Raw genomic sequence first — 72,089 nt, forward strand, 5'->3', positions numbered from 1 at the left:
AACGTAATACGTTATAACGTTATACCATATAACGTAATACGTTATAACGTTATACCATATAACGTAATACGTTATAACGTTGTACCATATAACGTATTACGTTATAACGTTATACCATATAACGTAATACGTTATAACGATATACCATATAACGTTATACTATATAACGTATTACGTTATAACTTTATACCATATAACGTTATACCATATAACGTTATACCATATAACGTTATACCATATAACGTATTACGTTCTAACGTTATACCATATAACGTAATACGTTATAACGTTATACCATATAACGTTATACTATATAACGTATTACGTTATAACGTTATACCATATAACGTTGTACTACATAACGTAATACGTTATAACGTTATACCATATAACGTAATACGTTATAACGTTATACCATATAACGTAATATGTTATAACGTTATACCATATAACGTAATACGTTATAACGTTGTACCATATAACGTAATACGTTTTAACGTTATACCATATAACGTAATACGTTATAACGATATACCATATAACGTTATACTATATAACGTATTACGTTATAACGTTATACCATATAACGTTATACCATATAACGTTATACCATATAACGTTGTACCATATAACGTATTACGTTCTAACGTTATACCATATAACGTAATACGTTATAACGTTATACCATATAACGTTAGACTATATAACGTATTACGTTATAACGTTATACCATATAACGTAATACGTTATAACGTTGTACCATATAACGTAATACGTTATAACGTTATACTATATAACGTTATACTATATAACGTATTACGTTATAACCCTATACCATATAACGTTATACCATATAACGTAATACGTTATAACGTTGTACCCTATAACGTATTACGTTATACCTTATAACGTTGTACTACATAACGTAATACGTTATAACGTTATACCATATAACGTAATACGTTATAACGTTATACCATATAACGTATTACGTTATAACGTTATACCATATAACGTAATACGTTATAACGTTATACCATATAACGTTATACTATATAACGTATTACGTTATAACGTTATACCATATAACGTTGTACTACATAACGTAATACGTTATAACGTTATACCATATAACGTAATACGTTATAACGTTATACCATATAACGTAATATGTTATAACGTTATACCATATAACGTAATACGTTATAACGTTGTACCATATAACGTAATACGTTATAACGTTATACCATATAATGTTATACTATATAACGTATTACGTTATAACGTTATACCATATAACGTAATACGTTATAACGTTATACCATATAACGTTATACCATATAACGTAATACGTTATAACGTTGTACCATATAACGTATTACGTTATAACGTTATACCATATAACGTAATACGTTATAACGTTATACATTATAACCTTGTTCTACATAACGTAATACCTTATAACGTTATACCATATAACGTAATACTATATAACGTATTACGTTATAACGTTATACCATATAACGTTGTACTACATAACGTTATACATTATAACCTTGTACTACATAACGTAATACCTTATAACGTTATACCATATAACGTAATACGTTATAACGTTATACCATATAACGTAATATGTTATAACGTTATACCATATAACGTAATACGTTATAACGTTATACCATATAACGTATTACGTTATAACGTTATACCATATAACGTATTACGTTATAACGTTATACCATATAACGTAATACTTTATAACGTTATACCATATAACGTAATACGTTATAACGTTATACCATATAACGTTATACCATATAACGTTATACCATATAACGTTATACCATATAACGTAATACGTTATAACGTTATACATTATAACCGTGTACTACATAACGTAATACCTTATAACGTTATACCATATAACGTTATACTATATAACGTATTACGTTATAACGTTATACCATATAACGTAATACGTTCTAACGTTGTACCATATAACGTAATACGTTATAACGTTATACCATATAACGTAATACGTTATAACGTTATACCATATAACGTAATACGTTATAACGATATACCATATAACGTTATACTATATAACGTATTACGTTATAACTTTATACCATATAACGTTATACCATATAACGTTATACCATATAACGTTATACCATATAACGTATTACGTTCTAACGTTATACCATATAACGTAATACGTTATAACGTTATACCATATAACGTTAGACTATATAACGTATTACGTTATAACGTTATACCATATAACGTAATACGTTATAACGTTGTACCATATAACGTAATACGTTATAACGTTATACTATATAACGTTATACTATATAACGTATTACGTTATAACCCAATACCATATAACGTTATACCATATAACGTAATACGTTATAACGTTGTACCCTATAACGTATTACGTTATACCTTATAACGTTGTACTACATAACGTAATACGTTATAACGTTATACCATATAACGTAATACGTTATAACGTTATACCATATAACGTATTACGTTATAACGTTATACCATATAACGTAATACGTTATAACGTTATACCATATAACGTTATACTATATAACGTATTACGTTATAACGTTATACCATATAACGTTGTACTACATAACGTAATACGTTATAACGTTATACCATATAACGTAATACTCTATAACGTTATACCATATAACGTAATATGTTATAACGTTATACCATATAACGTAATACGTTATAACGTTATACCATATAACGTAATACGTTATAACGTTATACATTATAACCTTGTACTACATAACGTAATATCTTATAACGTTGTACCATATAACGTAATACGTTATAACGTTATACCATATAACGTAATATGTTATAACGTTATACCATATAACGTAATACGTTATAACGTTATACCATATAACGTATTACGTTATAACGTTATACCATATAACGTATTACGTTATAACGTTATACCATATAACGTAATACTTTATAACGTTATACCATATAACGTAATACGTTATAACGTTATACCATATAACGTAATACGTTATAACGTTATACCATATAACGTTATACTATATAACGTATTACGTTATAACGTTATACCATATAACGTTGTACTACATAACGTAATACGTTATAACGTTATACCATATAACGTAATACGTTATAACGTTATACCATATAACGTAATACGTTCTAAAGTTGTACCATATAACGTAATACGTTATAACGTTATACCATATAACGTATTACGTTTTAACGTTATACCATATAACATAATACTTTATAACGTTATACCATATAACGTTATACTATATAACGTATTACGTTATAACGTTATACCATATAACGTAATACGTTATAACGTTATACATTATAACCGTGTACTACATAACGTAATACCTTATAACGTTATACCATATAACGTAATACGTTATAACGTTATACCATATAACGTTGTACTACATAACGTAATACGTTATAACCTTATACCATATAACGTAATACGTTATAACGTTATACCATATAACGTTATACCATATAACGTAATACGTTATAGCGTTGTACCATATAACGTAATGCGTTATAACGTTATACCATATAAAGTAATACGTTATAACGTTATACCATATAACGTTATACTATATAACGTATTACGTTATAACGTTTTACCATATAACGTAATACGTTCTAACGTTATACCATATAACGTAATACGTTATAACGTTATACCATATAACGTAATACGTTATAACGTTATACCTTATAACGTTGTACTACATAACGTAATACGTTATAACGTTATACCATATAACGTAATACGTTATAACGTTATACCATATAACGTTATACTATATAACGTATTACGTTATAACGTTATACCATATAACGTAATACGTTATAACGTTGTACTATATAACGTATTACGTTATACCTTATAACGTTGTACTACATAACGTAATACGTTATAACGTTATACCATATAACGTTATACTATATAACGTATTACGTTATAACGTTATACCATATAACGTAATACGTTATAACGTTATACATTATAACCGTGTACTACATAACGTAATACCTTATAACGTTATACCATATAACGTAATACGTTATAACGTTATACCATATAACGTTGTACTACATAACGTAATACGTTATAACCTTATACCATATAACGTAATACGTTATAACGTTATACCATATAACGTTATACCATATAACGTAATACGTTATAGCGTTGTACCATATAACGTAATGCGTTATAACGTTATACCATATAAAGTAATACGTTATAACGTTATACCATATAACGTTATACTATATAACGTATTACGTTATAACGTTTTACCATATAACGTAATACGTTCTAACGTTATACCATATAACGTAATACGTTATAACGTTATACCATATAACGTAATACGTTATAACGTTATACCTTATAACGTTGTACTACATAACGTAATACGTTATAACGTTATACCATATAACGTAATACGTTATAACATTATACCATATAACGTTATACTATATAACGTATTACGTTATAACGTTATACCATATAACGTAATACGTTATAACGTTGTACTATATAACGTATTACGTTATACCTTATAACGTTGTACTACATAACGTAATACGTTATAACGTTATACCATATAACGTTATACTATATAACGTATTACGTTATTATATTATGGTAATACGTTATAACGTTATACCATATAACGTAATACGTTATAACGTTATACCATATAACGTAATACGTTATAACGATATACCTTATAACGTTGTACTATATAACGTATTACGTTATAACGTTATACCATATAACGTTATACCATATAACGTATTACGTTATAACGATATACCATATAACGTAATACGTTATAACGTTATACCATATAACGTATTACGTTATAACGTTATACCATATAACGTAATACGTTATAACGTTATACCATATAACGTAATACGTTATAACGATATACCTTATAACGTTGTACTACATAACGTAATACGTTATAACGTTATACCATATAACGTAATACGTTATAACGTTATACCATATAACGTTATACTATATAACGTATTACGTTATAACGTTATACCATATAACGTAATACGTTATAACGTTGTACTATATAACGTATTACGTTATACCTTATAACGTTGTACTACATAACGTAATACGTTATAACGTTATACCATATAACGTTATACTATATAACGTATTACGTTATAACGTTATACCATATAACGTAATACGTTATAACGGTGTATAATATAACGTAATACGTTATAACGTTATACTATATAACGTAATACGTTATAACGTTATACCATATAACGTAATACGTTATAACGTTATACCATATAACGTAATACGTTATAACGTTATACCATATAACGTTATACTATATAACGTATTACGTTATAACGTTATACCATATAACGTAATACGTTATAACGTTGTACCATATAACGTAGTACGTTATAACGTTATACCATATAACGTATTACGTTATAACGTTATACCATATAACGTAATACTTTATAACGTTATACCATATAACGTAATACGTTATAACGTTATACCATATAACGTAACACGTTATAACGTTATACCATATAACGTTATACCATATAACGTTATACCATATAACGTAATACGTTATAACGTTATACATTATAACCGTGTACTACATAACGTAATACCTTATAACGTTATACCATATAACGTTATACTATATAACGTATTACGTTATATCGTTATACCATATAACGTAATACGTTCTAACGTTGTACCATATAACGTAATACGTTATAACATTATACCATATAACGTTATACTATATAACGTATTACGTTATAACGTTATACCATATAACGTTATGCTATATAACGTAATACGTTATTACGTTATACGTTATAACGTTGTACCATATAACGTAATACGTTATAACCTTGTACCATATAACGTAATACGTTATAACGTTATACCATATAACGTTATAACGTAATACGTTATAACGTTATACCATATAACGTTATACTATATAACGTATTACGTTATAACGTTATACCATATAACGTAATACGTTATAACGTTATACCATATAACGATATACCATATAACGTAATACGTTATAACGTTGTACCATATAACGTATTACGTTATAACGTTATACCATATAACGTAATACGTTATAACGTTATACCATATAACGTTATACCATATAACGTAATTCGTTATAACGTTATACCCTATATCGTTATACCATATAACGTTATACCATATAACGTAATACGTTATAACGTTATACATTATAACCTTGTTCTACATAACGTAATACCTTATAACGTAATACCATATAACGTAATACGTTATAACGTTATACATTATAACCTTGTACTACATAACGTAATACCTTATAACGTTATACCATATAACGTAATACGTTATAACGTTATACCATATAACGTAATATGTTATAACGTTATACCATATAACGTAATACGTTATAACGTTATACCATATAACGTATTACGTTATAACGTTATACCATATAACGTATTACGTTATAACGTTATACCATATAACGTAATACTTTATAACGTTATACCATATAACGTAATACGTTATAACGTTATACCATATAACGTTATACCATATAACGTTATACCATATAACGTAATACGTTGTAACGTTATACATTATAACCGTGTACTACATAACGTAATACCTTATAACGGTATACCATATAACGTTATACTATATAACGTATTACGTTATAACGTTATACCATATAACGTAATACGTTCTAACGTTGTACCATATAACGTAATACGTTATAACGTTATACCATATAACGTAATACGTTATAACGTTATACCATATAACGTAATACGTTATAACGATATACCATATAACGTTATACTATATAACGTATTACGTTATAACGTTATACCATATAACGTTATACCATATAACGTTATACCATATAACGTTGTACCATATAACGTATTACGTTCTAACGTTATACCATATAACGTAATACGTTATAACGTTATACCATATAACGTTAGACTATATAACGTATTACGTTATAACGTTATACCATATAACGTAATACGTTATAACGTTGTACCATATAACGTAATACGTTATAACGTTATACTATATAACGTTATACTATATAACGTATTACGTTATAACCCTATACCATATAACGTTATACCATATAACGTAATACGTTATAACGTTGTACCCTATAACGTATTAAGTTATACCTTATAACGTTGTACTACATAACGTAATACGTTATAACGTTATACCATATAACGTAATACGTTATAACGTTATACCATATAACGTATTACGTTATAACGTTATACCATATAACGTAATACGTTATAACGTTATACCATATAACGTTATACTATATAACGTATTACGTTATAACGTTGTACCATATAACGTTGTACTACATAACGTAATACGTTATAACGTTATACCATATAACGTAATACGTTATAACGTTATACCATATAACGTAATATGTTATAACGTTATACCATATAACGTAATACGTTATAACGTTGTACCATATAACGTAATACGTTATAACGTTATACCATATAATGTTATACTATATAACGTATTACGTTATAACGTTATACCATATAACGTAATACGTTATAACGTTATACCATATAACGTTATACCATATAACGTAATACGTTATAACGTTGTACCATATAACGTATTACGTTATAACGTTATACCATATAACGTAATACGTTATAACGTTATACCATATAACGTTATACCATATAACGTAATACGTTATAACGTTATACCCTATGTCGTTATACCATATAACGTTATACCATATAACGTAATACGATATAACGTTATACATTATAACCTTGTTCTACATAACGTAATACCTTATAACGTTATACCATATAACGTAATACGTTATAACGTTATACATTATAACCTTGTACTACATAACGTAATACCTTATAACGTTATACCATATAACGTAATACGTTATAACGTTATACCATATAAGGTAATATGTTATAACGTTATACCATATAACGTAATACGTTATAACGTTATACCATATAACGTATTACGTTATAACGTTATACCATATAACGTAATACGTTATAACGTTATACCATATAACGTAACACGTTATAACGTTATACCATATAACGTATTACGTTATAACGTTATACCATATAACGTTATACTATATAACGTATTACGTTATAACGTTATACCATATAACGTAATACGTTATAACGTTATACCATATAACGTAACACGTTATAACGTTATACCATATAACGTATTACGTTATAACGTTATACCATATAACGTTATACTATATAACGTATTACGTTATAACGTTATACATTATAACCTTGTTCTACATAACGTAATACCTTATAACGTTATACCATATAACGTAATACGTTATAACGTTATACATTATAACCTTGTACTACATAACGTAATACCTTATAACGTTATACCATATAACGTAATACGTTATAACGTTATACCATATAAGGTAATATGTTATAACGTTATACCATATAACGTAATACGTTATAACGTTATACCATATAACGTATTACGTTATAACGTTATACCATATAACGTAATACGTTATAACGTTATACCATATAACGTAACACGTTATAACGTTATACCATATAACGTATTACGTTATAACGTTATACCATATAACGTTATACTATATAACGTATTACGTTATAACGCTATACCATATAACGTATTACGTTATAACGTTATAGAATATAACGTAATACTTTATAACGTTATACCATATAACGTAATACGTTATAACGTTATACCATATAACGTTATACCATATAACGTTATACCATATAACGTAATACGTTATAACGTTATACATTATAACCGTGTACTACATAACGTAATACCTTATAACGTTATACCATATAACGTTATACTATATAACGTATTACGTTATAACGTTATACCATATAACGTAATACGTTATAACGTTATACCATATAACGTAACACGTTATAACGTTATACCATATAACGTATTACGTTATAACGTTATACCATATAACGTTATACTATATAACGTATTACGTTATAACGTTATACCATATAACGTAATACGTTATAACGTTGTACCATATAACGTAATACGTTATAACGTTATACTATATAACGTTATACTATATAACGTATTACGTTATAACCCTATACCATATAACGTTATACCATATAACGTAATACGTTATAACGTTATACATTATAACCGTGTACTACATAACGTAATACATTATAACGTTATACCATATAACGTTATACTATATAACGTATTACGTTATAACGTTATACCATATAACGTAATACGTTATAACGTTGTACCATATAACGTAATACGTTATAACGTTATACTATATAACGTTATACTATATAACGTATTACGTTATAACCCTATACCATATAACGTTATACCATATAACGTAATACGTTATAACGTTGTACCCTATAACGTATTACGTTATACCTTATAACGTTGTACTACATAACGTAATACGTTATAACGTTATACCATATAACGTAATACGTTATAACGTTATACCATATAACGTATTACGTTATAACGTTATACCATATAACGTAATACGTTATAACGTTATACCATATAACGTTATACTATATAACGTATTACGTTATAACGTTATACCATATAACGTTGTACTACATAACGTAATACGTTATAACGTTATACCATATAACGTAATACTCTATAACGTTATACCATATAACGTAATATGTTATAACGTTATACCATATAACGTAATACTTTATAACGTTATACCATATAACGTAATACGTTATAACGTTATACTATATAACGTTATACTATATAACGTATTACGTTATAACCCTATACCATATAACGTTATACCATATAACGTAATACGTTATAACGTTATACATTATAACCGTGTACTACATAACGTAATACATTATAACGTTATACCATATAACGTTATACTATATAACGTATTACGTTATAACGTTATACCATATAACGTAATACGTTATAACGTTGTACCATATAACGTAATACGTTATAACGTTATACTATATAACGTTATACTATATAACGTATTACGTTATAACCCTATACCATATAACGTTATACTATATAACGTATTACGTTATAACGTTATACCATATAACGTAATACGTTATAACGTTATACCATATAACGATATACCATATAACGTAATACGTTATAACGTTGTACCATATAACGTATTACGTTATAACGTTATACCATATAACGTAATACGTTATAACGTTATACCATATAACGTTATACCATATAACGTAATTCGTTATAACGTTATACCCTATATCGTTATACCATATAACGTTATACCATATAACGTAATACGTTATAACGTTATACATTATAACCTTGTTCTACATAACGTAATACCTTATAACGTAATACCATATAACGTAATACGTTATAACGTTATACATTATAACCTTGTACTACATAACGTAATACCTTATAACGTTATACCATATAACGTAATACGTTATAACGTTATACCATATAACGTAATACGTTATAACGTTATACCATATAACGTAATATGTTATAACGTTATACCATATAACGTAATACGTTATAACGTTATACCATATAACGTATTACGTTATAACGTTATACCATATAACGTATTACGTTATAACGTTATACCATATAACGTAATACTTTATAACGTTATACCATATAACGTAATACGTTATAACGTTATACCATATAACGTTATACCATATAACGTTATACCATATAACGTAATACGTTGTAACGTTATACATTATAACCGTGTACTACATAACGTAATACCTTATAACGGTATACCATATAACGTTATACTATATAACGTATTACGTTATAACGTTATACCATATAACGTAATACGTTCTAACGTTGTACCATATAACGTAATACGTTATAACGTTATACCATATAACGTAATACGTTATAACGTTATACCCTATGTCGTTATACCATATAACGTTATACCATATAACGTAATACGTTATAACGTTATACATTATAACCTTGTTCTACATAACGTAATACCTTATAACGTTATACCATATAACGTAATACGTTATAACGTTATACATTATAACCTTGTACTACATAACGTAATACCTTATAACGTTATACCATATAACGTAATACGTTATAACGTTATACCATATAACGTAATATGTTATAACGTTATACCATATAACGTAATACGTTATAACGTTATACCATATAACGTATTACGTTATAACGTTATACCATATAACGTATTACGTTATAACGTTATACCATATAACGTAATACTTTATAACGTTATACCATATAACGTAATACGTTATAACGTTATACCATATAACGTTATACCATATAACGTTATACCATATAACGTAATACGTTATAACGTTATACATTATAACCGTGTACTACATAACGTAATACCTTATAACGTTATACCATATAACGTTATACTATATAACGTATTACGTTATAACGTTATACCATATAACGTTATACTATATAACGTATTACGTTATAACGTTATACCATATAACGTAATACGTTATAACGTTGTACCATATAACGTAATACGTTATAACGTTATACTATATAACGTTATACTATATAACGTATTACGTTATAACCCTATACCATATAACGTTATACCATATAACGTAATACGTTATAACGTTATACATTATAACCGTGTACTACATAACGTAATACATTATAACGTTATACCATATAACGTTATACTATATAACGTATTACGTTATAACGTTATACCATATAACGTAATACGTTATAACGTTGTACCATATAACGTAATACGTTATAACGTTATACTATATAACGTTATACTATATAACGTATTACGTTATAACCCTATACCATATAACGTTATACCATATAACGTAATACGTTATAACGTTGTACCCTATAACGTATTACGTTATACCTTATAACGTTGTACTACATAACGTAATACGTTATAACGTTATACCATATAACGTAATACGTTATAACGTTATACCATATAACGTATTACGTTATAACGTTATACCATATAACGTAATACGTTATAACGTTATACCATATAACGTTATACTACATAACGTAATACGTTATAACGTTATACCATATAACGTAATACTCTATAACGTTATACCATATAACGTAATATGTTATAACGTTATACCATATAACGTAATACTTTATAACGTTATACCATATAACGTAATACGTTATAACGTTATACTATATAACGTTATACTATATAACGTATTACGTTATAACCCTATACCATATAACGTTATACCATATAACGTAATACGTTATAACGTTATACATTATAACCGTGTACTACATAACGTAATACATTATAACGTTATACCATATAACGTTATACTATATAACGTATTACGTTATAACGTTATACCATATAACGTAATACGTTATAACGTTGTACCATATAACGTAATACGTTATAACGTTATACTATATAACGTTATACTATATAACGTATTACGTTATAACCCTATACCATATAACGTTATACTATATAACGTATTACGTTATAACGTTATACCATATAACGTAATACGTTATAACGTTATACCATATAACGATATACCATATAACGTAATACGTTATAACGTTGTACCATATAACGTATTACGTTATAACGTTATACCATATAACGTAATACGTTATAACGTTATACCATATAACGTTATACCATATAACGTAATTCGTTATAACGTTATACCCTATATCGTTATACCATATAACGTTATACCATATAACGTAATACGTTATAACGTTATACATTATAACCTTGTTCTACATAACGTAATACCTCATAACGTAATACCATATAACGTAATACGTTATAACGTTATACATTATAACCTTGTACTACATAACGTAATACCTTATAACGTTATACCATATAACGTAATACGTTATAACGTTATACCATATAACGTAATATGTTATAACGTTATACCATATAACGTAATACGTTATAACGTTATACCATATAACGTATTACGTTATAACGTTATACCATATAACGTATTACGTTATAACGTTATACCATATAACGTAATACTTTATAACGTTATACCATATAACGTAATACGTTATAACGTTATACCATATAACGTTATACCATATAACGTTATACCATATAACGTAATACGTTGTAACGTTATACATTATAACCGTGTACTACATAACGTAATACCTTATAACGGTATACCATATAACGTTATACTATATAACGTATTACGTTATAACGTTATACCATATAACGTAATACGTTCTAACGTTGTACCATATAACGTAATACGTTATAACGTTATACCATATAACGTAATACGTTATAACGTTATACCATATAACGTAATACGTTATAACGATATACCATATAACGTTATACTATATAACGTATTACGTTATAACGTTATACCATATAACGTTATACCATATAACGTTATACCATATAACGTTGTACCATATAACGTATTACGTTCTAACGTTATACCATATAACGTAATACGTTATAACGTTATACCATATAACGTTAGACTATATAACGTATTACGTTATAACGTTATACCATATAACGTAATACGTTATAACGTTGTACCATATAACGTAATACGTTATAACGTTATACTATATAACGTTGTACTACATAACGTAATACGTTATAACGTTATACCATATAACGTAATACTCTATAACGTTATACCATATAACGTAATATGTTATAACGTTATACCATATAACGTAATACGTTATAACGTTATACCATATAACGTAATACGTTATAACGTTATACATTATAACCTTGTACTACATAACGTAATATCTTATAACGTTGTACCATATAACGTAATACGTTATAACGTTATACCATATAACGTAATATGTTATAACGTTATACCATATAACGTAATACGTTATAACGTTATACCATATAACGTATTACGTTATAACGTTATACCATATAACGTATTACGTTATAACGTTATACCATATAACGTAATACTTTATAACGTTATACCATATAACGTAATACGTTATAACGTTATACCATATAACGTAATACGTTATAACGTTATACCATATAACGTTATACTATATAACGTATTACGTTATAACGTTATACCATATAACGTTGTACTACATAACGTAATACGTTATAACGTTATACCATATAACGTAATACGTTATAACGTTATACCATATAACGTAATACGTTCTAAAGTTGTACCATATAACGTAATACGTTATAACGTTATACCATATAACGTATTACGTTTTAACGTTATACCATATAACATAATACTTTATAACGTTATACCATATAACGTTATACTATATAACGTATTACGTTATAACGTTATACCATATAACGTAATACGTTATAACGTTATACATTATAACCGTGTACTACATAACGTAATACCTTATAACGTTATACCATATAACGTAATACGTTATAACGTTATACCATATAACGTTGTACTACATAACGTAATACGTTATAACCTTATACCATATAACGTAATACGTTATAACGTTATACCATATAACGTTATACCATATAACGTAATACGTTATAGCGTTGTACCATATAACGTAATGCGTTATAACGTTATACCATATAAAGTAATACGTTATAACGTTATACCATATAACGTTATACTATATAACGTATTACGTTATAACGTTTTACCATATAACGTAATACGTTCTAACGTTATACCATATAACGTAATACGTTATAACGTTATACCATATAACGTAATACGTTATAACGTTATACCTTATAACGTTGTACTACATAACGTAATACGTTATAACGTTATACCATATAACGTAATACGTTATAACGTTATACCATATAACGTTATACTATATAACGTATTACGTTATAACGTTATACCATATAACGTAATACGTTATAACGTTGTACTATATAACGTATTACGTTATACCTTATAACGTTGTACTACATAACGTAATACGTTATAACGTTATACCATATAACGTTATACTATATAACGTATTACGTTATAACGTTATACCATATAACGTAATACGTTATAACGTTATACATTATAACCGTGTACTACATAACGTAATACCTTATAACGTTATACCATATAACGTAATACGTTATAACGTTATACCATATAACGTTGTACTACATAACGTAATACGTTATAACCTTATACCATATAACGTAATACGTTATAACGTTATACCATATAACGTTATACCATATAACGTAATACGTTATAGCGTTGTACCATATAACGTAATGCGTTATAACGTTATACCATATAAAGTAATACGTTATAACGTTATACCATATAACGTTATACTATATAACGTATTACGTTATAACGTTTTACCATATAACGTAATACGTTCTAACGTTATACCATATAACGTAATACGTTATAACGTTATACCATATAACGTAATACGTTATAACGTTATACCTTATAACGTTGTACTACATAACGTAATACGTTATAACGTTATACCATATAACGTAATACGTTATAACATTATACCATATAACGTTATACTATATAACGTATTACGTTATAACGTTATACCATATAACGTAATACGTTATAACGTTGTACTATATAACGTATTACGTTATACCTTATAACGTTGTACTACATAACGTAATACGTTATAACGTTATACCATATAACGTTATACTATATAACGTATTACGTTATTATATTATGGTAATACGTTATAACGTTATACCATATAACGTAATACGTTATAACGTTATACCATATAACGTAATACGTTATAACGATATACCTTATAACGTTGTACTATATAACGTATTACGTTATAACGTTATACCATATAACGTTATACCATATAACGTATTACGTTATAACGATATACCATATAACGTAATACGTTATAACGTTATACCATATAACGTATTACGTTATAACGTTATACCATATAACGTAATACGTTATAACGTTATACCATATAACGTAATACGTTATAACGATATACCTTATAACGTTGTACTACATAACGTAATACGTTATAACGTTATACCATATAACGTAATACGTTATAACGTTATACCATATAACGTTATACTATATAACGTATTACGTTATAACGTTATACCATATAACGTAATACGTTATAACGTTGTACTATATAACGTATTACGTTATACCTTATAACGTTGTACTACATAACGTAATACGTTATAACGTTATACCATATAACGTTATACTATATAACGTATTACGTTATAACGTTATACCATATAACGTAATACGTTATAACGGTGTATAATATAACGTAATACGTTATAACGTTATACTATATAACGTAATACGTTATAACGTTATACCATATAACGTAATACGTTATAACGTTATACCATATAACGTAATACGTTATAACGTTATACCATATAACGTTATACTATATAACGTATTACGTTATAACGTTATACCATATAACGTAATACGTTATAACGTTGTACCATATAACGTAGTACGTTATAACGTTATACCATATAACGTATTACGTTATAACGTTATACCATATAACGTAATACTTTATAACGTTATACCATATAACGTAATACGTTATAACGTTATACCATATAACGTAACACGTTATAACGTTATACCATATAACGTTATACCATATAACGTTATACCATATAACGTAATACGTTATAACGTTATACATTATAACCGTGTACTACATAACGTAATACCTTATAACGTTATACCATATAACGTTATACTATATAACGTATTACGTTATATCGTTATACCATATAACGTAATACGTTCTAACGTTGTACCATATAACGTAATACGTTATAACATTATACCATATAACGTTATACTATATAACGTATTACGTTATAACGTTATACCATATAACGTTATGCTATATAACGTAATACGTTATTACGTTATACGTTATAACGTTGTACCATATAACGTAATACGTTATAACCTTGTACCATATAACGTAATACGTTATAACGTTATACCATATAACGTTATAACGTAATACGTTATAACGTTATACCATATAACGTTATACTATATAACGTATTACGTTATAACGTTATACCATATAACGTAATACGTTATAACGTTATACCATATAACGATATACCATATAACGTAATACGTTATAACGTTGTACCATATAACGTATTACGTTATAACGTTATACCATATAACGTAATACGTTATAACGTTATACCATATAACGTTATACCATATAACGTAATTCGTTATAACGTTATACCCTATATCGTTATACCATATAACGTTATACCATATAACGTAATACGTTATAACGTTATACATTATAACCTTGTTCTACATAACGTAATACCTTATAACGTAATACCATATAACGTAATACGTTATAACGTTATACATTATAACCTTGTACTACATAACGTAATACCTTATAACGTTATACCATATAACGTAATACGTTATAACGTTATACCATATAACGTAATATGTTATAACGTTATACCATATAACGTAATACGTTATAACGTTATACCATATAACGTATTACGTTATAACGTTATACCATATAACGTATTACGTTATAACGTTATACCATATAACGTAATACTTTATAACGTTATACCATATAACGTAATACGTTATAACGTTATACCATATAACGTTATACCATATAACGTTATACCATATAACGTAATACGTTGTAACGTTATACATTATAACCGTGTACTACATAACGTAATACCTTATAACGGTATACCATATAACGTTATACTATATAACGTATTACGTTATAACGTTATACCATATAACGTAATACGTTCTAACGTTGTACCATATAACGTAATACGTTATAACGTTATACCATATAACGTAATACGTTATAACGTTATACCATATAACGTAATACGTTATAACGATATACCATATAACGTTATACTATATAACGTATTACGTTATAACGTTATACCATATAACGTTATACCATATAACGTTATACCATATAACGTTGTACCATATAACGTATTACGTTCTAACGTTATACCATATAACGTAATACGTTATAACGTTATACCATATAACGTTAGACTATATAACGTATTACGTTATAACGTTATACCATATAACGTAATACGTTATAACGTTGTACCATATAACGTAATACGTTATAACGTTATACTATATAACGTTATACTATATAACGTATTACGTTATAACCCTATACCATATAACGTTATACCATATAACGTAATACGTTATAACGTTGTACCCTATAACGTATTAAGTTATACCTTATAACGTTGTACTACATAACGTAATACGTTATAACGTTATACCATATAACGTAATACGTTATAACGTTATACCATATAACGTATTACGTTATAACGTTATACCATATAACGTAATACGTTATAACGTTATACCATATAACGTTATACTATATAACGTATTACGTTATAACGTTGTACCATATAACGTTGTACTACATAACGTAATACGTTATAACGTTATACCATATAACGTAATACGTTATAACGTTATACCATATAACGTAATATGTTATAACGTTATACCATATAACGTAATACGTTATAACGTTGTACCATATAACGTAATACGTTATAACGTTATACCATATAATGTTATACTATATAACGTATTACGTTATAACGTTATACCATATAACGTAATACGTTATAACGTTATACCATATAACGTTATACCATATAACGTAATACGTTATAACGTTGTACCATATAACGTATTACGTTATAACGTTATACCATATAACGTAATACGTTATAACGTTATACCATATAACGTTATACCATATAACGTAATACGTTATAACGTTATACCCTATGTCGTTATACCATATAACGTTATACCATATAACGTAATACGATATAACGTTATACATTATAACCTTGTTCTACATAACGTAATACCTTATAACGTTATACCATATAACGTAATACGTTATAACGTTATACATTATAACCTTGTACTACATAACGTAATACCTTATAACGTTATACCATATAACGTAATACGTTATAACGTTATACCATATAAGGTAATATGTTATAACGTTATACCATATAACGTAATACGTTATAACGTTATACCATATAACGTATTACGTTATAACGTTATACCATATAACGTAATACGTTATAACGTTATACCATATAACGTAACACGTTATAACGTTATACCATATAACGTATTACGTTATAACGTTATACCATATAACGTTATACTATATAACGTATTACGTTATAACGTTATACCATATAACGTAATACGTTATAACGTTATACCATATAACGTAACACGTTATAACGTTATACCATATAACGTATTACGTTATAACGTTATACCATATAACGTTATACTATATAACGTATTACGTTATAACGTTATACATTATAACCTTGTTCTACATAACGTAATACCTTATAACGTTATACCATATAACGTAATACGTTATAACGTTATACATTATAACCTTGTACTACATAACGTAATACCTTATAACGTTATACCATATAACGTAATACGTTATAACGTTATACCATATAAGGTAATATGTTATAACGTTATACCATATAACGTAATACGTTATAACGTTATACCATATAACGTATTACGTTATAACGTTATACCATATAACGTAATACGTTATAACGTTATACCATATAACGTAACACGTTATAACGTTATACCATATAACGTATTACGTTATAACGTTATACCATATAACGTTATACTATATAACGTATTACGTTATAACGCTATACCATATAACGTATTACGTTATAACGTTATAGAATATAACGTAATACTTTATAACGTTATACCATATAACGTAATACGTTATAACGTTATACCATATAACGTTATACCATATAACGTTATACCATATAACGTAATACGTTATAACGTTATACATTATAACCGTGTACTACATAACGTAATACCTTATAACGTTATACCATATAACGTTATACTATATAACGTATTACGTTATAACGTTATACCATATAACGTAATACGTTATAACGTTATACCATATAACGTAACACGTTATAACGTTATACCATATAACGTATTACGTTATAACGTTATACCATATAACGTTATACTATATAACGTATTACGTTATAACGTTATACCATATAACGTAATACGTTATAACGTTGTACCATATAACGTAATACGTTATAACGTTATACTATATAACGTTATACTATATAACGTATTACGTTATAACCCTATACCATATAACGTTATACCATATAACGTAATACGTTATAACGTTGTACCCTATAACGTATTACGTTATACCTTATAACGTTGTACTACATAACGTAATACGTTATAACGTTATACCATATAACGTAATACGTTATAACGTTATACCATATAACGTATTACGTTATAACGTTATACCATATAACGTAATACGTTATAACGTTATACCATATAACGTTATACTATATAACGTATTACGTTATAACGTTATACCATATAACGTTGTACTACATAACGTAATACGTTATAACGTTATACCATATAACGTAATACTCTATAACGTTATACCATATAACGTAATATGTTATAACGTTATACCATATAACGTAATACTTTATAACGTTATACCATATAACGTAATACGTTATAACGTTATACTATATAACGTTATACTATATAACGTATTACGTTATAACCCTATACCATATAACGTTATACCATATAACGTAATACGTTATAACGTTATACATTATAACCGTGTACTACATAACGTAATACATTATAACGTTATACCATATAACGTTATACTATATAACGTATTACGTTATAACGTTATACCATATAACGTAATACGTTATAACGTTGTACCATATAACGTAATACGTTATAACGTTATACTATATAACGTTATACTATATAACGTATTACGTTATAACCCTATACCATATAACGTTATACTATATAACGTATTACGTTATAACGTTATACCATATAACGTAATACGTTATAACGTTATACCATATAACGATATACCATATAACGTAATACGTTATAACGTTGTACCATATAACGTATTACGTTATAACGTTATACCATATAACGTAATACGTTATAACGTTATACCATATAACGTTATACCATATAACGTAATTCGTTATAACGTTATACCCTATATCGTTATACCATATAACGTTATACCATATAACGTAATACGTTATAACGTTATACATTATAACCTTGTTCTACATAACGTAATACCTTATAACGTAATACCATATAACGTAATACGTTATAACGTTATACATTATAACCTTGTACTACATAACGTAATACCTTATAACGTTATACCATATAACGTAATACGTTATAACGTTATACCATATAACGTAATATGTTATAACGTTATACCATATAACGTAATACGTTATAACGTTATACCATATAACGTATTACGTTATAACGTTATACCATATAACGTATTACGTTATAACGTTATACCATATAACGTAATACTTTATAACGTTATACCATATAACGTAATACGTTATAACGTTATACCATATAACGTTATACCATATAACGTTATACCATATAACGTAATACGTTGTAACGTTATACATTATAACCGTGTACTACATAACGTAATACCTTATAACGGTATACCATATAACGTTATACTATATAACGTATTACGTTATAACGTTATACCATATAACGTAATACGTTCTAACGTTGTACCATATAACGTAATACGTTATAACGTTATACCATATAACGTAATACGTTATAACGTTATACCCTATGTCGTTATACCATATAACGTTATACCATATAACGTAATACGTTATAACGTTATACATTATAACCTTGTTCTACATAACGTAATACCTTATAACGTTATACCATATAACGTAATACGTTATAACGTTATACATTATAACCTTGTACTACATAACGTAATACCTTATAACGTTATACCATATAACGTAATACGTTATAACGTTATACCATATAACGTAATATGTTATAACGTTATACCATATAACGTAATACGTTATAACGTTATACCATATAACGTATTACGTTATAACGTTATACCATATAACGTATTACGTTATAACGTTATACCATATAACGTAATACTTTATAACGTTATACCATATAACGTAATACGTTATAACGTTATACCATATAACGTTATACCATATAACGTTATACCATATAACGTAATACGTTATAACGTTATACATTATAACCGTGTACTACATAACGTAATACCTTATAACGTTATACCATATAACGTTATACTATATAACGTATTACGTTATAACGTTATACCATATAACGTTATACTATATAACGTATTACGTTATAACGTTATACCATATAACGTAATACGTTATAACGTTGTACCATATAACGTAATACGTTATAACGTTATACTATATAACGTTATACTATATAACGTATTACGTTATAACCCTATACCATATAACGTTATACCATATAACGTAATACGTTATAACGTTATACATTATAACCGTGTACTACATAACGTAATACATTATAACGTTATACCATATAACGTTATACTATATAACGTATTACGTTATAACGTTATACCATATAACGTAATACGTTATAACGTTGTACCATATAACGTAATACGTTATAACGTTATACTATATAACGTTATACTATATAACGTATTACGTTATAACCCTATACCATATAACGTTATACCATATAACGTAATACGTTATAACGTTGTACCCTATAACGTATTACGTTATACCTTATAACGTTGTACTACATAACGTAATACGTTATAACGTTATACCATATAACGTAATACGTTATAACGTTATACCATATAACGTATTACGTTATAACGTTATACCATATAACGTAATACGTTATAACGTTATACCATATAACGTTATACTACATAACGTAATACGTTATAACGTTATACCATATAACGTAATACTCTATAACGTTATACCATATAACGTAATATGTTATAACGTTATACCATATAACGTAATACTTTATAACGTTATACCATATAACGTAATACGTTATAACGTTATACTATATAACGTTATACTATATAACGTATTACGTTATAACCCTATACCATATAACGTTATACCATATAACGTAATACGTTATAACGTTATACATTATAACCGTGTACTACATAACGTAATACATTATAACGTTATACCATATAACGTTATACTATATAACGTATTACGTTATAACGTTATACCATATAACGTAATACGTTATAACGTTGTACCATATAACGTAATACGTTATAACGTTATACTATATAACGTTATACTATATAACGTATTACGTTATAACCCTATACCATATAACGTTATACTATATAACGTATTACGTTATAACGTTATACCATATAACGTAATACGTTATAACGTTATACCATATAACGATATACCATATAACGTAATACGTTATAACGTTGTACCATATAACGTATTACGTTATAACGTTATACCATATAACGTAATACGTTATAACGTTATACCATATAACGTTATACCATATAACGTAATTCGTTATAACGTTATACCCTATATCGTTATACCATATAACGTTATACCATATAACGTAATACGTTATAACGTTATACATTATAACCTTGTTCTACATAACGTAATACCTCATAACGTAATACCATATAACGTAATACGTTATAACGTTATACATTATAACCTTGTACTACATAACGTAATACCTTATAACGTTATACCATATAACGTAATACGTTATAACGTTATACCATATAACGTAATATGTTATAACGTTATACCATATAACGTAATACGTTATAACGTTATACCATATAACGTATTACGTTATAACGTTATACCATATAACGTATTACGTTATAACGTTATACCATATAACGTAATACTTTATAACGTTATACCATATAACGTAATACGTTATAACGTTATACCATATAACGTTATACCATATAACGTTATACCATATAACGTAATACGTTGTAACGTTATACATTATAACCGTGTACTACATAACGTAATACCTTATAACGGTATACCATATAACGTTATACTATATAACGTATTACGTTATAACGTTATACCATATAACGTAATACGTTCTAACGTTGTACCATATAACGTAATACGTTATAACGTTATACCATATAACGTAATACGTTATAACGTTATACCATATAACGTAATACGTTATAACGATATACCATATAACGTTATACTATATAACGTATTACGTTATAACGTTATACCATATAACGTTATACCATATAACGTTATACCATATAACGTTGTACCATATAACGTATTACGTTCTAACGTTATACCATATAACGTAATACGTTATAACGTTATACCATATAACGTTAGACTATATAACGTATTACGTTATAACGTTATACCATATAACGTAATACGTTATAACGTTGTACCATATAACGTAATACGTTATAACGTTATACTATATAACGTTATACTATATAACGTATTACGTTATAACCCTATACCATATAACGTTATACCATATAACGTAATACGTTATAACGTTGTACCCTATAACGTATTAAGTTATACCTTATAACGTTGTACTACATAACGTAATACGTTATAACGTTATACCATATAACGTAATACGTTATAACGTTATACCATATAACGTATTACGTTATAACGTTATACCATATAACGTAATACGTTATAAAGTTATACCATATAACGTTATACTATATAACGTATTACGTTATAACGTTATACCATATAACGTTGTACTACATAACGTAATACGTTATAACGTTATACCATATAACGTAATACGTTATAACGTTATACCATATAACGTAATATGTTATAACGTTATACCATATAACGTAATACGTTATAACGTTGTACCATATAACGTAATACGTTATAACGTTATACCATATAATGTTATACTATATAACGTATTACGTTATAACGTTATACCATATAACGTAATACGTTATAACGTTATACCATATAACGTTATACCATATAACGTAATACGTTATAACGTTGTACCATATAACGTATTACGTTATAACGTTATACCATATAACGTAATACGTTATAACGTTATACCATATAACGTTATACCATATAACGTAATACGTTATAACGTTATACCCTATGTCGTTATACCATATAACGTTATACCATATAACGTAATACGTTATAACGTTATACATTATAACCTTGTTCTACATAACGTAATACCTTATAACGTTATACCATATAACGTAATACGTTATAACGTTATACATTATAACCTTGTACTACATAACGTAATACCTTATAACGTTATACCATATAACGTAATACGTTATAACGTTATACCATATAACGTAATATGTTATAACGTTATACCATATAACGTAATACGTTATAACGTTATACCATATAACGTATTACGTTATAACGTTATACCATATAACGTATTACGTTATAACGTTATACCATATAACGTAATACTTTATAACGTTATACCATATAACGTAATACGTTATAACGTTGTACCATATAACGTTATACCATATAACGTTATACCATATAACGTAATACGTTATAACGTTATACATTATAACCGTGTACTACATAACGTAATACCTTATAACGTTATACCATATAACGTTATACTATATAACGTATTACGTTATAACATTATACCATATAACGTAATACGTTATAACGTTATACCATATAACGTAACACGTTATAACGTTATACCATATAACGTATTACGTTATAACGTTATACCATATAACGTTATACTATATAACGTATTACGTTATAACGTTATACCATATAACGTAATACGTTATAACGTTGTACCATATAACGTAATACGTTATAACGTTATACTATATAACGTTATACTATATAACGTATTACGTTATAACCCTATACCATATAACGTTATACCATATAACGTAATACGTTATAACGTTATACATTATAACCGTGTACTACATAACGTAATACATTATAACGTTATACCATATAACGTTATACTATATAACGTATTACGTTATAACGTTATACCATATAACGTAATACGTTATAACGTTGTACCATATAACGTAATACGTTATAACGTTATACTATATAACGTTATACTATATAACGTATTACGTTATAACCCTATACCATATAACGTTATACCATATAACGTAATACGTTAAAACGTTGTACCCTATAACGTATTACGTTATACCTTATAACGTTGTACTACATAACGTAATACGTTATAACGTTATACCATATAACGTAATACGTTATAACGTTATACCATATAACGTATTACGTTATAACGTTATACCATATAACGTAATACGTTATAACGTTATACCATATAACGTTATACTATATAACGTATTACGTTATAACGTTATACCATATAACGTTGTACTACATAACGTAATACGTTATAACGTTATACCATATAACGTAATACTCTATAACGTTATACCATATAACGTAATATGTTATAACGTTATACCATATAACGTAATACGTTATAACGTTATACCATATAACGTAATACGTTATAACGTTATACATTATAACCTTGTACTACATAACGTAATACCTTATAACGTTGTACCATATAACGTAATACGTTATAACGTTATACCATATAACGTAATATGTTATAACGTTATACCATATAACGTTATACCATATAACGTTGTACCATATAACGTATTACGTTCTAACGTTATACCATATAACGTAATACGTTATAACGTTATACCATATAACGTTAGACTATATAACGTATTACGTTATAACGTTATACCATATAACGTAATACGTTATAACGTTGTACCATATAACGTAATACGTTATAACGTTATACTATATAACGTTATACTATATAACGTATTACGTTATAACCCTATACCATATAACGTTATACCATATAACGTAATACGTTATAACGTTGTACCCTATAACGTATTAAGTTATACCTTATAACGTTGTACTACATAACGTAATACGTTATAACGTTATACCATATAACGTAATACGTTATAACGTTATACCATATAACGTATTACGTTATAACGTTATACCATATAACGTAATACGTTATAACGTTATACCATATAACGTTATACTATATAACGTATTACGTTATAACGTTATACCATATAACGTTGTACTACATAACGTAATACGTTATAACGTTATACCATATAACGTAATACGTTATAACGTTATACCATATAACGTAATATGTTATAACGTTATACCATATAACGTAATACGTTATAACGTTGTACCATATAACGTAATACGTTATAACGTTATACCATATAATGTTATACTATATAACGTATTACGTTATAACGTTATACCATATAACGTAATACGTTATAACGTTATACCATATAACGTTATACCATATAACGTAATACGTTATAACGTTGTACCATATAACGTATTACGTTATAACGTTATACCATATAACGTAATACGTTATAACGTTATACCATATAACGTTATACCATATAACGTAATACGTTATAACGTTATACCCTATGTCGTTATACCATATAACGTTATACCATATAACGTAATACGTTATAACGTTATACATTATAACCCTGTTCTACATAACGTAATACCTTATAACGTTATACCATATAACGTAATACGTTATAACGTTATACATTATAACCTTGTACTACATAACGTAATACCTTATAACGTTATACCATATAACGTAATACGTTATAACGTTATACCATATAACGTAATATGTTATAACGTTATACCATATAACGTAATACGTTATAACGTTATACCATATAACGTATTACGTTATAACGTTATACCATATAACGTATTACGTTATAACGTTATACCATATAACGTAATACTTTATAACGTTATACCATATAACGTAATACGTTATAACGTTATACCATATAACGTTATACCATATAACGTTATACCATATAACGTAATACGTTATAACGTTATACATTATAACCGTGTACTACATAACGTAATACCTTATAACGTTATACCATATAACGTTATACTATATAACGTATTACGTTATAACGTTATACCATATAACGTAATACGTTATAACGTTGTACCATATAACGTAATACGTTATAACGTTATAGCATATAACGTTATACTATATAACGTATTACGTTATAACCCTATACCATATAACGTTATACCATATAACGTAATACGTTATAACGTTATACATTATAACCGTGTACTACATAACGTAATACATTATAACGTTATACCATATAACGTTATACTATATAACGTATTACGTTATAACGATATACCATATAACGTAATACGTTATAACGTTGTACCATATAACGTAATACGTTATAACGTTATACTATATAACGTTATACTATATAACGTATTACGTTATAACCCTATACCATATAACGTTATACCATATAACGTAATACGTTATAACGTTGTACCCTATAACGTATTACGTTATACCTTATAACGTTGTACTACATAACGTAATACGTTATAACGTTATACCATATAACGTAATACGTTATAACGTTATACCATATAACGTTATACTATATAACGTATTACGTTATAACGTTATACCATATAACGTTGTACTACATAACGTAATACGTTATAACGTTATACCATATAACGTAATACTCTATAACGTTATACCATATAACGTAATATGTTATAACGTTATACCATATAACGTAATACGTTATAACGTTATACCATATAACGTATTACGTTATAACGTTATACCATATAACGTATTACGTTATAACGTTATACCATATAACGTAATACTTTATAACGTTATACCATATAACGTAATACGTTATAACGTTATACCATATAACGTTATACCATATAACGTTATACCATATAACGTAATACGTTATAACGTTATACATTATAACCGTGTACTACATAACGTAATACCTTATAACGTTATACCATATAACGTTATACTATATAACGTATTACGTTATAACGTTATACCATATAACGTAATACGTTATAACGTTATACCATATAACGTAACACGTTATAACGTTATACCATATAACGTATTACGTTATAACGTTATACCATATAACGTTATACTATATAACGTATTACGTTATAACGTTATACCATATAACGTAATACGTTATAACGTTGTACCATATAACGTAATACGTTATAACGTTATACTATATAACGTTATACTATATAACGTATTACGTTATAACCCTATACCATATAACGTTATACCATATAACGTAATACGTTATAACGTTATACATTATAACCGTGTACTACATAACGTAATACATTATAACGTTATACCATATAACGTTATACTATATAACGTATTACGTTATAACGATATACCATATAACGTAATACGTTATAACGTTGTACCATATAACGTAATACGTTATAACGTTATACTATATAACGTTATACTATATAACGTATTACGTTATAACCCTATACCATATAACGTTATACCATATAACGTAATACGTTATAACGTTGTACCCTATAACGTATTACGTTATACCTTATAACGTTGTACTACATAACGTAATACGTTATAACGTTATACCATATAACGTAATACGTTATAACGTTATACCATATAACGTATTACGTTATAACGTTATACCATATAACGTAATACGTTATAACGTTATACCATATAACGTTATACTATATAACGTATTACGTTATAACGTTATACCATATAACGTTGTACTACATAACGTAATACGTTATAACGTTATACCATATAACGTAATACTCTATAACGTTATACCATATAACGTAATATGTTATAACGTTATACCATATAACGTAATACGTTATAACGTTATACCATATAACGTAATACGTTATAACGTTATACATTATAACCTTGTACTACATAACGTAATACCTTATAACGTTGTACCATATAACGTAATACGTTATAACGTTATACCATATAACGTAATATGTTATAACGTTATACCATATAACGTTATACCATATAACGTTGTACCATATAACGTATTACGTTCTAACGTTATACCATATAACGTAATACGTTATAACGTTATACCATATAACGTTAGACTATATAACGTATTACGTTATAACGTTATACCATATAACGTAATACGTTATAACGTTGTACCATATAACGTAATACGTTATAACGTTATACTATATAACGTTATACTATATAACGTATTACGTTATAACCCTATACCATATAACGTTATACCATATAACGTAATACGTTATAACGTTGTACCCTATAACGTATTAAGTTATACCTTATAACGTTGTACTACATAACGTAATACGTTATAACGTTATACCATATAACGTAATACGTTATAACGTTATACCATATAACGTATTACGTTATAACGTTATACCATATAACGTAATACGTTATAACGTTATACCATATAACGTTATACTATATAACGTATTACGTTATAACGTTATACCATATAACGTTGTACTACATAACGTAATACGTTATAACGTTATACCATATAACGTAATACGTTATAACGTTATACCATATAACGTAATATGTTATAACGTTATACCATATAACGTAATACGTTATAACGTTGTACCATATAACGTAATACGTTATAACGTTATACCATATAATGTTATACTATATAACGTATTACGTTATAACGTTATACCATATAACGTAATACGTTATAACGTTATACCATATAACGTTATACCATATAACGTAATACGTTATAACGTTGTACCATATAACGTATTACGTTATAACGTTATACCATATAACGTAATACGTTATAACGTTATACCATATAACGTTATACCATATAACGTAATACGTTATAACGTTATACCCTATGTCGTTATACCATATAACGTTATACCATATAACGTAATACGTTATAACGTTATACATTATAACCTTGTTCTACATAACGTAATACCTTATAACGTTATACCATATAACGTAATACGTTATAACGTTATACATTATAACCTTGTACTACATAACGTAATACCTTATAACGTTATACCATATAACGTAATACGTTATAACGTTATACCATATAACGTAATATGTTATAACGTTATACCATATAACGTAATACGTTATAACGTTATACCATATAACGTATTACGTTATAACGTTATACCATATAACGTATTATGTTATAACGTTATACCATATAACGTAATACTTTATAACGTTATACCATATAACGTAATACGTTATAACGTTATACCATATAACGTTATACCATATAACGTTATACCATATAACGTAATACGTTATAACGTTATACATTATAACCGTGTACTACATAACGTAATACCTTATAACGTTATACCATATAACGTTATACTATATAACGTATTACGTTATAACGTTATACCATATAACGTAATACGTTATAACGCTATACCATATAACGTAACACGTTATAACGTTATACCATATAACGTATTACGTTATAACGTTATACCATATAACGTTATACTATATAACGTATTACGTTATAACGTTATACCATATAACGTAATACGTTATAACGTTGTACCATATAACGTAATACGTTATAACGTTATACTATATAACGTTATACTATATAACGTATTACGTTATAACCCTATACCATATAACGTTATACCATATAACGTAATACGTTATAACGTTATACATTATAACCGTGTACTACATAACGTAATACATTATAACGTTATACCATATAACGTTATACTATATAACGTATTACGTTATAACGTTATACCATATAACGTAATACGTTATAACGTTGTACCATATAACGTAATACGTTATAACGTTATACTATATAACGTTATACTATATAACGTATTACGTTATAACCCTATACCATATAACGTTATACCATATAACGTAATACGTTATAACGTTGTACCCTATAACGTATTACGTTATACCTTATAACGTTGTACTACATAACGTAATACGTTATAACGTTATACCATATAACGTAATACGTTATAACGTTATACCATATAACGTATTACGTTATAACGTTATACCATATAACGTAATACGTTATAACGTTATACCATATAACGTTATACTATATAACGTATTACGTTATAACGTTATACCATATAACGTTGTACTACATAACGTAATACGTTATAACGTTATACCATATAACGTAATACTCTATAACGTTATACCATATAACGTAATATGTTATAACGTTATACCATATAACGTAATACGTTATAACGTTATACCATATAACGTAATACGTTATAACGTTATACATTATAACCTTGTACTACATAACGTAATACCTTATAACGTTGTACCATATAACGTAATACGTTATAACGTTATACCATATAACGTAATATGTTATAACGTTATACCATATAACGTAATACGTTATAACGTTATACCATATAACGTATTACGTTATAACGTTATACCATATAACGTAATACGTTATAACGTTATACCATATAACGTTATACCATATAACGTAATACGTTGTAACGTTATACATTATAACCGTGTACTACATAACGTAATACCTTATAACGGTATACCATATAACGTTATACTATATAACGTATTACGTTATAACGTTATACCATATAACGTAATACGTTCTAACGTTGTACCATATAACGTAATACGTTATAACGTTATACCATATAACGTAATACGTTATAACGTTATACCATATAACGTAATACGTTATAACGATATACCATATAACGTTATACTATATAACGTATTACGTTATAACGTTATACTATATAACGTTATACTATATAACGTATTACGTTATAACCCTATACCATATAACGTTATACCATATAACGTAATACGTTATAACGTTGTACCCTATAACGTATTAAGTTATACCTTATAACGTTGTACTACATAACGTAATACGTTATAACGTTATACCATATAACGTAATACGTTATAACGTTATACCATATAACGTATTACGTTATAACGTTATACCATATAACGTAATACGTTATAACGTTATACCATATAACGTTATACTATATAACGTATTACGTTATAACGTTATACCATATAACGTTGTACTACATAACGTAATACGTTATAACGTTATACCATATAACGTAATACGTTATAACGTTATACCATATAACGTAATATGTTATAACGTTATACCATATAACGTAATACGTTATAACGTTGTACCATATAACGTAATACGTTATAACGTTATACCATATAATGTTATACTATATAACGTATTACGTTATAACGTTATACCATATAACGTAATACGTTATAACGTTATACCATATAACGTTATACCATATAACGTAATACGTTATAACGTTGTACCATATAACGTATTACGTTATAACGTTATACCATATAACGTAATACGTTATAACGTTATACCATATAACGTTATACCATATAACGTAATACGTTATAACGTTATACCCTATGTCGTTATACCATATAACGTTATACCATATAACGTAATACGTTATAACGTTATACCATATAACGTTATACCATATAACGTAATACGTTATAACGTTATACCCTATGTCGTTATACCATATAACGTTATACCATATAACGTAATATGTTATAACGTTATACCATATAACGTAATACGTTATAACGTTATACCATATAACGTATTACGTTATAACGTTATACCATATAACGTATTACGTTATAACGTTATACCATATAACGTAATACTTTATAACGTTATACCATATAACGTAATACGTTATAACGTTATACCATATAACGTTATACCATATAACGTTATACCATATAACGTAATACGTTATAACGTTATACATTATAACCGTGTACTACATAACGTAATACCTTATAACGTTATACCATATAACGTTATACTATATAACGTATTACGTTATAACGTTATACCATATAACGTAATACGTTATAACGTTATACCATATAACGTAACACGTTATAACGTTATACCATATAACGTATTACGTTATAACGTTATACCATATAACGTTATACTATATAACGTATTACGTTATAACGTTATACCATATAACGTAATACGTTATAACGTTGTACCATATAACGTAATACGTTATAACGTTATACTATATAACGTTATACTATATAACGTATTACGTTATAACCCTATACCATATAACGTTATACCATATAACGTAATACGTTATAACGTTATACATTATAACCGTGTACTACATAACGTAATACATTATAACGTTATACCATATAACGTTATACTATATAACGTATTACGTTATAACGTTATACCATATAACGTAATACGTTATAACGTTGTACCATATAACGTAATACGTTATAACGTTGTACCATATAACGTAATACGTTATAACGTTATACTATATAACGTTATACTATATAACGTATTACGTTATAACCCTATACCATATAACGTTATACCATATAACGTAATACGTTATAACGTTGTACCCTATAACGTATTACGTTATACCTTATAACGTTGTACTACATAACGTAATACGTTATAACGTTATACCATATAACGTAATACGTTATAACGTTATACCATATAACGTATTACGTTATAACGTTATACCATATAACGTAATACGTTATAACGTTATACCATATAACGTTATACTATATAACGTATTACGTTATAACGTTATACCATATAACGTTGTACTACATAACGTAATACGTTATAACGTTATACCATATAACGTAATACTCTATAACGTTATACCATATAACGTAATATGTTATAACGTTATACCATATAACGTAATACGTTATAACGTTATACCATATAACGTAATACGTTATAACGTTATACATTATAACCTTGTACTACATAACGTAATACCTTATAACGTTGTACCATATAACGTAATACGTTATAACGTTATACCATATAACGTAATATGTTATAACGTTATACCATATAACGTAATACGTTATAACGTTATACCATATAACGTATTACGTTATAACGTTATACCATATAACGTATTACGTTATAACGTTATACCATATAACGTAATACTTTATAACGTTATACCATATAACGTAATACGTTATAACGTTATACCATATAACGTAATACGTTATAACGTTATACCATATAACGTTATACTATATAACGTATTACGTTATAACGTTATACCATATAACGTTGTACTACATAACGTAATACGTTATAACGTTATACCATATAACGTAATACGTTATAACGTTATACCATATAACGTAATATGTTATAACGTTATACCATATAACGTAACACGTTATAACGTTATACCATATAACGTATTACGTTATAACGTTATACCATATAACGTATTACGTTTTAACGTTATACCATATAACGTAATACTTTATAACGTTATACCATATAACGTAATACGTTATAACGTTATACCATATAACGTAATACGTTATAACGTTATACCATATAACGTTATACCATATAACGTTATACCATACAACGTAATACGTTATAACGTTATACATTATAACCGTGTACTACATAACGTAATACCTTATAACGTTATACCATATAACGTTATACTATATAACGTATTACGTTATAACGTTATACCATATAACGTAATACGTTCAAACGTTGTACCATATAACGTAATACGTTATAACATTATACCATATAACGTTATACTATATAACGTATTACGTTATAACGTTATACCATATAACGTTATGCTATTTAACGTAATACGTTATTACATTATAGGTTATAACGTTGTACCATATATCGTAATACGTTATAACGTTGTACCATATAACGTAATACGTTATAACGTTATACCATATAACGTTATGCTATATAACGTAATACGTTATAACGTTATACCCTATATCGTTATACCATATAACGTTATACCATATAACCCAATACGTGATAACGTTATACCATATAACGTTATGCTATATAACGTAATACGTTATTACGTTATAGGTTATAACGTTGTACCATATAACGTAATACGTTATAACGTTATACCATATAACGTTATACCATATAACGTTATACCATATAACGTAATACGTTATAACGTTATACCATATAACGTTATACCATATAACGTTATACCATATAACGTAATACGTTATAACGTTATACATTATAACCGTGTACTACATAACGTAATACCTTATAACGTTATACCATATAACGTTATACTATATAACGTATTACGTTATAACGTTATACCATATAACGTAATACGTTCTAACGTTGTACCATATAACGTAATACGTTATAACATTATACCATATAACGTTATACTATATAACGTATTACGTTATAACGTTATACCATATAACGTAATACGTTATAACGTTATACCATATAACGTTATACCATATAACGTAATACGTTATAACGTTATACCCTATATCGTTATACCATATAACGTTATACCATATAACCTAATACGTTATAACGTTATACATTATAACCTTGTACTACATAACGTAATACCTTATAACGTTATACCATATAACGTAATACGTTATAACGTTATACATTATAACCTTGTACTACATAACGTAATACCTTATAACGTTATACCATATAACGTAATACGTTATAACGTTATACCATATAACGTAATATGTTATAACGTTATACCATATAACGTAATACGTTATAACGTTATACCATATAACGTATTACGTTATAACGTTATACCATATAACGTATTACGTTATAACGTTATACCATATAACGTAATACTTTATAACGTTATACCATATAACGTAATACGTTATAACGTTATACCATATAACGTTATACCATATAACGTTATACCATATAACGTAATACGTTATAACGTTATACATTATAACCGTGTACTACATAACGTAATACCTTATAACGTTATACCATATAACGTTATACTATATAACGTATTACGTTATAACGTTATACCATATAACGTAATACGTTCTAACGTTGTACCATATAACGTAATACGTTATAACGTTATACCATATAACGTAATACGTTATAACGTTGTACCCTATAACGTATTACGTTATACCTTATAACGTTGTACTACATAACGTAATACGTTATAACGTTATACTATATAACGTAATACGTTATAACGTTATACCATATAACGTAATACGTTATAACGTTATACCATATAACGTTATACTATATAACGTATTACGTTATAACGTTATACCATATAACGTTATGCTATATAACGTAATACGTTATTACATTATAGGTTATAACGTTGTACCATATATCGTAATACGTTATAACGTTGTACCATATAACGTAATACGTTATAACGTTATACCATATAACGTTATGCTATATAACGTAATACGTTATAACGTTATACCCTATATCGTTATACCATATAACGTTATACCATATAACCTAATACGTTATAACGTTATACCATATAACGTTATGCTATATAACGTAATACCTTATTACGTTATAGGTTATAACGTTGTACCATATAACGTAATACGTTATAACGTTATACCATATAACGTTATACCATATAACGTTATACCATATAACGTAATACGTTATAACGTTATACCATATAACGTTATACCATATAACGTTATACCATATAACGTAATACGTTATAACGTTATACATTATAACCGTGTACTACATAACGTAATACCTTATAAAGTTATACCATATAACGTTATACTATATAACGTATTACGTTATAACGTTATACCATATAACGTAATACGTTCTAACGTTGTACCATATAACGTAATACGTTATAACATTATACCATATAACGTTATACTATATAACGTATTACGTTATAACGTTATACCATATAACGTAATACGTTATAACGTTATACCATATAACGTTATACCATATGACGTAATACGTTATAACGTTATACCCTATATCGTTATACCATATAACGTTATACCATATAACCTAATACGTTATAACGTTATACATTATAACCTTGTACTACATAACGTAATACCTTATAACGTTATACCATATAACGTAATACGTTATAACGTTATACATTATAACCTTGTACTACATAACGTAATACCTTATAACGTTATACCATATAACGTAATACGTTATAACGTTATACCATATAACGTAATATGTTATAACGTTATACCATATAACGTAATACGTTATAACGTTATACCATATAACGTATTACGTTATAACGTTATACCATATAACGTATTACGTTATAACGTTATACCATATAACGTAATACGTTATAACGTTATACCATATAACGTTATACCATATAACGTTATACCATATAACGTAATACGTTATAACGTTATACATTATAACCGTGTACTACATAACGTAATACCTTATAACGTTATACCATATAACGTTATACTATATAACGTATTACGTTATAACGTTATACCATATAACGTAATACGTTCTAACGTTGTACCATATAACGTAATACGTTATAACGTTATACCATATAACGTAATACGTTATAACGTTGTACCCTATAACGTATTACGTTATACCTTATAACGTTGTACTACATAACGTAATACGTTATAACGTTATACCATATAACGTAATACGTTATAACGTTATACCATATAACGTAATACGTTATAACGTTATACCATATAACGTTATACTATATAACGTATTACGTTATAACGTTATACCATATAACGTTTTACTACATAACGTAATACGTTATAACGTTATACATTATAACCGTGTACTACATAACGTAATACCTTATAACGTTATACCATATAACGTTATACCATATAACGTAATATGTTATAACGTTATACCATATAACGTAACACGTTATAACGTTATACCATATAACGTATTACGCTATAACGTTATACCATATAACGTAATACGTTATAACGTTATACATTATAACCGTGTACTACATAACGTAATACCTTATAACGTTATACCATATAACGTTATACTATATAACGTATTACGTTATAACGTTATACCATATAACGTAATACGTTCTAACGTTGTACCATATAACGTAATACGTTATAAAGTTATACCATATAACGTAATACGTTATAACGTTGTACCCTATAACGTATTACGTTATACCTTATAACGTTGTACTACATAACGTAATACGTTATAACGTTATACCATATAACGTAATACGTTATAACGTTATACCATATAACGTAATACGTTATAACGTTATACCATATAACGTAATACGTTATAACGTTATACCATATAACGTTATACCATATAACGTTATACCATATAACGTAATACGTTATAACGTTATACATTATAACCGTGTACTACATAACGTAATACCTTATAACGTTATACCATATAACGTTATACCATATAACGTAATATGTTATAACGTTATACCATATAACGTAACACGTTATAACGTTATACCATATAACGTATTACGCTATAACGTTATACCATATAACGTATTACGTTTTAACTTTATACCATGTAACGTAATACTTTATAACGTTATACCATATAACGTAATACGTTATAACGTTATACCATATAACGTAATACGTTATAACGTTATACCATATAACGTTATACCATATAACGTTATACCATATAACGTAATACGTTATAACGTTATACATTATAACCGTGTACTACATAACGTAATACCTTATAACGTTATACCATATAACGTTATACTATATAACGTATTACGTTATAACGTTATACCATATAACGTAATACGTTCTAACGTTGTACCATATAACGTAATACGTTATAACATTATACCATATAACGTTATACTATATAACGTATTACGTTATAACGTTATACCATATAACGTTATGCTATATAACGTAATACGTTATTACGTTATACGTTATAACGTTGTACCATATATCGTAATACGTTATAACGTTGTACCATATAACGTAATACGTTATAACGTTATACCATATAACGTTATGCTATATAACGTATTACGTTATAACGTTATACCATATAACGTAATACGTTATAACGTTATACCATATAACGTTATACCATATAACGTAATACGTTATAACGTTATACCATATAACGTATTACGTTATAACGTTATACCATATAACGTAATACGTTATAACGTTGTACCATATAACGTAATACGTTATAACGTTATACTATATAACGTTATACCATATAACGTAATACGTTCTAACGTTGTACCATATAACGTAATACGTTATAACGTTATACCATATAACGTAATACGTTATAACGTTGTACCCTATAACGTATTACGTTATACCTTATAACGTTGTACTACATAACGTAATACGTTATAACGTTATACCATATAACGTAATACGTTATAACGTTATACCATATAACGTAATACGTTATAACGTTATACCATATAACGTAATACGTTATAACGTTATACCATATAACGTTATACCATATAACGTTATACCATATAACGTAATACGTTATAACGTTATACATTATAACCGTGTACTACATAACGTAATACCTTATAACGTTATACCATATAACGTTATACCATATAACGTAATATGTTATAACGTTATACCATATAACGTAACACGTTATAACGTTATACCATATAACGTATTACGCTATAACGTTATACCATATAACGTATTACGTTTTAACGTTATACCATATAACGTAATACTTTATAACGTTATACCATATAACGTAATACGTTATAACGTTATACCATATAACGTTATACCATATAACGTAATACGTTATAACGTTATACCATATAACGTTATACCATATAACGTTATACCATATAACGTAATACGTTATAACGTTATACATTATAACCGTGTACTACATAACGTAATACCTTATAACGTTATACCATATAACGTTATACCATATAACGTAATATGTTATAACGTTATACCATATAACGTAACACGTTATAACGTTATACCATATAACGTTATACCATATAACGTTATACTATATAACGTATTACGTTATAACGTTATACCATATAACGTAATACGTTCTAACGTTGTACCATATAACGTAATACGTTATAACATTATACCATATAACGTTATACTATATAACGTATTACGTTATAACGTTATACCTTATAACGTTATGCTATATAACGTAATACGTTATTACGTTATACGTTATAACGTTGTACCATATATCGTAATACGTTATAACGTTGTACCATATAACGTAATACGTTATAACGTTATACCATATAACGTTATGCTATATAACGTATTACGTTATAACGTTATACCATATAACGTAATACGTTATAACGTTATACCATATAACGTTATACTATATAACGTATTACGTTATAACGTTATACCATATAACGTAATACGTTATAACGTTGTACCATATAACGTATTACGTTATAACGTTATACCATATAACGTAATACGTTATAACGTTATACCATATAACGTTATACCATATAACGTAATACGTTATAACGTTATACCATATAACGTATTTCGTTATAACGTTATACCATATAACGTAATACGTTATAACGTTGTACCATATAACGTAATACGTTATAACGTTATACTATATTACGTTATACCATATAACGTAATACGTTATAACGTATTACGTTATAACGTTATACCGTATAACGTAATACTTTATAACGTTATACCATATAACGTAATACGTTATAACGTTATACCATATAACGTTATACCATATAACGTTATACCATATAACGTAATACGTTATAACGTTATACATTATAACCGTGTACTACATAACGTAATACCTTATAATGTTATACCATATAACGTTATACTATATAACGTATTACGTTATAACGTTATACCATATAACGTAATACGTTCTAACGTTGCACCATATAACGTAATACGTTATAACGTGATACCATATAACGTAATACGTTATAACGTTATACCATATAACGTAATACGTTATAACGATATACCATATAACGTTATACTATGTAACGTATTACGTTATAACGTTATACCATATAACGTTATACCATATAACGTTATACCATATAACGTTATACCATATGACGTTATACCATATAACGTATTACGTTATAACGTTATACCATATAACGTAATACGTTATAACGTTATACCATATAACGTATTACGTCATAACGTTATACCTTATAACGTTGTACTACATAACGTAATACGTTATAACGTTATACCATATAACGTTATACTATATAACGTATTACGTTATAACGTTATACCATATAACGTAATACGTTCTAACGTTATACCATATAACGTAACACGTTATAACGTTATACCATATAACGTAATACGTTATAACGTTATACCATATAACGTTAGATTATATAACGTATTACGTTATAACGTTATACCATATAACGTAATACGTTATAACGTTGTACCATATAACGTAATACGTTATAACGTTATACTATATAACGTTATACTATATAACGTATTACGTTATAACCCTTATACCATATAACGTTATACAATATAACGTAATACGTTATAACGTTGTACCCTATAACGTATTACGTTATACCTTATAACGTTGTACTACATAACGTAATACGTTATAACGTTATACCATATAACGTAATACGTTATAACGTTATACCATATAACGTATTACGTTATAACGTTATACCATATAACGTAATACGTTATAACGTTATACCATATAACGTTATACTATATAACGTATTACGTTATAACGTTATACCATATAACGTTGTACCATATAACTTTATACGTTATAACGTCATTCCATATAACGTTATTCTATATAACGTATTACGTTATAACGTTATACCATATAACGTTATACCATATAACGTAATATGTTATAACATTGTACCATATAACGTATTACGTTATAACGTTATACCATATAACGTAATACATTATAACGTTATACCATATAACGTTATACCATATAACGTAATACGTTATAACGTTATACCATATAACGTTATACCATATAACGTAATACGTTATAACGTTATACATTATAACCTTGTACTACATAAAGTAATACCTTATAACGTTATACCATATAACGTAATACGTTATAACGTTATACCATATAACGTTGTACTACATAACGTAATACATTATAACCTTATACCATATAACGTAATACGTTATAACGTTATACCATATAACGTTATACCATATATCGTAATACGTTATAACGTTGTACCATATAACGTAATACGTTATAACGTTATACCATATAACGTAATACGTTATAGCGTTATACCATATAACGTAATACGTTATAACGTTATACCATATAACGTAATACGTTATAACGTTATACCATATAACGTAATACGTTATAACGATATACCATATAACGTTATACTATATAACGTATTACGTTATAACGTTATACCATATAACGTTGTACCATATAACTTTATACGTTATAACGTTATACCATATAACGTTATACCATATAACGTAATACGTTATAACGTTATACATTATAACCTTGTACTACATAAAGTAATACCTTATAACGTTATACCATATAACGTAATACGTTATAACGTTATACCATATAACGTTGTACTACATAACGTAATACATTATAACCTTATACCATATAACGTAATACGTTATAACGTAATACATTATAACGTTATACCATATAACGTATTACGTTATAACGTTATACCATATAACGTTATACCATATAACGTAACACGTTATAACGTTATACCATATAACGTAATACGTTATAACGTTATACCATATAACGTATTACGTTATAACGTTACACCATATAAGGTAATACGTTATAACGTTATACCATATAACGTAATACGTTCTAACGTTATACCATATAACGTAATACGTTATAACGTTATACCATATAACGTTATACCATATAACGTAATACGTTATAACGTTATACATTATAACCTTGTACTACATAACGTAATACCTTATAACGTTATACCATATAACGAAATAAGTTATAACGTTATACCATATAACGTAATATGTTATAACGTTATACCATATAACGTAATATGTTATAACGTTATACCATATAACGTTATACCATATAACGTAATACGTTATAACGTTATACATTATAACCTTGTACTACATAACGTAATACCTTATAACGTTATACCATATAACGTAATACGTTATAACGTTATACCTTATAACGTTGTACTACATAACGTAATACGTTATAACGTTATACCATATAACGTTATACTATATAACGTATTACGTTATAACGTTATACCATATAACGTAATACGTTCTAACGTTATACCATATAACGTAATACGTTATAACGTTATACCATATAACGTAATACGTTATAACGTTATACCATATAACGTAATACGTTATAACGTTATACCATATAACGTAATACGTTATAACGTTATACCATATAACGTTATACTATATAACGTATTACGTTATAACGTTATACCATATAACGTTATGCTATATAACGTAATACGTTATTACATTATAGGTTATAACGTTGTACCATATATCGTAATACGTTATAACGTTGTACCATATAACGTAATACGTTATAACGTTATACCATATAACGTTATGCTATATAACGTAATACGTTATAACGTTATACCCTATATCGTTATACCATATAACGTTATACCATATAACCTAATACGTTATAACGTTATACCATATAACGTTATGCTATATAACGTAATACGTTATTACGTTATAGGTTATAACGTTGTACCATATAACGTAATACGTTATAACGTTATACCATATAACGTTATACCATATAACGTTATACCATATAACGTAATACGTTATAACGTTATACCATATAACGTTATACCATATAACGTTATACCATATAACGTAATACGTTATAACGTTATACATTATAACCGTGTACTACATAACGTAATACCTTATAACGTTATACCATATAACGTTATACTATATAACGTATTACGTTATAACGTTATACCATATAACGTAATACGTTCTAACGTTGTACCATATAACGTAATACGTTATAACATTATACCATATAACGTTATACTATATAACGTATTACGTTATAACGTTATACCATATAACGTAATACGTTATAACGTTATACCATATAACGTTATACCATATGACGTAATACGTTATAACGTTATACCCTATATCGTTATACCATATAACGTTATACCATATAACCTAATACGTTATAACGTTATACATTATAACCTTGTACTACATAACGTAATACCTTATAACGTTATACCATATAACGTAATACGTTATAACGTTATACCATATAACGTATTACGTTATAACGTTATACCATATAACGTATTACGTTATAACGTTATACCATATAACGTAATACGTTATAACGTTATACCATATAACGTTATACCATATAACGTTATACCATATAACGTAATACGTTATAACGTTATACATTATAACCGTGTACTACATAACGTAATACCTTATAACGTTATACCATATAACGTTATACTATATAACGTATTACGTTATAACGTTATACCATATAACGTAATACGTTCTAACGTTGTACCATATAACGTAATACGTTATAACGTTATACCATATAACGTAATACGTTATAACGTTGTACCCTATAACGTATTACGTTATACCTTATAACGTTGTACTACATAACGTAATACGTTATAACGTTATACCATATAACGTAATACGTTATAACGTTATACCATATAACGTAATACGTTATAACGTTATACCATATAACGTTATACTATATAACGTATTACGTTATAACGTTATACCATATAACGTTTTACTACATAACGTAATACGTTATAACGTTATACATTATAACCGTGTACTACATAACGTAATACCTTATAACGTTATACCATATAACGTTATACCATATAACGTAATATGTTATAACGTTATACCATATAACGTAACACGTTATAACGTTATACCATATAACGTATTACGCTATAACGTTATACCATATAACGTAATACGTTATAACGTTATACATTATAACCGTGTACTACATAACGTAATACCTTATAACGTTATACCATATAACGTTATACTATATAACGTATTACGTTATAACTTTATACCATATAACGTAATACGTTCTAACGTTGTACCATATAACGTAATACGTTATAACGTTATACCATATAACGTAATACGTTATAACGTTGTACCCTATAACGTATTACGTTATACCTTATAACGTTGTACTACATAACGTAATACGTTATAACGTTATACCATATAACGTAATACGTTATAACGTTATACCATATAACGTAATACGTTATAACGTTATACCATATAACGTAATACGTTATAACGTTATACCATATAACGTTATACCATATAAAGTTATACCATATAACGTAATACGTTATAACGTTATACATTATAACCGTGTACTACATAACGTAATACCTTATAACGTTATACCATATAACGTTATACCATATAACGTAATATGTTATAACGTTATACCATATAACGTAACACGTTATAACGTTATACCATATAACGTATTACGCTATAACGTTATACCATATAACGTATTACGTTTTAACTTTATACCATATAACGTAATACTTTATAACGTTATACCATATAACGTAATACGTTATAACGTTATACCATATAACGTAATACGTTATAACGTTATACCATATAACGTTATACCATATAACGTTATACCATATAACGTAATACGTTATAACGTTATACATTATAACCGTGTACTACATAACGTAATACCTTATAACGTTATACCATATAACGTTATACTATATAACGTATTACGTTATAACGTTATACCATATAACGTAATACGTTCTAACGTTGTACCATATAACGTAATACGTTATAACATTATACCATATAACGTTATACTATATAACGTATTACGTTATAACGTTATACCATATAACGTTATGCTATATAACGTAATACGTTATTACGTTATACGTTATAACGTTGTACCATATATCGTAATACGTTATAACGTTGTACCATATAACGTAATACGTTATAACGTTATACCATATAACGTTATGCTATATAACGTATTACGTTATAACGTTATACCATATAACGTAATACGTTATATCGTTATACCATATAACGTTATACCATATAACGTAATACGTTATAACGTTATACCATATAACGTATTACGTTATAACGTTATACCATATAACGTAATACGTTATAACGTTGTACCATATAACGTAATACGTTATAACGTTATACTATATAACGTTATACCATATAACGTAATACGTTCTAACGTTGTACCATATAACGTAATACGTTATAACGTTATACCATATAACGTAATACGTTATAACGTTGTACCCTATAACGTATTACGTTATACCTTATAACGTTGTACTACATAACGTAATACGTTATAACGTTATACCATATAACGTAATACGTTATAACGTTATACCATATAACGTAATACGTTATAACGTTATACCATATAACGTAATACGTTATAACGTTATACCATATAACGTTATACCATATAACGTTATACCATATAACGTAATACGTTATAACGTTATACATTATAACCGTGTACTACATAACGTAATACCTTATAACGTTATACCATATAACGTTATACCATATAACGTAATATGTTATAACGTTATACCATATAACGTAACACGTTATAACGTTATACCATATAACGTATTACGCTATAACGTTATACCATATAACGTATTACGTTTTAACGTTATACCATATAACGTAATACTTTATAACGTTATACCATATAACGTAATACGTTATAACGTTATACCATATAACGTAATACGTTATAACGTTATACCATATAACGTTATACCATATAACGTTATACCATATAACGTAATACGTTATAACGTTATACATTATAACCGTGTACTACATAACGTAATACCTTATAACGTTATACCATATAACGTTATACCATATAACGTAATATGTTATAACGTTATACCATATAACGTAACACGTTATAACGTTATACCATATAACGTTATACCATATAACGTTATACTATATAACGTATTACGTTATAACGTTATACCATATAACGTAATACGTTCTAACGTAGTACCATATAACGTAATACGTTATAACATTATACCATATAACGTTATACTATATAACGTATTACGTTATAACGTTATACCTTATAACGTTATGCTATATAACGTAATACGTTATTACGTTATACGTTATAACTTTGTACCATATATCGTAATACGTTATAACGTTGTACCATATAACGTAATACGTTATAACGTTATACCATATAACGTTATGCTATATAACGTATTACGTTATAACGTTATACCATATAACGTAATACGTTATAACGTTATACCATATAACGTTATACTATATAACGTATTACGTTATAACGTTATACCATATAACGTAATACGTTATAACGTTGTACCATATAACGTATTACGTTATAACGTTATACCATATAACGTAATACGTTATAACGTTATACCATATAACGTTATACCATATAACGTAATACGTTATAACGTTATACCATATAACGTATTTCGTTATAACGTTATACCATATAACGTAATACGTTATAACGTTGTACCATATAACGTAATACGTTATAACGTTATACTATATTACGTTATACCATATAACGTAATACGTTATAACGTATTACGTTATAACGTTATACCATATAACGTAATACTTTATAACGTTATACCATATAACGTAATACGTTATAACGTTATACCATATAACGTTATACCATATAACGTTATACCATATAACGTAATACGTTATAACGTTATACATTATAACCGTGTACTACATAACGTAATACCTTATAATGTTATACCATATAACGTTATACTATATAACGTATTACGTTATAACGTTATACCATATAACGTAATACGTTCTAACGTTGCACCATATAACGTAATACGTTATAACGTGATACCATATAACGTAATACGTTATAACGTTATACCATATAACGTAATACGTTATAACGATATACCATATAACGTTATACTATATAACGTATTACGTTATAACGTTATACCATATAACGTTATACCATATAACGTTATACCATATAACGTTATACCATATGACGTTATACCATATAACGTATTACGTTATAACGTTATACCATATAACGTAATACGTTATAACGTTATACCATATAACGTATTACGTCATAACGTTATACCTTATAACGTTGTACTACATAACGTAATACGTTATAACGTTATACCATATAACGTTATACTATATAACGTATTACGTTATAACGTTATACCATATAACGTAATACGTTCTAACGTTATACCATATAACGTTAGATTATATAACGTATTACGTTATAACGTTATACCATATAACGTAATACGTTATAACGTTGTACCATATAACGTAATACGTTATAACGTTATACTATATAACGTTATACTATATAACGTATTACGTTATAACCCTTATACCATATAACGTTATACAATATAACGTAATACGTTATAACGTTGTACCCTATAACGTATTACGTTATACCTTATAACGTTGTACTACATAACGTAATACGTTATAACGTTATACCATATAACGTAATACGTTATAACGTTATACCATATAACGTATTACGTTATAACGTTATACCATATAACGTAATACGTTATAACGTTATACCATATAACGTTATACTATATAACGTATTACGTTATAACGTTATACCATATAACGTTGTACCATATAACTTTATACGTTATAACGTCATTCCATATAACGTTATTCTATATAACGTATTACGTTATAACGTTATACCATATAACGTTATACCATATAACGTAATATGTTATAACATTGTACCATATAACGTATTACGTTATAACGTTATACCATATAACGTAATACATTATAACGTTATACCATATAACGTTATACCATATAACGTAATACGTTATAACGTTATACCATATAACGTAATACGTTATAACGTTATACCATATAACGTTATACCATATAACGTAATACGTTATAACGTTATACATTATAACCTTGTACTACATAAAGTAATACCTTATAACGTTATACCATATAACGTAATACGTTATAACGTTATACCATATAACGTTGTACTACATAACGTAATACATTATAACCTTATACCATATAACGTAATACGTTATAACGTTATACCATATAACGTTATACCATATAACGTAATACGTTATAACGTTATACCATATAACGTTGTACCATATAACTTTATACGTTATAACGTTATACCATATAACGTTATACCATATAACGTAATACGTTATAACGTTATACATTATAACCTTGTACTACATAAAGTAATACCTTATAACGTTATACCATATAACGTAATACGTTATAACGTTATACCATATAACGTTGTACTACATAACGTAATACATTATAACCTTATACCATATAACGTAATACGTTATAACGTAATACATTATAACGTTATACCATATAACGTATTACGTTATAACGTTATACCATATAACGTTATACCATATAACGTAACACGTTATAACGTTATACCATATAACGTAATACGTTATAACGTTATACCATATAACGTATTACGTTATAACGTTACACCATATAAGGTAATACGTTATAACGTTATACCATATAACGTAATACGTTCTAACGTTATACCATATAACGTAATACGTTATAACGTTATACCATATAACGTTATACCATATAACGTAATACGTTATAACGTTATACATTATAACCTTGTACTACATAACGTAATACCTTATAACGTTATACCATATAACGAAATAAGTTATAACGTTATACCATATAACGTAATATGTTATAACGTTATACCATATAACGTAATATGTTATAACGTTATACCATATAACGTTATACCATATAACGTAATACGTTATAACGTTATACATTATAACCTTGTACTACATAACGTAATACCTTATAACGTTATACCATATAACGTAATACGTTATAACGTTATACCTTATAACGTTGTACTACATAACGTAATACGTTATAACGTTATACCATATAACGTTATACTATATAACGTATTACGTTATAACGTTATACCATATAACGTAATACGTTCTAACGTTATACCATATAACGTAATACGTTATAACGTTATACCATATAACGTAATACGTTATAACGTTATACCATATAACGTAATACGTTATAACGTTATACATTATAACCGTGTACTACATAACGTAATACCTTATAACGTTATACCATATAACGTAATACGTTATAACGTTATACCATATAACGTTGTACTACATAACGTAATACGTTATAACCTTATACCATATAACGTAATACGTTATAACGTTATACCATATAACGTTATACCATATAACGTAATACGTTATAGCGTTGTACCATATAACGTAATGCGTTATAACGTTATACCATATAACGTAATACGTTATAACGTTATACCATATAACGTATTACGTTATAACGTTATACCTTATAACGATGTACTACATACCGTAATACGTTATAACGTTATACCATATAACGTTATACTATATAACGTATTACGATATAACGTTATACCATATAACGTAATACGTTCTAACGTTATACCATATAACGTAATACGTTATAACGTTATACCATATAACGTAATACGTTATAACGTTATACCATATAACGTTATACTATATAACGCATTACGTTATAACGTTATACCATATAACGTAATACGTTATAACGTTGTACCATATAACGTAATACGTTATAACGTTATACTATATAACGTATTACGTTATTATATTATGGTAATACGTTATAACGTTATACCATATAACGTAATACGTTATAACGTTATACCATATAACGTAATACGTTATAACGATATACCTTACAACGTTATTCTATATAACGTATTACGTTATAACGTTATACCATATAACGTTATACCATATAACGTATTACGTTATAACGATATACCATATAACGTAATACGTTATAACGTTATACCATATAACGTATTACGTTATAACGTTATACCTTATAACGTTGTACTACATAACGTAATACGTTATAACGTTATACCATATAACGTAATACGTTATAACGTTATACCATATAACGTAATACGTTATAACGATATACCTTATAACGTTATTCTATATAACGTATTACGTTATAACGTTATACCATATAACGTTATACCATATAACGTATTACGTTATAACGATATACCATATAACGTAATACGTTATAACGTTATACCATATAACGTATTACGTTATAACGTTATACCTTATAACGTTGTACTACATAACGTAATACGTTATAACGTTATACCATATAACGTATTACGTTATAACGATATACCATATAACGTAATACGTTATAACGTTATACCATATAACGTATTACGTTATAACGTTATACCTTATAACGTTATACTATATAACGTATTACGTTATAACGTTATACCATATAACGTTATACCATATAAAGTAATATGTTATAACATTGTACCATATAACGTATTACGTTATAACGTTATACCATATAACGTAATACATTATAACGTTATACCATATAACGTTATACCATATAACGTAATACGTTATAACGTTATACCATATAACGTATTACGTTATAACGTTATACCTTATAACGTTGTACTACATAACGTAATACGTTATAACGTTATACCATATAACGTATTACGTTATAACGATATACCATATAACGTATTACGTTATAACGATATACCATATAACGTAATACGTTATAACGTTATACCATATAACGTATTACGTTATAACGTTATACCTTATAACGTTGTACTACATAACGTAATACGTTATAACGTTATACCATATAACGTATTACGTTATAACGATATACCATATAACGTAATACGTTATAACGTTATACCATATAACGTATTACGTTATAACGTTATACCTTATAACGTTATACTATATAACGTATTACGTTATAACGTTATACCATATAACGTTATACCATATAAAGTAATATGTTATAACATTGTACCATATAACGTATTACGTTATAACGTTATACCATATAACGTATTACGTTATAACGTTACACCATATAACGTAATACGTTATAACGTTATACCATATAACGTAATACGTTCTAACGTTATACCATATAACGTAATACGTTATAACGTTATACCATATAACGTTATACCATATAACGTAATACGTTATAACGTTATACATTATAACCTTGTACTACATAACGTAATACCTTATAACGTTATACCATATAACGAAATAAGTTATAACGTTATACCATATAACGTAATATGTTATAACGTTATACCATATAACGTAATATGTTATAACGTTATACCATATAACGTTATACCATATAACGTAATACGTTATAACGTTATACATTATAACCTTGTACTACATAACGTAATACCTTATAACGTTATACCATATAACGTAATACGTTATAACGTTATACCTTATAACGTTGTACTACATAACGTAATACGTTATAACGTTATACCATATAACGTTATACTATATAACGTATTACGTTATAACGTTATACCATATAACGTAATACGTTCTAACGTTATACCATATAACGTAATACGTTATAACGTTATACCATATAACGTAATACGTTATAACGTTATACCATATAACGTAATACGTTATAACGTTATACATTATAACCGTGTACTACATAACGTAATACATTATAACGTTATACCATATAACGTTATACCATATAACGTAATACGTTATAACGTTATACCATATAACGTTATACCATATAACGTATTACGTTATAACGATATACCATATATCGTAATACGTTATAACGTTATACCATATAACGTATTACGTTATAACGATATACCTTATAACGTTATTCTATATAACGTATTACGTTATAACGTTATACCATATAACGTTATACCATATAACGTATTACGATATAACGATATACCATATAACGTAATACGTTATAACGTTATACCATATAACGTATTACGTTATAACGTTATACCTTATAACGTTGTACTACATAACGTAATACGTTATAACGTTATACCATATAACGTATTACGTTATAACGATATACCATATAACGTAATACGTTATAACGTTATACCATATAACGTATTACGTTATAACGTTATACCTTATAACGTTATACTATATAACGTATTACGTTATAACGTTATACCATATAACGTTATACCATATAAAGTAATATGTTATAACATTGTACCATATAACGTATTACGTTATAACGTTATACCATATAACGTAATACATTATAACGTTATACCATATAACGTTATACCATATAACGTAATACGTTATAACGTTATACCATATAACGTTATACCATATAACGTAATACGTTATAACGTTATACCATATAACGTAATACGTTATAACGTTATACCATATAACATAATACGTTATAACGATATACCATATAACGTTATACTATATAACGTATTACGTTATAACGTTATACCATATAACGTTATACCATATAACGTATTACGCTATAACGTAATACATTATAACGTTATACCATATAACGTATTACGTTATAACGTTATACCATATAACGTAATACGTTCTAACGTTGTACCATATAACGTAATACGTTATAACGTTATACCATATAACGTAATCCGTTATAACGTTATACCATATAACGTAATACGTTATAACGATATACCATATAACGTTATACTATATAACGTATTACGCTATAACGTTATACCATATAACGTTATACCATATAACGTTATACCATATAACGTTATACCATATAACGTATTACGTTCTAACGTTATACCATATAACGTAATACGTTATAACGTTATACCATATAACGTAATACGTTATAACGTTATACCATATAACGTTAGACTATATAACGTATTACGTTATAACGTTATACCATATAACGTAATACGTTATAACGTTGTACCATATAACGTAATACGTTATAACGTTATACCATATAACGTTATACTATATAACGTATTACGTTATAACGTTATACCATATAACGTAATACGTTATAACGTTATACCATATAACGTAATACGTTATAACGTTGTACCATATAACGTAATACGTTATAACGTTATACTATATAACGTATTACGTTATTATATTATGGTAATACGTTATAACGTTATACCATATAACGTAATACGTTATAACGTTATACCATATAACGTAATACGTTATAACGATATACCTTATAACGTTATACTATATAACGTATTACGTTATAACGTTATACCATATAACGTTATACCATATAACGTATTACGTTATAACGTTATACCATATAACGTAATACGTTATAACGTTATACCATATAACGTAATACATTATAACGTTATACCATATAACGTATTACGTTATAACGTTATACCATATAACGTTATACCATATAACGTAACACGTTATAACGTTATACCATATAACGTAATACGTTATAACGTTATACCATATAACGTATTACGTTATAACGTTACACCATATAACGTAATACGTTATAACGTTATACCATATAACGTAATACGTTCTAACGTTATACCATATAACGTAATACGTTATAACGTTATACCATATAACGTTAGACTATATAACGTATTACGTTATAACGTTATACCATATAACGTAATACGTTATAACGTTGTACCATATAACGTAATACGTTATAACGTTATACTATATAACGTTATACTATATAACGTATTACGTTATAACCCTATACCATATAACGTTATACCATATAACGTAATACGTTATAACGTTGTACCCTATAACGTATTACGTTATACCTTATAACGTTGTACTACATAACGTAATACGTTATAACGTTATACCATATAACGTAATACGTTATAACGTTATACCATATAACGTATTACGTTATAACGTTATACCATATAACGTAACACGTTATAACGTTATACCATATAACGTTATACTATATAACGTATTACGTTATAACGTTATACCATATAACGTTTTACTACATAACGTAATACGTTATAACGTTATACCATATAACGTAATACGTTATAACGTTATACCATATAACGTAATATGTTATAACGTTATACCATATAACGTAATACGTTATAACGTTATACCATATAACGTTATACCATATAACGTTATACCATATAACGTAATACGTTATAACGTTATACATTATAACCGTGTACTACATAACGTAATACCTTATAACGTTATACCATATAACGTTATACTAAATAACGTATTACGTTATAACGTTATACCATATAACGTAATACGTTCTAACGTTGTACCATATAACGTAATACGTTATAACATTATACCATATAACGTTATACTATATAACGTATTACGTTATAACGTTATACCATATAACGTAATACGTTATAACGTTATACCATATAACGTAATACGTTCTAACGTTATACCATATAACGTAATACGTTATAACGTTATACCATATAACGTAATACGTTATAACGATATACCTTATAACGTTATACTATATAACGTATTACGTTATAACGTTATACCATATAACGTTATACCATATAACGTATTACGTTATAACGTTATACCATATAACGTTATACCATATAACGTATTACGTTATAACGTTATACCATATAACGTAATACGTTATAACGTTATACCATATAACGTATTACGTTATAACGTTATACCATATAACGTAATACGTTATAACGTTATACCATATAACGTAATACGTTATAAAGTTATACCATATAACGTAATACGTTATAAAGTTATACCATATAACGTAATACGTTATAACGATATACCTTATAACGTTATACTATATAACGTATTACGTTATAACGTTATACCATATAACGTTATACCATATAACGTATTACGTTATAACGTTATACCATATAACGTTATACCATATAACGTATTACGTTATAACGTTATACCATATAACGTAATACGTTATAACGTTATACCATATAACATATTACGTTATAACGTTATACCATATAACGTAATACGTTATAACGTTATACTATATAACGTATTACGTTATTATATTATGGTAATACGTTATAACGTTATACCATATAACGTAATACGTTATAAAGTTATACCATATAACGTAATACGTTATAACGATATACCTTATAACGTTATACTATATAACGTATTACGTTATAACGTTATACCATATAACGTTATACCATATAACGTATTACGTTATAACGATATACCATATAACGTAATACGTTATAACGTTATACCATATAACGTATTACGTTATAACGTTATACCTTATAACGTTGTACTACATAACGTAATACGTTATAACGTTATACCATATAACGTAATACGTTATAACGTTATACCATATAACGCTATACTATATAACGTATTACGTTATAACGTTATACCATATAACGTAATACGGTATAACGTTGTACTATATAACGTATTACGTTATACCTTATAACGTTGTACTACATAACGTAATACGTTATAACGTTATACCATATAACGTTATACTATATAACGTATTACGTTATAACGGTATACCATATAACGTAATACGTTATAACGTTGTACCATATAACGTAATACGTTATAACGTTATACTATATAACGTAATACGTTATAACGTTATACCATATAACGTAATACGTTATAACGTTATACCATATAACGTAATACGTTATAACGTTATACCATATAACGTAATACGTTATAACGTTATACCATATAACGTATTACGTTATTATATTATGGTAATACGTTATAACGTTATACCATATAACGTTGTACTACATAACGTAATACGTTATAACCTTATACCATATAACGTAATACGTTATAACGTTATACCATATAACGTTATACCATATAACGTATTACGTTATAACGTTATACCATATAACGTAATACGTTCTAACGTTATACCATATAACGTAATACGTTATAACGTTATACCATATAACGTAATACGTTATAACGTTATACCATATAACGTTATACTATATAACGTATTACGTTATAACGTTATACCATATAACGTAATACGTTATAACGTTGTAGCATATAACGTAATACGTTATAACGTTATACTATATAACGTATTACGTTATTATATTATGGTAATACGTTATAACGTTATACCATATAACGTAATACGTTATAACGTTATACCATATAACGTAATACGTTATAACGTTATACCATATAACGTAATACGTTATAACGTTATACCATATAACGTATTACGTTATAACGGTATACCATATAACGTAATACGTTATAACGTTGTACCATATAACGTAATACGTTATAACGTTATACTATATAACGTAATACGTTATAACGTTATACCATATAACGTAATACGTTATAACGTTATACCATATAACGTAATACGTTATAACGTTATACCATATAACGTAATACGTTATAACGTTATACCATATAACGTATTACGTTATTATATTATGGTAATACGTTATAACGTTATACCATATAACGTTGTACTACATAACGTAATACGTTATAACCTTATACCATATAACGTAATACGTTATAACGTTATACCATATAACGTTATACCATATAACGTATTACGTTATAACGTTATACCATATAACGTAATACGTTCTAACGTTATACCATATAACGTAATACGTTATAACGTTATACCATATAACGTAATACGTTATAACGTTATACCATATAACGTTATACTATATAACGTATTACGTTATAACGTTATACCATATAACGTAATACGTTATAACGTTGTAGCATATAACGTAATACGTTATAACGTTATACTATATAACGTATTACGTTATTATATTATGGTAATACGTTATAACGTTATACCATATAACGTAATACGTTATAACGTTATACCATATAACGTAATACGTTATAACGTTATACCATATAACGTAATACGTTATAACGTTATACCATATAACGTAATACGTTCTAACGTTATACCATATAACGTAATACGTTATAACGTTATACTATATAACGTATTACGTTATTATATTATGGTAATACGTTATAACGTTATACCATATAACGTAATACGTTATAAAGTTATACCATATAACGTAATACGTTATAACGATATACCTTATAACGTTATACTATATAACGTATTACGTTATAACGTTATACCATATAACGTTGTACTACATAACGTAATACGTTATAACCTTATACCATATATCGTAATACGTTGTAACGTTATACCATATAACGTTATACGTTATAACGTTATACCATATAACGTAATACGTTATAACGTTATACCATATAACGTATTACGTTATAACGTTATACCTTATAACGATGTACTACATAACGTAATACGTTATAACGTTATACCATATAACGTTATACTATATAACGTATTACGTTATAACGTTATACCATATACCGTAATACGTTCTAACGTTATACCATATAACGTAATACGTTATAACGTTATACCATATAACGTAGTACGTTATAACGTTATACCATATAACGTTATACTATATAACGTATTACGTTATAACGTTATACCATATAACGTAATACGCTATAACGTTGTACCATATAACGTAATACGTTATAACGTTATACTATATAACGTATTACGTTATTATATTATGGTAATACGTTATAACGTTATACCATATAACGTAATACGTTATAACGTTATACCATATAACGTAATACGTTATAACGATATACCTTATAACGTTATACTATATAACGTATTACGTTATTATATTATGGTAATACGTTATAACGTTATACCATATAACGTAATACGTTATAACGTTATACCATATAACGTAATACGTTATAACGATATACCTTATAACGTTATACTATATAACGTATTACGTTATATCGTTATACCATATAACGTTATACCATATAACGTATTACGTTATAACGATATACCATATAACGTAATACGTTATAACGTTATACCATATAACGTATTACGTTATAACGTTATACCTTATAACGTTGTACTACATAACGTAATACGTTATAACGTTATACCATATAACGTAATACGTTATAACGTTATACCATATAACGTTATACTATATAACGTATTACGTTATAACGTTATACCATATAACGTAATACGTTATAACGTTGTACTATATAACGTATTACGTTATACCTTATAACGTTGTACTACATAACGTAATACGTTATAACGTTATACCATATAACGTAATACGTTATAACGTTATACCATATAACGTTATACTATATAACGTATTACGTTATAACGTTATACCATATAACGTAATACGTTATAACGTTGTACTATATAACGTATTACGTTATACCTTATAACGTTGTACTACATAACGTAATACGTTATAACGTTATACCATATAACGTAATACGTTATAACGTTATACCATATAACGTTATACTATATAACGTATTACGTTATAACGTTATACTATATAACGTAATACGTTATAACGTTATACCATATAACGTAATACGTTATAACGTTATACCATATAACGTAATACGTTATAACGTTATACCATATAACGTTATACTATATAACTTATTACGTTATAACGTTATACCATATAACGTAATACGTTATAACGTTGTAGCATATAACGTAATACGTTATAACGTTATACTATATAACGTCTTACGTTATTATATTATGGTAATACGTTATAACGTTATACCATATAACGTAATACGTTATAACGTTATACCATATAACGTAATACGTTATAACGTTATACCATATAACGTAATACGTTATAACGTTATACCATATAACGTAATACGTTCTAACGTTATACCATATAACGTAATACGTTATAACGTTATACTATATAACGTATTACGTTATTATATTATGGTAATACGTTATAACGTTATACCATATAACGTAATACGTTATAAAGTTATACCATATAACGTAATACGTTATAACGATATACCTTATAACGTTATACTATATAACGTATTACGTTATAACGTTATATAATATAACGTTATACCATATAACGTATTACGTTATAACGTTATACCATATAACGTATTACGTTATAACGTTATACCATATAACGTTATACCATATAACGTATTACGTTATAACGTTATACCATATAACGTAATACGTTATAACGTTATACCATATAACGTATTACGTTATAACGTTATACCATATAACGTAATACGTTATAACGTTATACTATATAACGTATTACGTTATAACGTTATACCATATAACGTTATACCATATAACGTATTACGTTATAACGTTATACCATATAACGTATTACGTTATAACAATACCTTATAACGTTGTACTACATAACGTAATACGTTATAACGTTATACCATATAACGTAATACGTTATAACGTTATACCATATAACGTAATACGTTATAACGTTATACCATATAACGTATTACGTTATAACAATACCTTATAACGTTGTACTACATAACGTAATACGTTATAACGTTATACATTATAACCTTGTACTACATAACGTAATACCTTATAACGTTATACCATATAACGTAATACGTTATAACGCTATACCATATAACGTAATACGTTATAACGTTATACATTATAACCGTGTACTACATAACGTAATACCTTATAACGTTATACCATATAACGTAATACGTCATAACGTTATACCATATAACGTTGTACTACATAACGTAATACGTTATAACCTTATACCATATAACGTAATACGTTATAACGTTATACCATATAACGTTATACCATATAACGTAATACGTTATAACGTTGTACCATATAACGTAATACGTTATAACGTTATACCATATAACGTAATACGTTATAACGTTATACCATATAACGTATTACGTTATAACGTTATACCTTATAACGTTGTACTACAGAACGTAATACCTTATAACGTTATACCATATAACGTAATACGTTATAACGTTATACCATATAACGTAATATGTTATAACGTTATACCATATAACGTAATATGTTATAACGTTATACCATATAACGTTATACCATATAACGTTATACCATATAACGTAATACGTTATAACGTTATACATTATAACCTTGTACTACATAACGTAATACCTTATAACGTTATACCATATAACGTAATACGTTATAACGTTATACCATATAATGTAATATGTTATAATGTTATACCATATAACGTAATATGTTATAACGTTATACCATATAACGTTATACCATATAACGCTATACCATATAACGTAATACGTTATAACGTTATACATTATAACCTTGTACTACATAACGTAATACCTTATAACGTTATACCATATAACGTAATACGTTATAACGTTATACCATATAACGTAATACGTTATAACGTTATACATTATAACCGTGTACTACATAACGTAATACCTTATAACGTTATACCATATAACGTAATACGTCATAACGTTATACCATATAACGTTGTACTACATAACGTAATACGTTATAACCTTATACCATATAACGTAATACGTTATAACGTTATACCATATAACGTTATACCATATAACGTAATACGTTATAACGTTGTACCATATAACGTAATACGTTATAACGTTATACCATATAACGTAATACGTTATAACGTTATACCATATAACGTATTACGTTATAACGTTATACCTTATAACGTTGTACTACAGAACGTAATACGTTATAACGTTATACCATATAACGTTATACTATATAACGTATTACGTTATAACGTCATACCATATAACGTAATACGTTCTAACGTTATACCATATAACGTAATACGTTGTAACGTTATACCATATAACGTAATACGTTATAACGTTATACCATATAACGTTATACTATATAACGTACTACGTTATAACGTTATACCATATAACGTAATACGTTATAACGTTGTACCATATAACGTAATACGTTATAACGTTATACTATATAACGTATTACGTTATTATATTATGGTAATACGTTATAACGTTATACCATATAACGTAATACGTTATAACGTTAGACCATATAACGTAATACGTTATAACGATATACCTTATAACGTTATACTATATAACGTATTACGTTATAACGTTATACCATATAACGTTATACCATATAACGTATGACGTTATAACGTTATACCATATAACGTAATACGTTATAACGTTATACCATATAACGTATTACGTTATAACGTTATACCATATAACGTAATACGTTCTAACGTTATACCATATAACGTATTACGTTATAACGTTATACCTTATAACGTTGTACTACAGAACGTAATACCTTATAACGTTATACCATATAACGTAATACGTTATAACGTTATACCATATAACGTAATATGTTATAACGTTATACCATATAACGTAATATGTTATAACGTTATACCATATAACGTTATACCATATAACGTTATACCATATAACGTAATACGTTATAACGTTATACATTATAACCTTGTACTACATAACGTAATACCTTATAACGTTATACCATATAACGTAATACGTTATAACGTTATACCATATAACGTAATACGTTATAACGTTATACATTATAACCGTGTACTACATAACGTAATACCTTATAACGTTATACCATATAACGTAATACGTCATAACGTTATACCATATAACGTTGTACTACATAACGTAATACGTTATAACCTTATACCATATAACGTAATACGTTATAACGTTATACCATATAACGTTATACCATATAACGTAATACGTTATAACGTTGTACCATATAACGTAATACGTTATAACGTTATACCATATAACGTAATACGTTATAACGTTATACCATATAACGTATTACGTTATAACGTTATACCTTATAACGTTGTACTACAGAACGTAATACGTTATAACGTTATACCATATAACGTTATACTATATAACGTATTACGTTATAACGTCATACCATATAACGTAATACGTTCTAACGTTATACCATATAACGTAATACGTTATAACGTTATACCATATAACGTAATACGTTATAACGTTATACCATATAACGTTATACTATATAACGTACTACGTTATAACGTTATACCATATAACGTAATACGTTCTAACGTTATACCATATAACGTAATACGTTATAACGATATACCTTATAACGTTATACTATATAACGTATTACGTTATAACGTTATACCATATAACGTTATACCATATAACGTATTACGTTATAACGTTATACCATATAACGTAATACTTTATAACGTTATACCATATAACGTATTACGTTATAACGTTATACCTTATAACGTTGTACTACATAACGTAATACGTTATAACGTTATACCATATAACGTATTACGTTATAACGTTATACCTTATAACGTTGTACTACAGAACGTAATACCTTATAACGTTATACCATATAACGTAATACGTTATAACGTTATACCATATAACGTTATACTATATAACGTATTACGTTATAACGATATACCTTATAACGTTATACTATATAACGTATTACGTTATAACGTTATACCATATAACGTTATACTATATAACGTATTACGTTATAACGTTATACCATATAACGTTATACCATATAACGTATTACGTTATAACGTTATACCATATAACGTAATACTTTATAACGTTATACCATATAACGTATTACGTTATAACGTTATACCATATAACGTAATACGTTATAACGTTGTACCATATAACGTAATACGTTATAATGTTATACCATATAACGTAATACGTTCTAACGTTATACCATATAACGTAATACGTCATAACGTTATACCATATAACGTTGTACTACATAACGTAATACGTTATAACGTTATACCATATAACGTAATACGTTATAACGTTATACCATATAACGTTATACTATATAACGTATTACGTTATAACGTTATACTATATAACGTATTACGTTATTATATTATGGTAATACGTTATAACGTTATACCATATAACGTAATACGTTATAACGTTAGACCATATAACGTAATACGTTATAACGATATACCTTATAACGTTATACTATATAACGTATTACGTTATAACGTTATACCATATAACGTTATACCATATAACGTATTACGTTATAACGTTATACCATATAACGTAATACTTTATAACGTTATACCATATAACGTATTACGTTATAACGTTATACCTTATAACGTTGTACTACATAACGTAATACGTTATAACGTTATACCATATAACGTAATACGTTATAACGTTTTACTATATAACGTATTACGTTATACCTTATAACGTTGTACTACATAACGTAATACGTTATAACGTTATACCATATAACGTTGTACTATATAACGTATTACGTTATAACGTTATACCATATAACGTAATACGTTATAACGTTATACCATATAACGTTATACCATATAACGTAATACGTTATAACGTTGTACCATATAACGTAATACGTTATAACGTTATACCATATAACGTAATACGTTATAACGTTATACCATATAACGTTATACCATATAACGTAATACGTTATAACGTTGTACCATATAACGTAATACGTTATAACGTTATACATTATAACCGTGTACTACATAACGTAATACCTTATAACGTTATACCATATAACGTAATACGTCATAACGTTATACCATATAACGTTGTACTACATAACGTAATACGTTATAACCTTATACCATATAACGTAATACGTTATAACGTTATACCATATAACGTAATACGTTATAACGTTGTACCATATAACGTAATACGTTATAACGTTATACCATATAACGTAATACGTTATAACGTTATACCATATAACGTATTACGTTATAACGTTATACCTTATAACGTTGTACTACAGAACGTAATACCTTATAACGTTATACCATATAACGTAATACGTTATAACGTTATACCATATAACGTAATATGTTATAACGTTATACCATATAACGTAATATGTTATAACGTTATACCATATAACGTTATACCATATAACGTTATACCATATAACGTAATACGTTATAACGTTATACATTATAACCTTGTACTACATAACGTAATACCTTATAACGTTATACCATATAACGTAATACGTTATAACGTTATACCATATAACGTAATATGTTATAACGTTATACCATATAACGTAATATGTTATAACGTTATACCATATAACGTTATACCATATAACGTTATACCATATAACGTAATACGTTATAACGTTATACATTATAACCTTGTACTACATAACGTAATACCTTATAACGTTATACCATATAACGTAATACGTTATAACGTTATACCATATAACGTAATACGTTATAACGTTATACATTATAACCGTGTACTACATAACGTAATACCTTATAACGTTATACCATATAACGTAATACGTCATAACGTTATACCATATAACGTTGTACTACATAACGTAATACGTTATAACCTTATACCATATAACGTAATACGTTATAACGTTATACCATATAACGTTATACCATATAACGTAATACGTTATAACGTTGTACCATATAACGTAATACGTTATAACGTTATACCATATAACGTAATACGTTATAACGTTATACCATATAACGTATTACGTTATAACGTTATACCTTATAACGTTGTACTACAGAACGTAATACGTTTTAACGTTATACCATATAACGTTATACTATATAACGTATTACGTTATAACGTCATACCATATAACGTAATACGTTCTAACGTTATACCATATAACGTAATACGTTATAACGTTATACCATATAACGTAATACGTTATAACGTTATACCATATAACGTTATACTATATAACGTACTACGTTATAACGTTATACCATATAACGTAATACGTTATAACGTTGTACCATATAACGTAATACGTTATAACGTTATACTATATAACGTATTACGTTATTATATTATGGTAATACGTTATAACGTTATACCATATAACGTAATACGTTATAACGTTAGACCATATAACGTAATACGTTATAACGATATACCTTATAACGTTATACTATATAACGTATTACGTTATAACGTTATACCATATAACGTTATACCATATTACGTATGACGTTATAACGTTATACCATATAACGTAATACGTTATAACGTCATACCATATAACGTATTACGTTATAACGTTATACCTTATAACGTTGTACTACAGAACGTAATACGTTATAACGTTATACCATATAACGTTATACCATATAACGTTATACTATATAACGTATTACGTTATAACGTTATACCATATAACGTAATACGTTCTAACGTTATACCATATAACGTAATACGTTATAACGTTATACCATATAACGTAATACGTTATAACGTTATACCATATAACGTTATACTATATAATGTATTACGTTATAACGTTATACCATATAACGTAATACGTTATAACGTTGTACCATATAACGTAATACGTTATAACGTTACACTATATAACGTATTACGTTATTATATTATGGTAATACGTTATAACGTTATACCATATAACGTAATACGTTATAACGTTAGACCATATAACGTAATACGTTATAACGATATACCTTATAACGTTATACTATATAACGTATTACGTTTTAACGTTATACCATATAACGTTATACCATATAACGTATTACGTTATAACGTTATACCATATAACGTAATACTTTATAACGTTATACCATATAACGTATTACGTTATAACGTTATACCTTATAACGTTGTACTACATAACGTAATACGTTATAACGTTATACCATATAACGTAATACGTTATAACGTTATAACATATAACGTTATACTATATAACGTATTACGTTATAACGTTATACCATATAACGTAATACGTTATAACGTTGTACTATATAACGTATTACGTTATACCTTATAACGTTGTACTGCATAACGTAATACGTTATAACGTTATACCATATAACGTTATACTATATAACGTACTACGTTATAACGTTATACCATATAACGTAATACGTTATAACGTTGTACCATATAATGTAATACGTTATAACGTTATACTATATAACGTATTACGTTATTATATTATGGTAATACGTTATAACGTTATACCATATAACGTAATACGTTATAACGTTATACCATATAACGTAATACGTTATAACGATATACCTTATAACGTTATACTATATATAGTATTACGTTATAACGTTATACCATATAACGTTTTACCATATAACGTATTACGTTATAACGATATACCATATAACGTAATACGTTATAACGTTATACCATATAACGTATTACGTTATAACGTTATACCTTATAACGTTGTACTACATAACGTAATACCTTATAACGTTATACCATATAACGTAATACGTTATAACGTTATACCATATAACGTTATACTATATAACTTATTACGTTATAACGTTATACCATATAACGTAATACGTTATAACGTTGTACTATATAACGTATTACGTTATACCTTATAACGTTGTACTACATAACGTAATACGTTACAACGTTATACCATATAACGTTATACTATATAACGTATTACGTTATAACGATATACCATGTAACGTAATACGTTATAACGTTGTACCATATAACGTAATACGTTATAACGTTATACTATATAACGTAATACGTTATAACGTTATACCATATAACGTAATACGTTATAACGTTATACCATATAACGTAATACGTTATAACGTTATACCATATAACGTAATACGTTATAACGTTGTAGCATATAACGTAATACGTTATAACGTTATACTATATAACGTATTACGTTATTATATTATGGTAATACGTTATAACGTTGTACCATATAACGTAATACGTTATAACGTTATACCATATAACGTAATACGTTATAACGTTATACCATATAACGTAATACGTTATAACGTTATACCATATCACGTAATACGTTCTAACGTTATACCATATAACGTAATACGTTATAACGTTATACTATATAACGTATTACGTTATTATATTATGGTAATACGTTATAACGTTATACCATATAACGTAATACGTTATAAAGTTATACCATATAACGTAATACGTTATAACGATATACCTTATAACGTTATACTATATAACGTATTACGTTATAACGTTATACCATATAACGTTATACCATATAACGTATTACGTTATAACGTTATACCATATAACGTTATACCATATAACGTATTACGTTATAACGTTATACCATATAACGTAATACGTTATAACGTTATACTATATAACGTATTACGTTATTATATTATGGTAATACGTTATAACGTTATACCATATAACGTAATACGTTATAAAGTTATACCATATAACGTAATACGTTATAACGATATACCTTATAACGTTATGCTATATAACGTATTACGTTATAACGTTATACCATATAACGTTATACCATATAACGTATTACGTTATAACGTTATACCATATAACGTAATACGTTATAACGTTATACCATATAACGTATTACGTTATAACGTTATACCATATAACGTAATACGTTATAACGTTATACATTATAACCGTGTACTACATAACGTAATACCTTATAACGTTATACCATATAACGTAATACGTTATAACGTTATACTATATAACGTATTACGTTATTATATTATGGTAATACGTTATAACGTAATACCATATAACGTAATACGTTATAACTTTATACCATATAACGTAATACGTTATTACGTTATACCATATAACGTAATACGTTATAACGTTATACCATATAACGTAATACGCTATAACGTTATACCATATAACGTAATACGTTATAACGTTATACTATATAACGTATTACGTTATTATTTTATGGAAATACGTTATAACGTTATACCATATAACGTAATACGTTATAAAGTTATACCATATAACGCAATACGTTATAACGATATACCCTATAACGTTATACTATATAACGTATTACGTTATAACGTTATACCATATAACGTTATACCATATAACGTATTACGTTATAACGTTATACCATATAACGTAATACTTTATAACGTTATACCATATAACGTATTACGTTATAACGTTATACCATATAACGTAATACGTTATAACGTTGTACCATATAACGTAATACGTTATAATGTTATACCATATAACGTAATACGTTCTAACGTTACACCATATAACGTAATACGTCATAACGTTATACCATATAACGTTGTACTACATAACGTAATACGTTATAACGTTATACCATATAACGTAATACGTTATAACGTTATACCATATAACGTTATACTATATAACGTATTACGTTATAACGTTATACTATATAACGTATTACGTTATTATATTATGGTAATACGTTATAACGTTATACCATATAACGTAATACGTTATAACGTTAGACCATATAACGTAATACGTTATAACGATATACCTTATAACGTTATACTATATAGCGTATTACGTTATAACGTTATACCATATAACGTATTACGTTATAACGTTATACCATATAACGTAATACTTTATAACGTTATACCATATAACGTATTACGTTATAACGTTATACCTTATAACGTTGTACTGCATAACGTAATACGTTATAACGTTATACCATATAACGTAATACGTTATAACGTTATACTATATAACGTATTACGTTATACCTTATAACGTTGTACTACATAACGTAATACGTTATAACGTTATACCATATAACGTTGTACTATATAACGTATTACGTTTTAACGTTATACCATATAACGTTATACCATATAACGTATTACGTTATAACGTCATACCATATAACGTAATACTTTATAACGTTATACCATATAACGTATTACGTTATAACGTTATACCTTATAACGTTGTACTACATAACGTAATACGTTATAACGTTATACTATATAACGTATTACGTTATTATATTATGGTAATACGTTATAACGTTATACCATATAACGTAATACGTTATAACGTTAGACCATATAACGTAATACGTTATAACGATATACCTTATAACGTTATACTATATAACGTATTACGTTTTAACGTTATACCATATAACGTTATACCATATAACGTATTACGTTATAACGTTATACCATATAACGTAATACTTTATAACGTTATACCATATAACGTATTACGTTATAACGTTATACCTTATAACGTTGTACTACATAACGTAATACGTTATAACGTTATACCATATAACGTAATACGTTATAACGTTATACCATATAACGTTATACTATATAACGTATTACGTTATAACGTTATACCATATAACGTAATACGTTATAACGTTGTACTATATAACGTATTACGTTATACCTTATAACGTTGTACTACATAACGTAATACGTTATAACGTTATACCATATAACGTTATACTATATAACGTATTACGTTATAACGTTATACCATATAACGTAATACGTTATAACGTTG

The sequence above is a fragment of the Bombus flavifrons genome, chromosome 1 (genome assembly GCF_040668555.2).
Source record: "Bombus flavifrons isolate JBK064 chromosome 1, iyBomFlav1_principal, whole genome shotgun sequence".
Taxonomy (NCBI): Eukaryota; Metazoa; Arthropoda; class Insecta; order Hymenoptera; family Apidae; genus Bombus; species Bombus flavifrons.